The 68,445-nt window shown below is 38.0% G+C and overlaps 1 protein-coding gene across 2 annotated transcripts; it reads left to right on the top strand.

Moving 5' to 3' along the window:
* The first annotated feature begins 8,639 nt into the window (after positions 1 to 8,639).
* NDC1 (NDC1 transmembrane nucleoporin) lies at positions 8,640 to 59,444 on the top strand. 2 transcript variants are annotated; one of them, XM_054690809.1, is made up of 18 exons: positions 8,640 to 9,073; positions 10,661 to 10,781; positions 12,337 to 12,438; positions 14,760 to 14,934; positions 16,254 to 16,392; positions 21,029 to 21,137; positions 23,260 to 23,311; positions 26,149 to 26,284; positions 27,084 to 27,176; positions 28,521 to 28,602; positions 34,274 to 34,432; positions 35,466 to 35,711; positions 35,822 to 35,934; positions 37,917 to 37,967; positions 40,051 to 40,114; positions 40,960 to 41,060; positions 46,603 to 46,763; positions 59,333 to 59,444. In XM_054690809.1, the coding sequence occupies exons 1-18, from the start codon at positions 8,651 to 8,653 to the stop codon at positions 59,334 to 59,336; spliced, it is 2,331 nt and encodes a 776-aa protein (XP_054546784.1). In that variant the 5' UTR covers positions 8,640 to 8,650; the 3' UTR covers positions 59,337 to 59,444. The 2 variants fall into 2 exon arrangements, with proteins under 2 accessions (XP_054546784.1, XP_037354275.1); XM_037498378.2 differs by lacking the exon at positions 59,333 to 59,444 and adding an exon at positions 50,675 to 50,990.
* Positions 59,445 to 68,445: the final 9,001 nt, after the last annotated feature.

Raw genomic sequence — 68,445 nt, 5'->3', positions numbered from 1 at the left:
TTCTTCTATTGACTATAGAATCATATTGTGGACAAGAAATCTATTATTGGTCTCTGCCCCAGTTTCTGATACAGAGCCCCTAAAATCCATGTAGTTGAGATCTAGGATAATAATTTGTTCTAATATTTGGTCTTGATTCCTGAGAGAGCTCCTAAGACTCTTGGAATTTCCTGAATGATAGGAGCACCTCATAGAGCCCCTCAATCCCCTGTAATTTCTTCGGTGATGGAACATCTTTTGTTTTAATGAGGTGACTCTTGGGGCGGGGCTCCTGAATAGTGATGGTCACCAGAAAGACCAAACTGTGATTAGAAGCTTAAAACTTTCAGCCCCATCCCCTATTCCTGGAGATTGGATAAAGAGGTGCTGGAAATGGAATTAATAATTGATCGTGGCTATATTATGAAACCTCCATAAAAATAATAAAAGAGTGGAGTTTGGAGAACCCCTTGGTTGGCGAACACATCAACATGCTGGAGGTGGACCTCAACTCCAAGAGGGACAGAAGCTTCTGTACCAGGCACCCTTCTCGTCTTCTCCCTATGTATCTGTTTATATGGTGGTTCATTTGTAGTGTTTAAAGCTTTTCCTTGGTGTTGTGAACTCCTCTAGCAAATTATCAAACCCAAGAAGATAGTCATGGGTCCCTCCAATTTGTCACCAAGTCAGACATTGTGGGTAACTTGGGAATCCATTACTTGCAGTTGGCACCTGAACTGGGGAGCAGTTTTTCTGTGTGAGGGTATTGCTAAGGACTTTTAAATGTGGTCTGGTAAACTTCCAAAAGTATGCTTAGAGATTCTATGATAAAGTGGTCAGTATTTAATTTTTAAGTAAGGATTAGACAATCCATCATCATAAATTAGCACCATCATCTTATAAAAAAGAATATTATAAGATTGAATAATTTGGAAGTGCATAATCTCAGTTTTAAAAGCTTGAATAAACTTACCCTATGAAAAACTGGCTATTTAACAAAATTAGAGATTTTACTCTCTTGTATAAACTAATGTTTACTCTCATGTATATTATTATAGTAAATTAAAAGCTTGATTCATTTTTCTTTTCACTATGTTCATTAACACCTGGCAGCTCATTTCTCTGCAGCACAGGTCAACTCTTGATGGAAAGTAAGGCAGAAAGGGCAAAAAGGGTAGGTCAGTTGAGTTGACCTCTTTTTTAATGTGCTTTCTCCTAGCCCCACCCAATGTCCTATTGCTTATGTTTTGTGTTTTTTTTTTTTAACTTTCCTGTGGCCTGTGGTCTAGTAGCCAGTCTACTACTACCCACCTTGGCTTGGAAGCAAATAGTACTTGACCTCTAAAGAAAATGGAAGAAGTGATTTTCCCTCACATTTTCCTTTGCTTTCACTCCATAATAATCGTCATTATTCTGGGCAGAGTGAATCACTGGGCAGAGCCCACTGAGCCTACTGCCTTCTGGCTTGCATTGTGGGTGTCTTAAAAAACAGCTCACCCAGATGCCCCAGCTTCCTTGCCCTGTGGATTCACAGAAAAGTTGGAGGTCCCATAGAGGAAGATAGGGTTTTGTGTCTATCTGGAGGAAAGGTTGGTGTATCCACTTTCAAAACCGCTGACCCCCAAACTACTGAGATGTGTGGTCAACTACTCTTCTCTGAGTGTTGATCCAAAACTAGAACCAGCTACCCTGATAGTGCCACAGGCAAGGTGGCACCTCCCATCTAGTTGATTGCCAACAGAGTTCCTTTATCCCCTCACATGGGTGCCAGTGAGCATGCTAAAAAAGGTTTCAGGCCATCTGAGTCCAGCCAAACAGTCAGATACAGAGTGCCCTGGGAGCTGATATGAGTATCCATTTGAAATGGATTCTGCAAAAACTGTTGATAGGGCTCATCTATCCCCACTTAAAGTGGTTCAATACATCAAAGGATGTTTTCAGGACCCCAGATCCCAGGATGACACACAAAAATGCTTTAAGCACACATAGTCACAAAGGCTATGGGAGTGACTGATGGGTAGGGCTCTGAATTTGCTTATATCCTGTTGGTTAGAACTCTATCACACGGTCACCCCCTAGCTGAAAGGGAGGCTGGGAAGTGCTTTTTGATTTCAAAATGCTAATGGTAAGGAAGGAAGAGGGAATAATACTTAGGGACCCCTACTTCTAGAAAATTAATGGAGCGCTGTCTATTGTTACTTTGATTTCATTGGTTGGCATCATATAAATAATTGAGAAAAACAGAAGTGAGGGAATATGGCAGTAGCAGTAACATTTTCTTATCTCCTGCATTGCCTCTTAAAAGCAAAACAAATGGGATACAACAACCAAAACCTATGGATACCATCTACAACAAAACTGGAGAGAAGAAATTATAACAAACCTGAAAATTCAAGTAGATAAGCACAACTGGCAGCTCAGACTTGCATGGTGTTGACATTTTTGTGGGAAGAAGCAAAGAGAAGCAATATGGTGGACATCTGAGAAATCTGAAAATAAGGAATCCCCAAAATCATGAACAGGAACTCAGTGGTAAGGACAGTGGGCCATTTGGAGAACTGGGGAGAATTTTGTACAGCCGGGTTTGCAGCTGATGAGTGACAGGGGACCAAAGTAAGCCTGAGGAGGTTAGAACAGCCCAGATCCTGTGAACTCTCAAAACCAGCCAAAGTGTCTTTCCAGAACACTAGTATAGAAAGTATGGGCACATACAGGTTAGGCCGGGTATATTTGGGGCAAAGGAATGGGAAAGCTGAATGAGAGTGGAGAGAGAAACAAAGCCAGGGGATCTCAAAGTATGAAGTTATATTTTTGAACACTTGATGAAAACAGAAAAGGAAGCTGTAGAACTTTGAAGATAGTAAAGCTATCCTGAATCACTCCTCCCTTCTAAATGTGCAGGAAAACTAATTTCATGAAAAAATGAGCAACAGAAAGGACTGCAGTCAAATCTCATAATGAAGTTACAAGAAAAATTAAAACCAAGAGCAGAGTAACATCCTTAATGAAATGGAAGCATTCCAGGAGACATGCCCACAAAACCGGATAAAAGCTATAACTTACTATTTGAAAATGAGCTAAAGTACATTAAGAGAATAGCACAAGATATGAAAAGAAAGGAACAATCAGAATTAGAAAGTAGAAATTAGGAATAAAACTCAGGAAAGAATTGGAAAGTAAATGGAAAACTCATTTCAAAAATGAAGATTGAATTAGAAGCAATATCAGAGTGACATAGTTGTTGCATGACAGATGATGCCTTAAGGGAGTAAGTGACAAAAAAAATTTAATTCCAGAACGACTAAAGGAATAGCAAAGAGTTCAGGAGAAAATGACAGATAGAGGTGAACAATAACCTAAAAGGTGTATTATACATGTCTCTGAAGAAGAAAAAATGCAATGAAGGAGAATAACAACTCCCCCCATAATTTAAAAAAGAAAACTTCCTGAAAAAAATATTTAAAAACTTTGAGACCTAGGGAAATCAACATAGAAAGATACCTAGGGATATTTACCCAAAGGACACAGAAACATCAATTCCAAAGAGCACCTGCACCCCTATGTTTATAGCAGCACTATTTACAATAGCTAAGCTTTGGAAACAACCCAAATGCCCAAAAATAGATGACTGGATCAAGAAGATGTGGTACATATATACCATGGAATATTACTCAGCATTCAAAAAAGATAAACACATGCAATTTGCAGCAGCATGGATGGCGCTGGAAAGGATCATGCTCAGCGAAATAAGCCAGAAAGAAAAAGAAAAATACCGGATGGTCTCACTCATAGCAGGAATCTAGAAAACTTAAATAAGGGACCAAGAAAATGAATAACTGTAAAGAAAGTGAAAATCAAAATCAAAAAACTATGAACCAGAGACACTTTTGGGGGGGTGGGGGGCAGGAGGGGAGGGATTGGGGTCAAAATGGGGGATTGCAATTGTATGGGGAATATAAAAATAAAATTTATTATTAAAAAAAAAAGATACCTAGGGAAATCAACTCTAGGAAAGATAAGACATTGAAACATTTCTAGTAAATTAGTGGATTTTTTAAAAAGATTTATTTATTCATGCATACAAGAACTGGGGTACAGGCCAGATGTGCAGGAGGGTGAGAGGATTCACCAGAGACAGAGTGGGGAACAGAACAGGCAGATCGATAGAAATACACTGCCAAGGGGAGCAGCGGGCGAGTCAGGAGAGGTCTGCTGCGCCATGTGGGTATCTCCCTGGCCAGCCACGATTGAACCCACGCTGCAGAGGCTGCAGACAGCTTCACAGCACTGCGCTCAACTGCCTGTGCCACCAGAGAAGCCCTAAAATTAGTGGATTTTAAAGAAAAAATATTTTGGACATCCAAGCTAAAAGACATTTACTTCTAAGGAAAAGAAAATCAAATTGTCACACTTGTTGACAACCACATTTTGTTTCTGAAGACGGTAGAGTAACAGGTATCCAAGGAATGGAAATGTGAGCTAAGGATTTTGCATCAGCCAAACTGACTTTCGAATATAAAGGCCTCAGACAATGCTGTCAACATAGAACATAGGGAGTGACCTCATGAGACCTTTCTGAGACATCTCTGGGAGAACATAATTCAGACGACCCAAATGAACTGTAAAGTAACAGGTAGCGACATAACAGGTAGTGAATGCTAAAGATAGATCTACTTGTAGAATGACGGTTATAAGGGAGAGACTATAGTTTATAATGTGCCCTTAAAAGTAAGTATACAGTATAACTAACAAAAATGAAGGGAAAATGGAGAGGACATTTATAAATTGTAGATTGCCTTATCGTTTTTAACCAAGAATAAGAGAATATTCCTTCAAAGCAGAGATTGGCAAAGAAGGGCACAAGGACAGTTACTAGATCATGCCAATGTTGTTCATAAGGGCGAAACTACACAGTAATTGCCTTCCCCAGATAGAAGGGATTAAAGATGTTATATGAAGGAAATAACACTTTAAAAAATACAAACTTTTGTAATTTATTTTAAAAAGGAGAGAGTAGGCAAATAAATACATTGAAAAAGTACACAAAAGAGTTGAACAGTAGATATGGGTGTGAATCCTGCTTCACTTAGCTCTCACTTTGGCTTCCACTGTACACAATTATTTGTTAAAGAGCAATGATTATATGTTGGAGGGCAAAAGTGCAAATTTTTAATATAATTCCCACTGCCCAATATGTAACAGATATTCAATGAAAACAAGATCTCCAGTTTCTCAACTGAGGGGACTTGAATGTAGGATTGTCTGACTCCACATTTTGTTCTTTGCCTTCTGTGCTACACTGGGGAAGACAGACATATCCACTGAATGGTGGAATTAAGAGTTTTTAGAAGAAGGAGAGATTTGATAGTTAAGGTTTCGTGAAAAGACATGGTCTTTAAAGATACAGAGTCCAGCTTAACCAGAGGCATGAGGGAGAAGAAAATATTTGTTGGTGAAGTAGGAAGGAGCTTTAGTTTCTTGGACCCACGTTCACCCATTTTCTAAAAACAAACCTTATAAACGAAAAATTGATAACCATTTCCACTGCACGCATTAGTTGAGAGTAGCGTTTAGGAGAGTGAGTGTGTAAAGATGGGGTCTTGTATACCAGAGAGGCAGGTCTGTGCTCCAATGTGCACACCAACAGGGACCAGCACAGTGTCTGGTCCATACTCAGGGCTGAGTAAATGCTGGTGGGGTGATTTAATAAGGTAATTCATAAAACAAAGTTTTTAAAGTAATTTTGAAGCCATCTTTATTTTTTAAAATCTTCTTTAAAATTTTATTACCTTTTAGTGAGGCAATGTTGATTTACAACACTATGCATTTTAGGGGTATAAGTTCATACCTCTTCAGATGTATGTTACTACACCACCAAAGCCCCAATAATTGGTCTCCCTCCCCAAGACTTCTTTATGCAACTGCATTTATTAGCTTAAACTTTTTGTATCATTCAGTATAGGTTAGATTATTGTACAATAAGCTCCAAAATAAGGATTTAAAACAACAAAGTTTTATTTCTTGCTTGTAAGTTCATCACAGGTTGCCAGGGAAACTCTTCATTGTAATCACTTAGGCCCCCTGAGTTGATAGAATTACCATCTCAAGTATTTTTGGTCTCTGTGCCAGAGGAAAAGAGAACACTGCAGGGTCTCACAATGGCAAGTAAATCTTCTATTTGTAAGTGACACACACTTCTGGTCACAAATCATTAATCAGAAGTTAACAAGAGCTAACTCCAAAGAGGGTCATGAAGTGCAATCCTGTTATATGTTTAAAAAGCAGAGAGTTGGACATACTCGGTGAACAGTATTAATGACTGTCCCATTATTTGAAAGGAGTCTAATGGGGCTCAATTTAGATATGTATATAGAAAAAACTCCTTTTCAGAGTTGAGGATATTGATGCACTAAGAGGTTGATTTACTTGTTCTTGACAACCTTTGTTTAGCAGGGAGTTAGAACCAAAATCTATTATTTGTCTGACTATAAAGCCTTTACCTGTTGTCTGCCAGGCACTTAAGTATTTGTGTGAAAAACCTTTGATGCTGCCTCTTCCTCATGTACTTGGAGTAGAGGCACGCACCACGTAGCCTCACCTTCATCCTTAGATTTCATTTTATTGTCTATGTCTTCAGCAGACAGTAAAATCAGACCTTGTAAACAAACTAGCCCAGAATAAAAGAGGAAAAACGCTTTTCTGATTACATATTTGCTCATACTATGTGGATTTCCCCTCAAGGATTCCCCACCCCTCCCTCTTTGTTGCTCTTTTTCTTTGAAACCTAACTATCCAGAAACAGGCAACAGAGGAGGAACAGGCAGCAGAGAAAACTCCACCAGTCAACAAGAATTATAGCTTGGTTCTAGAGGGAGGGTATTGAAGGAGAAGGAGCCTAATCCTTATTTTTAATATGCTGAGCCTTTGAAATTCTTCCCCAAGTCTTGGAGTTTGATTTAAAAAAAATAGTTCAGGTTTACTCTGAGCTACATATTCTCCATGCCCCCCAGGAAATATGCACTTGGTTTGAATTTATCTTTTCTAATCAAAATATTGTTTCATAGGGAATTTTAGATGTCTAAGGAGCTAAGGAACATTTGGAAATGGCTAATCACATTTTATTGAGTCAACAACCTTCTCTTGAAAGTACTGAATCCACACTAAACAGTTTACAGATGGAAAGAAAGATTATTTGCTCCCACCAATCTCTATATGTTTCAGGGTATAAAAATGCCCCGGGGTATATAATTGACTGTTTTGAAATGAAAACTTTAAGGAAATATTTAAAAATATAATATTAGGACAATTTGAAAATAAAAAGTAATTCCTATATCCTGTACATTGTTGGAGAGAGTGGTGTCTTAAAATAGTGCAGATTCTTTAGGGACTCCTATTATTCATATGCTAGATCATCTTTGTCTATCTTTGCTATTTATTGCTTTTTTAAAAGTCATTTTTGTTTCTTCATTGCTTTTTGATTTAAAAAAAATCCTTCCTTTCTTATGCCATTACTGTTGTTTTGTTTACTCAAGTTCTTTCTAGTTCAACTTTCATTTCTATATAATGTTTCTATTTCTTCCCTGAGGTTTTCTGGTACTAATTAGCATTGTTTTTACAATGCTAGGGTAACTGGGGGTCTCTCAGTCCAACCCCACCCTCCAACAACATATGCAGATAACCTGGGAGTGAACCAGCTGTGTCCACTACTCCACCTGTTGGGAATTGAGGGATCATGCTCCCAAATCCAGGAAAGTGTTCTTGAGACCCTTCAGTCAAAATAGGAAAAGACTCAACAGACACTAGTGAGGTCAGACAAGGAATCAGGATTTTATTGATCGGTGGAAAGGAAAGACCTCTCTGGGCATGAGAGTCTCTGAGGTGCCAGAGCTATAGGTCTATATAGGCTTTTGAACTAGGGTTTGAAAACAAAGGAATTAAACTTTACTGGCTGAGAAAGCAAGGAGAATGGACTTGGCTAAAGTCCATTTATTGTTGCTAATTGTGAGTCCCAATCAACTGCAACTCGGTAGTCATGCATGGCTCCCTCAGAGTTATATCTTCTGCAGGCTGTGTGCTGCAGTTCCGGTTTGAACCCGCCTGGCCTCAGGGTCTGTGCCTCTTTGTTTCTGTGTCTGTAACTCCTTTTCCCCCACAGTAGCCAACTTTGTAAGTTGTGGAAAGCTAGCTCAGGAATGCACAGATTTGGGGGATATTAGTTAAAAAAAAAAAAAAAAAAAACAACCCACAATGTGTCAAGGACATTTATGGCAGATGTCTGGCCTAGAGTCATTGGCTTTTTTTAACCTCTTATTTACAGCCCATGGAACAGAAAAATTTTGTCCTTGAGTCCTGCCCTATTCTCTCCTCTAGACCCTTTCTGCCTCAGCAGAACTGGAACTAGAAACCAGATCTTAGGAAACCAAATGCACCTCTAGGGAAAGTGTTCTTCAATTTCACTAAAATTAGTAAGTACGTTTGTGGAGAGGGGTACAGTATCACTTTCAGGCAGTCTATAAGGTAAAATCGGGAGAAACTAAGGCAAATCATTTTTTAAGATCTTTCTAACTGCAGAATTCTAAATAATCAAGTCGGCTATTCCCAGCATGCCACAGAGCACCAACGGCAAGAGCTGACTCCCAGCATGCTGTACTTTGGAACTGCCACTCCCAGAATGCAACGCTCTTCCTCTCCTCCTGGCCGCCGGAGGGCCACGGAGACTACAGTTCCCAGCATGCAGCGCCGCCCCCAGTTTCTGGTGGCCCGCAGGACCCTGCTTCGGAGAGACCTTTTAGGTTCCAGAGAGCGGGTCCTGAGGTCCCAACTCTCTTTAGGGGACGTGTCTGCGGGGCGGTACTGGCATGTTCGGCCAGTCCAGACGAAGACGCTAAGGGATCGGCTGGGGCCTGGGCCGTACTTCGCTCAGGCAGCGTTTGGGGCAGCCCCAACGAGGTCCTTCTGGGGCCTTCCCGCCTTTGAACGGCGGTGGCGGGCGGGCCGGCAGCCTGCTGCACCGCTCAGAGTAGGGGCCGCCATCACCATGGCCACCGCTGCGAGTCGGCCCAGCGCGGGCGGGTCGCGGGACATTCTGTGGCGCGTGAGTGCTGCACGCTTTGTGGCGCGCGGTCGGACGCTGCTGGGGTGGGGCTGGCTTGACAGCGCCGATGGCGCGTGCGCTCTGGACGGGGGAGGGGCGGGCACTTGGGTAGCGAGGGGAGCGCGTGTGAAGGGGACCACTCGAGGCACTTACTACCCAGTTTTGGGGGGCATTTGGGTGGAAGGTGGTTGTGGGATGGTAGGGGCGTGGTGAAGAAAGCTGGTTACAGGTGTTTGCATGCGGGACTTTCTGAGTGTGATTAGTCGTGCGTGTAAAGGTACACCTGCATGGGAATTGGGGCAGGGAATGGCACAGTTTTATGCAAGGGTGGTGTGTTTAGTGGGTGTAAAATAGGTGACTTGTTAATTACGTGGAATGAGAAGTGGGAAGATCTGGAATTGGAAAGAATGTGGCGTGATGTTCGTAGAGACTTGGGCTTGGGAACAGGGTGAACAGATCAGGTGTCCTTTGTTAAGTTAGAGGAAAGTGTGCACTGTGGGGCTGAGATGAGATACTTCCTTGCTGAAGTCGAATCATACAGGATGTAGTGGTTCTACATCCATTCTTGGAGGGCAACGAGAAAGCGGAATAAGATCCCTTTTAGGATAGCGCTTCATCCCTATTGAAACTGCCATCTACCCTCTATCCCAGGCCAAATCTTAGGTCCTTAAGCATTACTTATTCGTTACCACCTGTGTTATTACACGGAAGTCCTGTAGATTGTACAGCAGGTCTTCAAATAAAGTCATACAACAATATTATGTTGTTTGAGGACCTGATTTCCTTATCCGGTGCCCTTTTGTTTAAACTTGCAGTTTCCAAGAACCTACCAATTAAGTTAAGTGAGGACTTAATGTACTTCAGAAATGTGGCAGCAATTGTTTTCTCCTTTCCCACTCTTATTGCCTTCATTCAGATTCTGATTATAATCTTTGGCTTGGGCAGGTGCTCTGGACTGCCTCCTAATTGCTTTGCCTCCTGTCTTAATCTGTCCCCTCTGATTCATCTTCATTATAGCCACTTTACAAATACAAGGGTGATTTACCTCCAAAACATGTCCATTTGTTACTTTCATGCTTAAAACCCTTCAATATCTCTCCTTGTATTCGTTTTTTTAGCAGTAAACTTGCCTCTTACCTGGTATACACTGGTGATTCCACATAAATACAACACAGTTGTTGCCCATTAGGGAGTGTGCATCTAGTCATTGTAAACACAATTACCATATACAGATAGTTTCCATAAAATGTATACTGCTTTTAGATATCGACATCAATTAAAACTAGAGAGGCAAGTATAAGTTGCTATAAAATACAGTTGTAAAGCTAATAAGACAATCCCCTCTCCCCATCCCTGTGTTATCTAATGTGCATCTGACTCCAGACTATAATACAAGCATCACTTCACTGATAACACAGTGTTCTGTAGTGTTATTAATAGTGGTAACCATTTGGGTTTATTTATAGCTGCATGGACTGTGATCTGTATATAAATATTAGTGCCTGACATCCTGTATGAAAAGGAAGTGTTTGCCTAATCAAAGTAGTTTAACTGACTTCATGATTGAGTGTTTTTGTTTAATTACAGGTTTTGGGCTGGAGGATAATTTCAAGTATTGTTTGGTCAGTGCTGCTTCTACCCATCTGTACTACAGTATTTATAATCTTCAGCAGCATTGATTTATTTCATCCTATACAGTGGCTGTCAAGTAAGTGATACTCAATTCATGGAAAACAAATTTATATGACTTTTCTTCTTAACATAAAAATTGAATTATGTTTCAAATAATTTATTTTTGGTTACTCCCTACCTATGTTGACATGCCAAAATATTCTGAAGTAATTTTTAGGCATTTCCTTCATAGCATAAACCATCTTCTCATTATATAAGATTATTAAATAGCCTGTCAGAAACTATGTATTATCACATGAACCAAAAAAGTCATTAGAAGATGACATAAATGAAAACTTAATTTTATGAGTTTTTTTGAGAGCTACTTTGAGATTTTAAAGAAAGAGAACTGTTCCTTTTATCTAAAAATTGTTAATAGAATATATGACATGTCCTTTTTGAAAAGTATGCCTAAAATTAAGAATACGTTATTGTTTTATTATGGTGAAAAGACAAAGAGTTAAAGACTGGGAGCACAGAGTTAATTGCAAAATTGATGAAAAGGAAGAGATAAATCCATCAAAATATAGATGTTGTATGTTAATAGCTACCAATTATTGCCTGTCTGTGTGCCAGGTGCTGTGCTAAGTATCTTAAGGATGTTTCCACTTAGCTTTTCTACAACCCTGTATATAAAATTATTCCTATTTTATAAATGAGGAAACTGAGACTCTGGTTAAAATCTGTGCAGAGACACATACTAATGAGTAACTGAACTAGGATTTGAACATTCCACACTAATATTCTTCATTAATTTTAGTCAATGAATTGTACCTTAAAAAATGTTTGGTTTCGTTATTAGGTTTTGGTTAATTCAGCAAAATCTGTGGTTAAAATCTGTGCAGAGACACATACTAATGAGTAACTGAACTAGGATTTGAACATTCCACACTAATATTCTTCATTAATTTTAGTCAATGAATTGTACCTTAAAAAATGTTTAGTTTCATTATTAGGTTTTGGTTAATTCAGCAAAATCTCCTTGTTTTCATTTCTCTTACTCAAGTTTTTAGGCATAATTAACAGGTTTTTAACTTTTCCTTCTTTTTAAAATGGGATATTGATTATTGAGCTAATCTGAAATGTGATGTATTAGTATTTTACAGGAATATCAAGTTTCTTTTTAAATTCCGCTCATTTGGATAATTTATAGATAATGCTATTACCAGAAATGTTACTTTGATTTTAGCAATAGAGGCTAATTGCATTTTTTTAAAAAGAGATCTGAAAAATAATGTTTTCATTTGAAAAGAAGCTTTCATGGTATACTACTAACTGGTATTTCTCTGTTTCTCATGTGAAATATATTTTACATATGGTTGTATTTTGTCTGATGTTAATATCTGAGTCATCTGAAAGATATTATAATATAGTTTTAAAGGACTTGGTGCTTGGTGCACTCTGCTTGGTCCAAATATCTTATGCTGTATTTCTTGATTTGGTTGGGCCTGTCAGCTGTATATATGAGTAAATTCTTAAAACAAAGATAACTTAAAATTATAGTTGTGGTTCAAATCCTATTCTTATACTGTTTATTGTATATAACTACACACCTGAATGAACTTGCACTAATTATCTTTCTTATGTTTTAGATTCTTTCAACGACTTATATAGTTCCTATGTAATCTTTTACCTCCTGCTGCTGTCAGTGGTAATAGTAATAATAAGTATTTTCAATGTGGAATTCTATGCAGGTGAGTTTTCAGATATTAACCACCTTAAAAATGTCCAAATTTATTTTCCTAATGGCAAACTCAATGCATTTTGTATGTGGGTTTGTATAACAGGCTGTTTCTCATGTCAAAGTTATATAATACGTACACACACACACACACACATACATATTTTAATTGTGTCATGTTAAAGTATGTAGAAAAATATGTTTTGAATGATTTAGCTTAAAATTGGGAGTACTAGTTTCTCTGTTTTAAAAAATACTTAGATCTTTTAGAACAAATATTCTATTTTTCCACTTATATAATGTACCTAAAGTACTTAAATTCGTAGAGACAAAAAGTATAATAGTAATTGCCAGGGCTAGCGGGAGGAGAGAAATGGGAAATTGTTTCGTAGGTACAGAGTTCCAATTGGAGAAGATGGAAAAGTCTGGAGGTTGTTGGTGGTGATGGCTGCACAATGATGTGAACATACTTATGCCCCAGAACTATGCATTTAAAAATGACTTTAGTGGTAAACTTTATTCAGGGGTATTTTACCAGAGTAAAAACAACTTTAAAACATTTTAACAATTCACAACTGTTGTTAAGGTGATAATTCAGCAGATATATTGTAAAAATAATACCTTTTTGGGGTAGGAGATCAGAATCAGGTCATTTCTTAAGTCCTTTGCAAATATGAAAGTCTAGAATTTTACGATTTTTGAAAAAACTTTAAAATATTATTCATTTTACCTTTAGAAATCACCTGCTAGATTGCAAAGCTTTTTATTTTTTCTGTTTCTCTCCTTAATTTTCTCTTTTCAGATTCCTTGAGTCTGTCCTTAGGGCACAATAAGAAGCTTTTTCTGACACTTCTTGTTTTGACTGTAGCATCATTCTTTTTAGTCTTCAGTAGTTTCTTATTAGATATGACATAAAATTTCAAATGAACTGTGGATATTATATTACATACCCTTTGCTTTTGTTTTTGTTTTCCTAGCTCCTTGGCTTATAGCATGTGTTCTCACACACTGTCCCATATACCTGTGTCATCTGTATGTAGATATCCCAGACCAGAGCTCCCAAAGGCAGTCATTTCTAAAAACTGACTAGTCATTCCTTCAACAAGCATTCCTTATGCATTTACTATTAATCATGCATTGTATGGGGATAAGAGTAAATTGTACAATCCCAGTTTTCTCCCTCAGGATTGCAGTTAATGGAAAGACACAGTAAACATTGAGCATACTCAATTATAATACCCTGGGTAGTATGAGAGTACATAGGAACACCACTTACCTATCTTGGGGAGCTTCCTGGAGGAGGTGAGACATAAACCAAGCCTTGACGGATGAGTTGTATTAAGTAGACAAACAAGGAAAAGGTATTGCATATAAAGAGACTTAGAAGACTGAGAAGGTTTGATATGTTCAGAGTATTATAACTCACTTGCATGGACATAGGCCCCGTGGGCATTTCTGTTGAAGCGAAGGAAGTGATAGTAGCTTCTTCCCAAAGTATAAAGCACCTAAGCCCTCTCTCTTCACTCTTAATTTCTTGCCTCCCACAGTCTCTTCATTCTGGGTCTAGTAAGAAAGAAAACCTACATAGCTAGGTCTGGGAACCCTGTGCTAGCTGATTTCAAAGATCAGCATCCCTCATCTCTTACCCACACTGCTTTCCCTAACTCAATTCTAGAAAATGCTTTTAGATTATGAGAGAGGCATTAGAAATTCCTATACAAGCATTTATTTTAGTTTTCAGCCTAGTCAGTATTTACCTGGTTTGTTGTTTGTCAGAGGGATTATGTATTGACCATTTCAAATACTGGAAGGCAAGCACTACCTTTTAAAAAAAATTTATTAAATTTGTTTATTTTCTTACATCATTGATAATTTTTATACAAATTTGACTTTACCACTTAGGTGTGTAGTCCCCATAGTTGTCTCACCACCATAGCACTTGTGATCCATCACCATAGTCCCTTGAAGAGCTAGTTTTTAAAAATGTTTATTTTTTTTATGGCACTTTGAAGAGTGCCAGGGTAGGTACTGTTTGAGCAACCAGGGAATTTAATAAAGCAAAGTGTTGATCATACTGTTCTTAGGTTTCATTCACTCTTTAGATTCTTTGTTTTGGTTGTGTACATGTGGATGTGCACCTCTGTACTCAATCCTTATTCAAATTTTTTTAATTTAGAATTTTCTGTACTGTATTTTACATTGACTCTGGGTTTCTTCCTGCCCGTGGGAGCATTTGTGGACAAATGCTTTGGAGCAAGGATGAGAGGAAATAGTTTAGGTTCCCTGACTTCCTGTGCTGAAATTACGAAGCCACTGTAATGTGTTTTTTTGCAGTTGTGCCTTCTATTCCCTGCTCCAGACTGGCACTGATAGGGAAGATTATTCATCCTCAGCAGCTCATGCACTCATTTATTCATGCTGCAATGGGAATGATGATGGCTTGGTGTGCTGCAGTGATAACCAAGGGCCGATACAGTTTTCTCGTGGTACCTTGCACTGGTACTGAGAGGTAATATTAACTGTGTTTTTTTCCAAAGAAGCTTGTATAGTCAACCAAACCAAAAGTGGCAGGTGTGGGTTATTAATTTATGGACATTCTTTGTTTTCCAGACTTCTACAGAATATACTTTTTTATATATATCAGATGTTTTATGTTTGTTGAATTCAACAATTTTTTAAAACTATTCTGTGCAAAGTGCTGTGTTGATTTATGAGTGATTCATACACAGACTGAACTTGAGAGTTGAGAACAATAGGGAAATTAAGACATGGACACAAATGGACGTGATAGGAGAATTTAAGGATGTACTAAAAAGAAAGTGAATGTGTAGATAAAATCTCAGAATTTCAGAAAGTAGAGAGGTTCCACACATGGCTTCCCAGAGGCAGTGGCATTTAGGTTGGAGTTAGAATGAAGGATAGTATGGATAGAAAGAAGGAAAAAGCTAAAAATAATTATAAATACTGCCTTTAGTGGCATATTTTTATAAAATAAAGTTTTGAACACATGGTGTTGATACAGATTGCAATTTGGGTTATTCTGGCTTTTTAAAAAAATCAAAACCAATTACTGGCATAATTGTGTGTCCTATGACTATAACTGAATACTTGATTTTCTTTTGTCCCCCAGTTACTATTATATAAAGCAGGTTTTTTCCCTAATATAATTTTTCTTTAGTGAAAAGGGTCACCAGAAGGAATGTCCAATTATGAGAAAGAACACAGAGAGAAGTTATGGCTTCTCTATCAGGTATATACAGTTTATTTATAGTTAGTTCCTTTTAGTCCAGATGTAGTTTACCAACTTGTAAGCAATGTTACTTACTATTGTAGGTGACACACTTAGCCTTATCAGACTTCCAGAGGAGCATGGTCAGTTTCTCATGCTTCATAGAAAAGGGTTTTAGAGGCTTCCCTGGTGGTGCAAGGGGTTAAGACGCAACCTATGAAACTATCAATAGCCACTGCACCACAAGTTTGATCCCCGGCCAGGGAGCTACCCACATGGCGCAGCAGACCTCTCCTGATATGCCCGCTGCTCCCCTCAGCAGTATATTTCAGTCAGTCTGCCTATTCTGTTCCCCACTCTGTCTCTAGTGAATCCTCTCACCTTCCCCCAACACCTCTGGCCTGTACCCCAGTTCTTGTATACATACATACATAAATTAAAAAAAAAAAAAAGAAACGAACCATTTACCAAAATGAACCATTTTGTTAAAGTTTGGGGCATTTCTTAAGTGAGTAAGTCAAAACCTTGCTTTACTGAACCTAAAATAGTGACTTGGGTCCCTGACTATTCAATTAGTAACCTTAATTTTTTCCTTTCAGTTTAGATAACCCTGCTGCACCAACCTGCTTAAATGAATACCACCTTTTCTTCTTATTGGCCGGAGCATTTATGGGCTATAGCTATAGTCTGCTGTATTTTATTAACAACATGAACTATCTTCCATTTCCCATCATACAGGTAAAATAGCAGTTGAACATTACCTTATGTCAGAATGTGACAGTTAAAATTGCCTTGGTATATATGTATATAACTGGCCTCATATCATTAATGCATAATTTGATCAGTTTAGGATTGAGATTCGCCGAATGCCATTTGGAGAGGAGATATTTGTCTTCATGAGACTTTAACATATGTTTGAGAACTGTAGCTTCCCTTCCTGCTGCCACTCTCAGAATACCACTTTGCTCCACTCTTTCCCTCCCTGCTAGGTAGTGGCAGTTGCTGTGACCTAGCAGGGCTAGGGGAAGATGATGATGAAATTTATGCAAAGTACCTCTATGCAGCTGCCAGCTTCTTTTTGAATCTAAGAATCTCATGAGCTTGAGGATGTACAAGTAAGTATAGAATATGTTAGTTACTATCTCAACTGTTTTTCAGAATAAGGAATGATATGTATAAATAAAAAAACAATTTTGACTGATTTGAGTCGGCCAGTTTAAAGTATCTTTTGTTTAGGGATTTTGGAAATTTGCTAATCTCATAGGATTTGTCTCTGGAACTCAGAGCATCTCCTCTGACAGGAGAAAGATGGGGTTAAGATGTCTCACTATGGCATCAAGGCTGTCCCCAGCCTGTCTCACATTCCTGACTCAGCTTTCATTTGCTTCTTTCCTGCTCTATGGCAGGCTGAGAACTGATCATTGGAGCAAAATGTTAGAGCCAGCCCCCTAGTTCCCACTAGGACCAAGTCTGGTGGGAAGGGAAGGATGTATAAACAAACTATGCATCATAAGAGTATAAAGTAGGTGAGTGTGATAGATTAGGGTTCTGCTTTAAAGGTTTTGCATTTGATCCAAGAGAACAATGAATAAAAATATACACCTTGCAGGGAGATAGTGCTAACTGAAAGGATCTGGCCTTTCTTCCTTGCAACCTCTGAGTGTATGAAAAAAAGTGTTACTTAGAAGTTCTTTATATTTTGTAAAGATGCATTAAAAGCAGAATATGTCAGCTTTGCCACCTCAAAATTTCATAAGGAAGACAACTCCAAAATCCTGTACAGAAATATCCATGGTATCCATCTTTGACCTAAATATAATAAAGAATATAGAAGATGAAGAAAAGAAAATTTTAAAAAAAACACAAGATACTCTAAAACATCTTGCTCTTCTACGGACCTCCATTGAAAGTAAACATATGTTTAATGATACAGACATCACAGATGAACAATAGCGTGCGTGCAGGGGCAGTCTGGTAATTGAAAGTGCTGATGAATTATTGCTTCTACCAGATGATGACAAATGTGTAAAATTTGATCACATTTCTTATAATTTCCTTTGATAAAGTTTTAGATTCTTACATCACTAAAGTTCATTCTCTGATGAAACTTTGGCTTCAGATTCAACTTTGACAGAATGTTGGCTTTTAACATTTTGCCAGTCAATATTTAGACAAAATATATCTTGGGGTTATCTCTTGTAACCATGAGCATGCAGTGGTATTTTTTCTGCTGTCTAGCCTAGACATGGTAGGAGGATGGGTTTTTGCTGGGCAGGTTTAGTGGATTGAGGAAGATGAGAATTTTGGCAAGAGTAGTTAAAATGTTAGATCTTGGTTTCTTATACATCAAGTTTGCAACTATCTTTATTTGCCTAAGTGGGTACAGTTGCCTCCCCAGAAGACTGAAGGGGACAAAGGACACCTTAACTTTTTTTTCATCAGTCCAATAAGCATGGTGCATAGTTTGTATCTTCCCTAAACCCTTTTAAATTGTAAGGAAAGCAGGATTGATTGTCAGGAAATGGCAAGCTTGATGTGCCGTTTACTTTTTTTTTTTTTTAAGATTTATTTATTTATTTATTTTTAAAGATTTATTTATTTATTTATTTATTTATACACGCACTGGGTACAGTCAGAAGCGCAGGAGGGTGAGAGAATTCACCAGAGCCAGAGCGGGGAGCAGAGCAGGCAGAAGGACCGAAGCACACTGCTGAGGGGAGCAGCGGGCGGCAGGAGAGGTCTGTGCGCCATGTGGGGCCCTCCTCCGGTGGCCGGGGAGCAGCCGGGGATCGAACCGGTACTGCAAAGGCTGCGGGCAGCTTCGCAACCCAGTGCTCAACTGCTGCGCCACTGGGGAGGCCCAAGATTTATTTATTTATACAAGCACTGGGTACAGTCAGAAGCACAGGAGGGTAAGAGAATTCACCAGAGCCAGAGTGGGGAACAGAACAGGCAGACTGACGAAGAAATACACTGCTGAGGGGAGCAGCAGGCGCGACAGGAGAGGTCTGTCCTGCCATGTGGGACCCTCCCCGGTGGCCCGGGATCAAACCTGCCCACAGAGGCTGTGGGCAGCTTCGCAGCCCAGCGTTCAACCGCTGCGCCACCAGGGGAGGCCCTCTGTTACTAGCTGTTTACTTTTTTTAACACTCAGCTGACCAGACTGTGTTAGGTATTAAACTTTTTTATAGGCAGTAATAGCCATCATATCATTGTCATTTTTAGTGCTGCTTGTGAGTTTCCCAAGAGGATAGTGGTAACATTTTTATTATAAAATACTCAAACACTATAGATAAAATGAAAGTTCCCTTTAGCCACATTGTGACCAGTCACAATCTTTGGCTCAGAGATAACCTTTGTGACCAGTTCATATACTTTTAGACTTTTTACTGTTCATTTATATGTGTATGTATATATGTAACATGTATTTTGTGTGGTAGGATTTCCATAAATAGTTTTATATTGTACATATACAATGAATACTTCTTTCATGTGACAATATGAAAAATTAGATCTTTTAAAATCTACTTGTAACCAGTTTGCCATTAGCCCATTAGTTGTTTTTTTAAAAACTTGCCTATCTGCACTACTAAAACTGCTTCCATTGTCCTTATCAAATTCTTAATGACAGACTGATGTGGGAAAACAGAGTGTTAGCATGAAATAGGGGACAAAGAAATGAATGCACTCCAAGACAAGGCTTGGCAAACTTTAGTCCAATGAAACAAAGTATTTAATGAGATATGATTTAGAGCCTGCCACATAGTAAATATTCAGTAAAGAGTAGCTTATAGCCATATCATAGAAGAATCCCAACAAGGAATTGAAAGACTGTTCAATTTGGGAGCAAGAACAGGGTTTATTAGAATTTTTCTGCATGTTTACTGAAATGGTTACATGCTTCCCTGGCCCTTCTGGACCCTTGTAATGGGTCAGGTGAGAGCTGCAATAGGAACAGTGTAGGAACCACACCCTTCTAATTGGTCAAGGAGCAAAGGTGGTCACACCCAGTGGGGCACAGTAGTGCAGTTCGGCATCTTGCACTTTGAAAATATTTGAATAGACTAGTGTCCTTGAAGCTGTATGGTTAGTGACCAGTTACTCATCTTGGATGTTTTTGTATGATACTGTAGGAATCTGTAGACATGGTATGAAGATATAACCTCCACCTAAGCACTATAATTCTTTGCTGTTCTTTAGCTTCTGAAATTCCTTAAAGGAGTTTGAGAAGCATTAAAGAAGACCAGAATTTTAGGAAGTTCATCGTCTGTTAGTTTTCCACAGATTTTTTGCAGTAGTTTTATTTCTTGCAGTAATTTTTAAGTTTTTTCATTGGCCTTTTTGGGGCAGGTGGGGGAAAGGGACAAACGATACTTGGTTAATAAAACATACACATTTTCTTAATTTCCTTTCTCTTAGATGGTTAGAATTGGAAGGTACTCACCAAGGAGTTGTTGAGCTACCCCAGCTTTCTTACCATGTTCTGTGTTGAAAGAGGAAACACTAGTAGAACTCAGGTCTCCTCATTGCTAGGCTAGTATCTTCTTCACTACTTCCTATTTTTCTACAAACAATATTTTATGAGGTTTAGTGTAGAGGCGGTATACATTATCTGTAAGATTACAGGCTGTGCTGATTTCCTTTTCTTTGCAGAGTCTCTTTAGTACTCTATTCTCTGGTCAGTAGTCAGGCTTCAACTAAAGTATTGTCCTCTGTTCTGTACCTGGTTCCTGAGTTTTTGCAGGGAGTGTTCTTTGTACTTTTTCTGAGGAATGAACCTAATGGTATTTAACAAATGTTTGAAATAAAGATTGTGTGTTTTCTCTCTCTCTCAAACACACAAGATTGCAGGCTGTGATGCCAGCCTGCCCAGATTAAAATCTCAGACCTTCCTTCTGCTAACTGCTAACATTGGTTAGGTTACGTAACTCTTCTGTGCTTTGGTTTTCTCATTTATAAGATAGGAATGATAATAATAATAATAGAACCTTCTTCAGGTTGGTGTGAGGTTTAAGTAGATTAATGCATGTAAAGTGCTTAGAGCAATACCAGATACATGGTAAGTGTCCAAAAAAAATCTTAGCTATTCTTGTTGTTTTTGTACTTACCACATCTCCATAGTCTTTACTACAAGTATAGGTTGATAACCTTTACTGTAAGTATGGCTTAATTGCCCCATTTCTGATCTCATATCAGTGAGATGCTGTATAACATAAATATAAACAGAAATAGTGGATATTTTGTTTCTGGAATAAACTTTCTTTTTAGTCAATGATTATGTAAAGTGGAGTGTTGTAGTTATGTACTTGCTTTAGAATGAAGCAGGATTTCTGTTTGGATGTGTCAATTTTTTTTTTTCTTTCTTTTTTTACAGCAGTACAAGTTCTTACGCTTTAGAAGATCTCTGTTCTTACTAGTTAAACATAGTTGTGTGGAATCACTGTTCCTGGTTAGAAATTTCTGCATTGTATATTATTTCCTTGGTAAGAATTTCTGCTTTTTGATTCAGTATATATGTTAGCTCATCATTCAAAAAATGTTAGTTACATAGTAATCACATGTTTTTGTATTGTTTCCTGTAATTGTAGTTGTGTGATTAGCCTGATTCGTTGTCCAGGTTATCAGAGTTTGTTGTTAAGGGAAAATATTGTTAAACAATTTGTGGTATTAAGTGTACAATTCAACCTTAAGAAAGGAAATCCTGTCACATGCTACAACATTATACTGAATGAAATAAACCAGTCACAAAAACACACTGCATGAAACCACTTATATGAGGTATCTAAAGTAGTCAAACTTTTACAAACCGTACGTAGGATAGGAGTTGCTAGGGACTAGGAGGAAAAGGATAAGGAGAGTTTGTTAGTTTTAGTTTTGCAAGATGAAGAAATCTTTAGATCTGTTATACAACAAGACACATATAGTATATTTATACTTAAAAATGATAAGATAATACACCTTAAACTAATAAAATGCTGTATGTCAGTTATACTTCAGTAAAAAGAAATTGTTTAAGTGGTAAATTTTATGTTTTTACCACAATTTAAAAAAAATGCATTTTCCCCCTCCCCCAAATAGGTCCATTTTAATGTTAATGAGAGTGCTGTATAGCAGAGACATAACAAACACGTCACTTTCCTTTGAGTCTATGCATAAATATCTCTTAAAGAATCCATTCTTTTTATTTTTTTTTATTTTTTTTTATTCACAGAATTTTTTTTTTAAATTTATTTATTTATACAACCACTGGGTACAGTCAGAAGCGTGGGAGGGTGAGAAAATTCACCAGAGCCAGAGCAGGGAACAGAACAGGCAGACCGATGAAATACACTGCTGAGGGGAGCAGAGGGCACGGCAGGAGAGGTCTGTGCGCCATGTGGGACCCTCGCAGGCGGCCGGGGATCGAACTAGCGCTGTAGAGGCTACGGGCAGCTTCGCAACCCAGCGCTCAACCACTGCACCACCAGGGGAGGCCCAGAATCCATTCTTTTTAAAAGAGAATGTTGTATGTCATTTGGTCATTACTCTAGAAAAAAACGATTTTAAAACTAAGTTTGTAACCAGTATGCTAAAACAGTAGAAATATCCTGTTGCTAAGGGAACCTTGTAGAATTTATTAATATGAATTTTATGCATAAAATACAGCTTATTTAATATAATGAACAATACACATGAATGGAAAACATTAATCTCAGTAGTGATACATAATAATATAAATAAAATCTAACATTCTAAAATACTGTTTTCAGAATATAACTTTTTGATACTTCTTTTTTCTATCTATAATTTTACAAAGCTGTTCTCACAGTGTATAGGCCATTTTGTGTCTACATTTTTCACTTGTATTTTTTTCCAGTTTTCTGCATAGCTCTCATAATTGTCATTCTAATGTTAAAACATCATTGTATTGTGTTAAAGTACTATAATCAGCCTGGCTGTTTCCCTGTAGTTGTATATTTGGGTTGACATTGTGGCTGTGTCAACATTTCCGTTGTCAGCTATCTGTTCTTTAACTCCATTTATGTTTCCTTTAAATTTCATTTCCAGAGTTCTACTCTTCATTTTTTGGTGGCACTTTGGTCTTTTTTGACCGTTCATTCTTTCAGTTATTTATTTTTGGAATTGTCTTGTGGGGTTATCTTGGAGGCAGCACAACTATATGCTTTGTTCTCTGTGCCTGAACTGAGTAAGAGATGTGAATGACTAATGACCAGCAGACTTTTAAAGAATTGATGTGTTTGGTCACGGATTATAGTATGTGTCTGTTATCTCTATACTGATTTGTGTACTTCAAAGATAGAAGTACTGAATTTAATTGTTTAAGTTAATTTATCATGATAACTGAAATTTAAACTGTGTTGTTGGGAGGACTTCTGTTATTTAGTAAAACATGGTAATTAAAATGTATACATATCAAAACTGCAGGGCCAAATTGCTTATATTTAGAAGTTATTCTCTTGCCTGCCCATTGCTAGTCAAACAGGTTAGGATTTTGGCTGATGTCTTGGTATCTACTTGGCCATCTCATCAACCTCATGTTCCAAAGCATGATAAGATTTGTTTTATTATTGTTTTATGTTCACAGCTGCTATTTCTCCCCCTCAGGCCATATTCCTAAAGCTTGGATTAGCACTGCCATGGACCTTCAGATAGATGAGTGAGTATATGAAAAGTCTAATTTTAACTCTTTAGATACTCTTTTTTCAGATGTTTGTAGATTTAGCCTTTTTAATACGCTTATTTTTACATAGTTCAAATACTAATGGTATCTAAAAGAGTATATAGTGCAAATGACTCCTTTTGCCCATCTCCAGTCACCTAGTTCCTTGTCCCAAAACAAGTAAGCAGTGACTTGTTTTTTGTTAGATATAACTTTATATTATACAAAAATGGACTTCTTGAGTTGCATGGACATGTCTTTTTTTTTTTTTTTTCCTCCCCAATAATCATTCTATACCCTGTTGTTGTACACAACCACAGTGCTGTGGTTTTACTCATTTTGCCAAAGGAAACCAAAATTGCACTGGTTCAAGTGACCAGTTGAAGGGGACATTTGTCATCTGAGTTGCAGCACTGGGGTGTATGGTTCCAGTTATTCCCCACACACTTTGCACAGAGGCAAAATTGTCTTTATTTGGCAAAAAAAAAAGTGTATCTCTTTGTTACTGTTTTTTTATTTTTTTAAGATTTATTTATTTATGCATACAAGAACTGGGGTACAGACCAGATGTGTGAGGGGGTGAGAGGATTCACCAGAGACAGACTGGGGAACAGAACAGGCAGATGGACTGAAATACACTGCTGAGGGGAGCAGCAGGTGAGTCAGGAGAGGTCTGCTGCGCCATGTGGGTTTCTCCCTGGCCGCCCGGGAATCGAACCCGCGCTGCAGAGGCTGCAGACAGTTTCACATCGCAGTGCTCAACCCACTGCACCACCAGGGAGGCCCACTGTTCATTTTTTAAATTATTATTCTATTGTTGAGACTTTTTGTATATACGTGGACTTCCCTAATACCAACTTTTGGGAGTAGGATTATGCCATTTATACATGTTTGAAAAGTTATGGTTTCTACAGTATGGCTTTTGATTCTTTTAAAAGTTCTTAGGTAAAATTTAGTTTGTCTTCTGCTTAATTGCTGACATAAAACCAAATGCATGGGCCATTTATTATGTTGGCTTAGATTTTATTTATTTATTTATTTATTTATTTATTTATTTATTTATTTATTTATTTATTTATACAAGCACTGGGTACAGTCAGAAGCGCAGGAGGGTGGGAGAATTCACCAGAGCCAGAGCGGGGAGCAGAGCAGGCAGAAGGACCGAAGCACACTGCTGAGGGGAGCAGCGGGCGGCAGGAGAGGTCTGCGCGCCATTTGGGACCCTCCTCCAGTGACCGGGGAGCAGCCGGGGATCGAACAGGCGCCGCAGAGGCTGCGGGCAGCTTCGCAACCCAGCGCTCAACCGCTGTGCCACCGGGAAAGCCCTTGACTTAGATTTTAAAACTGGATCAACTGGAAGGAGAAACATGTTAGTGATATTTGGTAGAAATTTAACATAATACTTTTAATCCTTGCTGTCACATAAAATTGTTTTGCTTATATGACATTACACGTATTCTGTCTTAGTATATGCCAGACATCAGTAACTGTCTAGAAGCTGCAAATAACTTCATTTCTTGCGTGTCCCCCACACACTAGTGAATGTCAAACACTATGCTGGGCACTCCTAATATAAGCTGTTTTAAGTCTCATAGTAAGAGGTAGGATGAAGAGATTACGCCACCATTATATAAATGAGGAAGCTGAGGATGGGATAGGTGAACAGTTATAAATGGCAGAAGTAGAGGTTTAAATCCTGTTTTTACAATTGTTGTGTAATTAGAGAATTATGGTGACTTTGCTAGTTGATTTATTCAAGATTTTGGTGGGATAGTGTTCACTTGATTTACAAAGTGGTAGTTTATTTTAAAGTAAAAAATGTTATTTTCAGGTAGTATTTGTTTTTTAACTACTGTGAGCTGTCTATATGGTATACACTTTGAGCTGAAATCTAACCCAGGAGAAGTGTTAAGTCATGTTCAGTGGGTTTTTTTTTTTTTTAAAGATTTATTTATTTATCCATACAAGCACTGGGTACAGTCAGAAGCATGGGAGGGTGAGAGAATTCACCAGAGTCAGAGCAGGGAGCAGAGCAGGCAGAGGGACCGAAGTACACTGCTGAGGGGAGCAGCGGGCAGCAGGAGAGGTCTGCGCACCATGTGGGACCCTCCTCCGGTGGCCGGGGAGCAGCCGGGGATAGAACCGGCACCGCAGAGGCTGCAGGCAGCTTCGCAACCCAGCGCTCAACCACTGTGCCACCGGGGAGGCCCAGTAGTAGTTGTTTTTTAAGATTAATTTATTCATGCTCACAAGACCTGGGGTACAGGCCAGAGGTGCAGGTGGGTGAAAGGATTCACCAAAGACAGAGTGGGAAACAGAACAGGCAGATTGACCGAAGTACACTGCTGAGGGGAGCAGCAGGGCGAGTCAGGAGAGGTCTGCCGTGCCATGTGGGCTGCTCCCTGGCTGGCTGGGAATCGAACTTATGCTGCAGAGGCTGCGAACTGCTTCATAGGTTGTGTTTCAACCCTTGCACCATCTGGGAGGCCCCCGTGTTCAATGGTTTTTAAATATTAAGCTAAAAAGCAGCCATAATAAAATTTTACCCGGCCTCTATGGTTGGCTTAGAGGTTTGGTTCTTCCTCCATAGTAAATGACAGTGAAGGTTTGGACACAAGAAACTGAGTGACAGTTTAGGTCTGTTCTTCCCTTGAGGCTCCCTTATGTACCTCATAAGAAGTTTTAGGGGGAGAACTCTATATGGTACAAAAGGAAAGGAGTCTATTGCTGTTATTTAGAAATAGAATTTTTATGTTTCCCAGGACCCCAATTCTGTTAAATGCTTAGATTCTATCTTTATTATAGGACTAAATAATAATTTTCTGTTTTCATAGGCAGTTTCATAGACCCCTTGACACTGTGAGTGGCCTCTTGAATCTCTCCTTACTCTACCATATTTGGCTGTGCGGTGTCTTTCTCCTGATGACGTGGTACATCTCATGGATACTCTTCAAAATCTTTGCCACGGAGGTTAGCACTGTTTTAGTCTTGTGCTTTGGAGTGCATGTTTATTATTAATAGAGCACTGATCAGCTTGCTATTATGCCCAAAACCATTTTGATAAGTTGCGTTTTGTTTCTTTTCTGAAAGTTGATTATGGATGTATCATTTATAACCATCGTTTACTTTGTATTTTTTTCTATGTCAGTTTTCTGAATTTTTGGAAACTAAACTAATAAAAGGGTTGCTAGTCGTATTTATTTACTGTTCTTTACCTACAGTCTGTTTCCCTTCTGAAGGTTTTCATCTTTATTGAATACATACTAGGTGGACCTTAGTTTTTTTTTTTTTGGGGGGGGGCCTCAGTTTAAATTACTTTTACATGCTATGAACTCAGATATTAAAGTGTTTAAATATAAGGCAATAAAATATTTGCTCTGTGAAGGAAAGTTTTAAAGTTTATATTGAGAATGATATTAAATGAATAGGAATTGCATTGTTTTTAGCATTGACATGTTTGTCTTCAAAAAGAAGCATTTTCATTTATTTTGCCATCTTTATAGGTTCGTGTCCTTCAGTCATTCCAGAGAATTTATTTCTAAAATTTTTTTCTATTATTGGAAACCAGTGAGCTAATGAAATCAGAAGAGTAATGTTTTAGAAAGAAATGTTTTTGGGTATATATAACTTTAATGGACCTGTTTTTGCAAAGAGCACTAAAGATGTTAATTTGGCTTTATTGTCTTCTACAATAAATTTTAGTTAGTGCTTGCTTACTCAATGTCATGAAAATAGTCATTTATAGTCTGTATTTGATTATGTTTGATAGGCTCATCTATTCCCTGTTCAGCCACCATTTGCAGAAGAGTCAGATGAATGTCTCCCTAAAGTTTTAAACAGCAATCCTCCCCTCATCATAAAGGTACAGAACTCTGTACTTTGTGTCTTTATATAGTCATGTCTAACTTATGCTATTGACTTAATATTTAGAATATTTAGATTTTTTTTTTAAAGGTCTTACAAAATCCTAGTACTGGCATTGTAAAAATCACATACGTGCTATATTGAATGTTTATTTTTTTCAGTTTTCATTCCAGTTGTCTAAATTACAATTATATATTGCAATGTTTGTGTATAGGCTAAGCTAATTCTATACTCGGAACAGACATAAAAATGTTTCCAATCATGAAATACAATATCCAGCTAAATGTGTTAGCATGCCATAAACTCTTCATGGTAGCAAAACAAAACATAGTGATTTTTTTTTTTAAAGGACTGGTTCAAGATGTACTTTTACTCATATACTATTGTTGGCCATTATGATCAAAAAGTAGTGCTTGGTAGTATGTAGATATCCAGTGAATTCTCTTAAAATAGAATAATGATAATGATCCGAAAACAAATTTTAATCAAGAATTCAAAGAATTTGCAATAAGTTGATAAGCCAAGCTAAGTGAGAGTAAATTGTTTTGATTCAAATTACATTTTGGAAATTTGGAGTAGAGCTATGCAATATGTGTAGTAATGTTAAGTAGTTATACTTCTTAAAGAATTGAAAGAAAATAGAACCCAGAGTTTTTATTATACTCTGGGAAAGTTATTAACTAATAAGAAAAGGAACCACTGAAGCCCTTATCACCTCTAAATAGCAATTATAATTTATTCATTATTTAACAAATCTTTATTTACTGAGGAATTGTCAGTTACTGCTAGCTGCTTAAGATATAATAACACTTGGTACAGTCTAATGGAAAAGGCATATACACAAAATAATGAAAATGTATTGTGGTAAGTATAATTGGAACTACTTATTCTGCTTGGGACCAATACAGAAGAGCTTCACAGAAGGGATGGTATCTGGAATGATGAGTGAAGAGGTTTGTCAGGAAACAACAGGAAGATTTTCTAGTAAAATAGAACAGATATTGCTTGGTTCCTTGTCTTGTGGATACTAGGCATTGCCATTGAAGACATCTCTGTCTTCACAGTGTGATGAGTGGAACCAGACACATATATTATAATAAATCATGTTAAGTGCCATAGTTGAGAGTTGTGAGAATATATGATTATGAGGGGGAGACCAAGAAAAGTCCTAGGAGTAAGCAATTAAATTTCATACCACATAGGTTGAAAAGAACATAGAATTATGTAATTCCTATACTGAGTGTGTGTGTGTGTGTGTGTAAGTTTAGTGTTGAGCCTTATTCATAAATAAGATTTTATAGAGGGTAAAAAATTAAACATGCTGTTATTTTTTCCGTTCTAGTATTTGGCCTTGCAGGACCTGATGTTGCTTTCTCAATATTCTCCTTCAAGAAGGCAGGAAGTTTTTAGCCTTAGCCAACCAGGTATTGCTAAAAGTAACAGATATGCTTAGACACTTGTGTGCAGAAAGTATTCCACTTAAAGTTTTTTTTATGAGAGGTTTATTTATTATTAAGCTATATACTTTATTTAATACTTTATTTAATACTTTAATGTTATATTTTTTTCAAGTTCTATTGATTTGCCATTAGTCTATATAACTATATAATTTGGGGAATATAACTTCATACCTCTATATTAGGTGTATGCCTCACTTATCCTCCACCAGCGCCCCAGTGCCACAACCCCATCACTTTCCCTTCCTTATCCCTGCTATTTCATCAGGTAACCAGTATATTTTTTAGAGGCTAAGAGTTATTTTTGTTGTTTTGCAGGCTAGTTTCCTTATATTTACATTCTGCAAATGAATGAAACCATTTGACAACTGTCTTTCACTTTTCTGACTTACTTCAGTTAGCATAATCACCTCAAAATTTATCTATTTCATGCCAAAAGAACCACTATTTTCATCTTTAGTAACTATGTAGTATTCCATTGAGTATATATGTTCCATATTTTCTATATTCAGTTGTTTGTTGATTGGTATTTAGCTTGGTTCCATGACTTGACTATTGTGAATAATGCTGTTATGAATATAGGAGTGTATAAATCTTTTGTATGGTGTTTTCATATTCTTTGCGAAGTGTTATTGCTGGGCATATAGTATTTCCATTTTGGGGGCAGGATGGGAGGATTTCTACTAGTTTCCATAGAGGTTGCACCCAGTTACATTCCCACCAAACATTTTGCCAATGTTTGTTTTTCCAATCTTTTTGAAATAGGCCATTCTCTTAGAGGTAGTGGGGTGTCTCATTTTGGTTTTCTTTTTATTTATTGATTGATTGATTGATTGATTTTAAAATATTTATTTATTTATACAAGCACTGGGTACAGTCAGAAGCGCGGGAGGGTGAGAGAATTCACCAGAGCTAGAGCGGGTTGCAGAACAGGCAGAAGGACCGAAGTACACTGCTGAGGGGAGCAGCGGGCAGCAGGAGAGGTTTGTGCACCATGTGGGACCCTCACCCGGAGGCTGGGGATCGAACCGGCGTAGCAGAGGCTGCGGGCAGCTTCGCAACCCAGCACTCAACCGCTGCGCCACCGGGGAGGCCTTGGTTTTGCTTGTTACATTTCCATTATAAGTAAGTGTTTTTAGTATTTTTTCATGTGCCTATAGGCCTTCTGTGTGTATTTTTTGGACAAGTGTCTAATTAGGTCTTCTGCCCATTTTTTGATTGGGTTTTTGTTGTTGTTATAGAATTATGTGAGTTCTCTATATATTTTGGAAATTAACCCCTTGTCCGATGTGATGTGAAAATATCTCCTCCTGTAGGTTGCCTTTTTTGTTTTTGTGATGGTTTCTATTTGCTCTAAAAAAGCTTGTAAGTTGGGTGTAGTCCTATTTGTTTATTTTTGATTTTGTTTCCCTTGCTGTGATTGATATCCAGGAGTGTACCATCCATTTTCTTTTTTGTATTTTATGGTTTCCATTTTGAAATAACTTCTGTGTATGGAGTTATAAGTAATCATCTAGTTTCATTTTTGTGCACGTGACTGTCCAAGTTTCCCAGCACCATTTGTTAAAGAGCTTTTCCTTTCTCCATTTTTTGTCAAAGATAAACTAACCAGGGCCTCCCCGGTGGCGCAGTGGTTGAGCACTGGGTTGCGAAGCTGCCCGCAGCCTCTGCAGCGCCGGTTCGATCCACGGCTGCTCCCCGGCCACCGGTGGAGGGTCCCACATGGCGTGCAGATCTCTCCTGCCGCCCACTGCTCCCCTCAGAATGTACTTCGGTCCTTCTGCCTGCTCTGCTCGCCGCTCTGGCTCTGGTGAATTCTCTCACCCTCCCACACTTCTGACTGTACCCAGTGCTTGTATGTATAAATAAATAAATAAATCTTTAAAAAAAAAAAAAACTTTAAAAAAAAAGATAAACTGACCATATTTGTGTCGGTTTATTTCTGGGCTATTTCATTGGTCGGTGTTACTGTTTTTGTTCCAATGCCATACTGTTTTGATTGCTGTTGCTGTGTGGTATTATTTAAAGTTAGGGAGTGTGAAATCTCCATTTTTCTTTTTTTCCCTTAGGATTGCTTTTACTATTCAGGGGCTTTTGTGGTTTCTCACCAATTTTGTAATTGTTTTATTTCTTTGAAGAATGTCATTCTATGGGGTCTCCCCGGTGGTGCAGCAGGTTGAGCGCAGCACTGGGAAGCTGTCCGCAGCCTCTGCAGCGCGGGTTCAATTCCCGGCTGGCCAGGGAGATTCCCACATGGTGTGGCAGACCTTTCTTGTCTTGCCTGCTGCTCCCCTCAGCAGTGCTTTCGGTCATCTGCCTCTTCTGCTCCCCGCTCTGTCCCTGGTGAATCCTCTCACCATCCCGTGCCTCTGGCCTGTACCCCAGCTCCTGTATAAATAAATAAATCCTTAAAAAAAAAAAGATGTTTAAAAAAAAAGAATGTCACTGTAGTTTTGATAGGCGTTGTGTTGAAACTATAAATTGTATTAGGTGATATCACCATTTTAACAATGCTTATTCTTCCATTCCTCAACACAGGGTATCTTTCCATTTCATTGTGTCTTCTTTTACTTCCTTTGACAGTGTCTTAAATTTTCCATATAGAGATCCTTCACCTCCTTTGTTCAATTTATTTCTAGGTATTTCATCCTTTTTTGCTATGATTATAAATGAAATTGTTTCCTTTAGGTCTCCTTTTTCTAATTCATTTTTATATATAGAAGCCCAACAAATATTTGTGTGTTGGTTTTGTATACTGTCACTTTACTGTATTCATTTGTTATTTCTAGTGGTTTTTTGTAGAGACTTTTGGATTTTCTATGTATTATTATTATGGCATCTATGAACAATTGTAGTTTCACTTCTTCTTTTACAATTTGGATTCCCTTTATGTCTTTTTCTTGCCTGATTGCTTTGGCTAGGACTCCTAGTACTATATTGAATAGTAGTGGTGACAGCAGACATCGTCTTGTCTTGTTTCTGATCTTTTTTTTTTTATATAGAGGCATGTTTATTTATTTGTTTGTTTGTTTATACATGCACTGGGTACAGTCAGAAGCGTGGGAGGGTGAGAGAATTCACCAGAGCCAGAGTGGGGAGTAGAGTAGGCAGATGGACCGAAGTACATTGCTGAGGGGAGCAGCGGGCGAGTCAGGAGAGATCTGCTGTGCCATGTGGGTTGCTCGCTGGCTGGCCAGGGATAGGGATCGAACTCATGCTGCAGAGGCTGTGGACAGCTTCAGAGGTTGCGCCTTAACCCCTTGCGCCACCAGGGAGGCCCCTACTTCCCTCTTAATACCACTTTTAGAAGAGTTTGATCCCATAGGATCTGGTAGTTTGTCTATTCATTTTCATGGAGAGAGGTGTATTTAATCAAATATTACACATCAGTGAGTCTATTAAATGAAGCATTAAAACTTATACTACTACATCTTTGTGTTGTTGTGATTAGAAGTTATGTTACCAGGAAAAGCATTTTTAAACTTGTATTATTTCCTCCATCCCTTAACTTGAAACTATGTGGTAGGTTGATAGTTTTAGAGTGGAAAAGCACAGTTTAAAATCCTGAAAGTTTAAATGTTGTAAGGGGTCTTAAAAAATCAGGGAATCTAGGGTTGAGCGCTGGCTGGGGCCTCTGCGGTGCTGGTTCGATCCCCGGCTGCTCCCCAGCCACCGGAGGAGGGTCCCACATGGTGCGCAGACCTCTCCTGCCGCCCGCTGCTCCCCTCAGCAGTGTATTTCGGTCCTTCTGCCTGCTCTGCTCCCCGCTCTGGCTCTGGTGAATTCTCTCACCCTCCCGCGCTTCTGACTGTACCCAGTGCTTGTATAAACAAACAAACAAATAAATAAATAAACATGCCTCTATAAAAAAATAATTATAAAAAAATAAAAATAAATGTCAGACTAAGTGTTTTAAATGAAGTTAATGTCAGAGTTGAAGTAAGAAATTCTGTCATTTAACTGCCATGGGGAAGTAAAAGCAGTAGAAAGGAAGTATATTTGATGGTGACTCAAGGATGTTCTAGATGAGTCTGAAATTCTTCTCCACTGTAACTTACCAAGCTCTTTAAGACTGCACCAGTGTAAGAGTTCTGCCTTGTTCAAAGAGGGAAAGCATTTCAGCCCCGTCCACCAGTGGGAAATAAATTCTGGGTATCTTTTCATCTTTTCTCTCTAATATATACTTCTTTATTTAGCCAAACTCAACCAGTTCTCAGATTGTAAATAAACCTCCCATAGTTAAATTTTAAATGGAAATAAAATCTAATTATGTAAAAATATAAATGATAAGAGCCACTCTTCTTTTAATAGCATGAAAAATCCATAGTTGACGCTATGGAAAATTAAGGGTGGCAATATTTTATGCTCAGACTTAGGTTTCACTTAGGAATTCTCTATACAATAAATATTTTTCAGTACATATTCAAGTAAACTGTGACAGGATGGCATATTCTCTGCCAGAGAGCTTGCATTTGAAGGCATATTTTTAAAATTTAAGTTGATTTTTTACCTAGTTCCTTAGTGATCCTGAGATATAGCAGTACCAAACAATGTGGGGCCTCCTGATGAAGTATATTGTTAATTTGCCGTTTAGGTGATATCTCCGTTGAGCTAGAAATAGGGGAAATGTCTAAGGAGGGATCTAACATAGGGAAACCCGTTTTCCCTATGGGGAAATAAGTGGACTCCTTTGCCATTATTAACACATAATGAGGTGCAGTTGAGTTTTACGTGACAGTTCTAGGAGATAAAGGTCATAGAAAGCCAAAAGATAATGAAAAGTAGGGCCCTCCCTGGTGGTGCAAGAGGTTAAGTCGCAACCTATGAAGCTATCCACAGCCTTTGCAGCACGAGTTCGATCCCCCGGTCAGCCAGGGAGTAACCCACATGGTGCAGCAGACCTCTCCTGACTCGCCCGCTGCTCCCCTCAGCAGTGTACTTGGGTCGATCTGCCTGTTCTGTTGCCCACTGTGTCTCTGGTGAATCCTCTTACCCGCCCCCCACATCTCTGGCCTGTACCCCAGCTCTTGTATTCATAAATAAATGAATCTTTAAAAAAACAAAAACAAAAGATAATGAAAAAGTAAAGGAAGTAAGCTTGTGGATCATTATAGTTTAAATAAAATAATCAGATAGCAGTAAATAAACTGTCCAGAGGTGAAGTATGGTCATTATCAAATAATGTGTCATTCCTAAAGACGGAAGAGCAAATACGGAGCTTTATACAAATGAAAATGTAAGGAAGCACAGTGGGTCAAATAGAACAGTTTGAGATCACTGGGGCCTCTGGGGTGCATCTTATTAGTCATGCTGGTCTTTGCAGTCATTCTTTTCAGTGCTGCTGGTGAACCCTGAGCTTTTACCTCTGTCATGCTCTAGTGTTTGACTTTATTTTAGGCACTAATTTAAGAGATTTTTTTTGAAGCAGTAAAATTGCAAGTTGTTTTCTTGTAGACTTTTGGGGAAATTATTTCATCTAAATGTTGAATATTTGTATGTGTATATTAAATGGCATGAGTTGACTAGTAACTTAAGTGGGAAACATGTACCCCGATGTAAAGTGTCATGTATCATTTCTTAATGATTTTTCTCTCCGCTTTGAGAGGAAACTCTTAAGACTGGTGTTTGGCTCTCCTAGGTGGACATCCCCACAACTGGACTGCAATTTCAAGGGAATGTTTGAATCTATTAAATGATATGACTCAGAAACTGGTTCTCTACCAAGAAACTGCTGCTACAAATGGGAGAGTAATGTCTTCATCATGTCCAGTAGAAACAAAGAAATTAAATTCTCCAGGTAACTTCTACCTGCTAAGAGAGGGGAAGTATTACATTTTTATTTTATTTCCTAAGAAAAATGATAGTAGTTAATCTAAGAATGGGTACATGAGTATGAAGTATACATTTTATAGAAAATTGACCTAGGGCCTCCCTGGTGGCGCAAGGGGTTAAGCACCTCACTATGAAGCAATCCACAGCCTCTGCAGCACGAGTTCGATCCCTGGCTGGCCAGGGAGCAATCCACATGGCGCAGCAGACCTTTCATGTCTCGCCCACTGCTCCCCTCAGCAGTGTATTTCAGTCTGCCTGTTCTGTACCCCACTCTATCTCTGGTGAATCCTCTCACCCCCCGCATCTCTGGCCTGTACAAAAAAGAAAATTGACCTAAAATATGGGCTATTTTAATGAAGCAAGAAAAAGGCCTAAATAGTACTGTAGATTGAAAAAATGAAGTCCAGCACAGTTCTATTAAAAAGGCTGACAAAATGTTGGTCAAGTGGAAGAGTTCGACTTAACTCTAGTATGCAGCCAGGTGAATCTTTATAGATAATGATGAACACTATTCTGGTTTCAGTAACCCAAAGACAAAAAGTTGTTGGACAGGTTAGCACTCTTATGTGTACCTTTTCACAACATAAACTTAGTGTGTGTAACCAAGTAACAGTTAAAATAGGAGCTGTAGTAAAATGGGGCAGATTCTAATGCAGTAATTGAAGTTGTTGCCATTTAAAAATAAAATATAAATTGATAAGTTAATTCAGAACAGCTTAGAGTTAGAGAAACTGACCTTTAGGGTAAAGATTCTCATGATGGAGGAGAAACAGGGAAAACTGCACCAATATGACAGAAAAAGATGTGTAAAGCTCCTCAGTGTCATTGAGTTGTAGTAGTAAACTCTGGATCTTGCGATGTTCTACATGGAAAAAAACCTACTGACCCTTGGATAAATGCAGTGAACAAAAAATTGAGATGTAAAAAAATGTGACAACCCCTGTGTAGGCCTGTTTGGATGCGGTTACTTCTTCAGCACTGGATCTGTTCTTTTACAGAAGAAACTGCTTTTCAGACCCCAAAATCTAACCAGATGCCTCGGCCTTCAGTGCCATCATTAGTTAAAACATCGCTGTTTTCCTCAAAATTATCTACACCTGATGTTGCAAGTCCCCTGGGAACTTCTTTTGGCTCTAGTGTAGTGAATCGGATGGCTGGAATTTTTGATGTAAACACCTGCTATGGGTCACCTCAGAGTCCTCAGCTAGTAAGAAGAGGGCCAAGATTATGGACTTCTGTCTCTGGTGAGGACTATTTATTTTCTAAATTTTGATATGTCATATTTGCAGACAGAGAATGAGATAGCCTAAGTTTTAACCGTGGTATTTTTTTTGTTTGTTTTTGTTTTTTGTAGATCAGCAAGTGACTGAATTTTCTAATCCTCCATTTACTACTATTAGTGCTGAGGGTAAGACAGTGAAACAGCCAAGTGTGATTTATTCTTGGATTCAGAATAAACGTGAACAGGTAGGATGACATGGTTTTAGGATTTAGATTTGCATGTACCATTGAGAGCATTAAGGATCTCATATGAGTCAGCCATAAAATAGGAATTTTTTTTGGATGCTTCATGTGTTAAGTTAACCCATATGAAATTGCTAGTTTTTGACTGGCTTTGAGTTACACAAATTGCAGTCTCATATGGCTTAACCTGGCACAATACCCTTGATCTGTGATGTCTTTCATTTAAGAAATATTTATCAAGTTCTTTATATAGGCAGGGTGTGTTTTTAAGCACTGGGAAAGCAGCAAAGAAAAAGTCCCTGGCCATATAATGTTTACATTTTAGTGAGGGGAAATAGATGAACAAGAAAATGTACTATACTATATTTCTTTGAATATAAAAATTACTATTGTAAGACTTATGAGCTATTTAAGAAAAAATGTTGCCTGTAAAACCATGACATGGTATTTGCATCTTTATATGTTATGTATAAAATAGGAAAAATGTGTCTTCAAGGATATTTGGTATCTAAAGTGCTATATTAAAAAATAGAGCAGGTAAGGGAAATAGAGAGTACTCAGAGGAGGAAGTACCATTTTATATAGGGTGATCAGGGACATTGAAAAAGTGACATTTGACAGAGACATGAAGGCAGTGTAAGGAACAGCAGAATCGGTCCTGAGGTGGAAGTTTTTCTGGCTTCTGTGCTGTATTTTAACAGCATGGATACTGGTATGGCTGGAGCAGAGTAAGGGAGGGAAAAGTGGTGAGTGATAATGTCAGAGAGGTAGCTAATGGACCCATTGAGTTCTGGTTCCATTAGCTAATGAAAGGCCAACATTTTCTGAGATGGAATCTCACTATGTGGTTTTGACCTAAGAATAACATGATGTAACCTTAAATTTTGAAAGTGCCACTCCAGTTGCTATGTTGAAGTAATCTGGTGGAAGATGGTGGAATCTGTGACCAGAGTGGTTGTGATGGATGTGATGTGAACTACAAGATTAATAAAAATCTAGATAAATTTTGAAGGTAGATGTAATAGGATTTGCCTGTGATTTTCTGTGTGAAAAAGAGGGCCAGTGAGAACTCTGAAAGTTTTGGCCTCAGGGTATGCGATAATTTAGTTGCAGTATATTGAGTTGCAAATAGCTGATGATTCTGGTAAAGGAGATTTGGTAGAGGAGAGCTGGGGGAAGTAGGATTTGACTTTAGTTTTTGGTCATGTCAATTTTGAGATATTTGTCAGACAACATGTGAAAATACCATGTAGGTAAGAAATTAGATTTACATCTGAAGTTAAGGGGAAGCCAGTATTTGCATTTCTAGAAAGAACATATATTTAAGTAAGCCCATGAGCAATGAGGAAGTCTAGACAGTATTAAAACCTAGAGATTCCATGAAAACGCTCATGCAGTATAGAAAAAGAATCAAAAAATGCAAGGATTGGGACCTCAGACTAAATGTCTGAGCTAGGAGGAGAAATAGCAAAGAAGTTGGAGTAAGAAGAGAACCAAGAAAAGAAAGTGTTTCAAAGAGAAGTGTCAGATGCTGCTGATTGGTAGCATGACATTCAAACTGTTACAAGAATGAACTGTTGTACTAGAACTGTGGAGGCCTTCAGTCCTTGACAAGAGCTCTTGGTTGGAGTGCTGGGGATGGAAACCTGATTGCATGGGTTCAGGTTCAGAGAGAGATTGGGAGGTAAATTAAAGGACATTAGAAAAGTCAGATCTTATAAGGAGTTTTGCTATAAAGGGAGTAGAGAAATGGGATAATTTCTGCATGGTGTTGGGTGATAAAGTGTTTTATTTTTTAAGATGGGAGAAATAGTAGCATGTTTGCTAATGGAATGATTAAGATTGAGGGAGAACTGTTGCCCTTTCTCTAAATGAGGTATTTCATTTAGGTTAATGTCTGAAAGAACTTGGAAATATATGATATTTTATTTGAATAGAATTGAGAACTGTAAATGTGCTAATTCTTGTTTTTTTCCCCCTCTCAGATTAAAAATTTCTTGTCAAAACGTGTGCTGATAATGTATTTTTTCAGTAAGGTAAGAATATGTAGTCATAGCATTGGGAATGGGGGAGAGGGAATAATAGCAGATAGAATTGCTAAATATGTAGTTTGTTTTAGCAAGCCAAACAGCTTTTCATAGTGCTTCACTAAACCTCCATTTTAACAATTGCTGCCTTAGCTACACATTGCACCTTAGTGACTTCCTTAGGCCTGGCTCTAGTTGGCCTCCTTAGTTTCTACTTGACTACAAGCAGCTTTGTGCTGACAGGCAGCCCCTGCCTGCAAAATGACCAAATTCAAGTCTATCTGACCCTTCATGGCCCATTATCCTGCTACCATCTTTGTGGCCAGTTCAGTGTTGAAAATTTGGGTTAGATGACACATGTTAAACTTGTGATGGATAAAAACTTGTAGTTCAGGCCATAAACTTAGTGACTTTCCAACTTGTCTGTCAGCTGCTGCAGCTGCCACAGGAAAGTAAATCTCAACTGCAGAAGCTAAAGTTTCATTCCTGCTTTTACAGGCTGTAACTCTTGTGTGTTAATCCTTTGATGAACAAAACCTTTGCCTATATACAGTGGAAAGAATTTTTGTTTAACATTTTCTTAATCGAGCTTCTTTCTGGAGATACTGTAGTATTAGCTGACATTGAACTCAATGCCTCCAGGTGAACGTTTGCATTGGCATACATTATTCATTTGTATTCTTTGGGAGGCATACTCTGGGAGGAGGGATTTGAGAAATTCTGAAAGAATATAGATACTCGAGTTCTTGAAACTTTTTTCATTATGTGGTGGAGATCCACCAACTACTAATTTCTTTTGCCAAAAATAATCTATTTTAGACTATCCATTGTAGTTTTGGGGAAACTATCAGACCCCTGAGAAAGGTGTCTTGTCTTCCAGCAAGGGGAAGAAGTTTTACTTGCGTGCTTTCTTTCAGAAGGATGGAAAGAGAACGCACTGTTGTGTCTTAATGTATGCCATGCTCTTTTCACTTGATCTTAGCCAAAAGGCCGAGAAGCGATGCCATGCTCTTTTCACTTAAATTCCCTCAATTATAACAGCGTTCCTGTGAGATGTCTTTTTGTCCTCATTTTGCAGATAAGGGAATCTGAGATTCAGAGGGGTCAAGTAGGTAGACTAAGGGCACGTAGACAGCAAGTGGCAGAGCAGATGCTGAAGGAGATCTCCTTTTTCCTTGAAAGTGAATGCTAGTTTTAATTCTGATTCTGCAAGCGTATCTTTGCCATTTGATGGTGAGAAATGTAACATACTGTTCTACTTAATAGGCCTTTTTAGGTGTCTTACTAAAGCTACCTTTTGTTTAAATGGACCAGTTATTGCTTCATACTGTTTGACCTTGCTATATCACAAACGGTTGAGTGGTTTTCTTTGGAGTGGGCTTGAGGGTAGACAGTTTTAAGAGGCAGTATGTATTTAGGTGGTTCTTTCATTTTTCAAAAAAAGCATTTGGACCTTGTTTCTTTTTTTCTTTTCTTTTTCTTTTTTTTTTTAAAGTTGTGCTAATTTTCTTCAAATTTTTTTGACTTTATTTTATTTTAGAGATTTATTTATTTATTTATACAAGCACTGGGTACAGTCAGAAGTGTGGGAGGGTGAGAGAATTCACCAGAGCCAGAGCAGGGAACAGAACAGGCAGACTGACGAAATACACTGCTGAAGGGAGCAGCGGGCATGGCAGGAGAGGTCTGCACGCCATGTGGGATCCTCACTGGAGGCCAGGGATCGAACCGGTGTTGCAGAGGCTGCGGACAGCTTCGCAGCCCAGCGCTTAACGGCTGCGCCACCAGGGGAGGCCCTGGACCTTGATTCTTAAGTGATCTCTATACTAACCCTCTGAAGTGGGAGGAGCAAATATGACTTATTTTAAATGAGAAACTGAGGCACGTAGGACTTTATAAAGACTTGGCAAAAGTCATACAATATGTTGGTGGCAGAATGCTTTATTGCAGTTAAATCATTTGTATAAAAATTTCAGATTTTAATTCTTGAGAGGCAACTGTCTATTTTTGGTAGTTGTACTCTGTAGTTGATTACGTGAAATCATTGTGTTGCCCAGGGCAACTTACTTAAATGTCTTTGTTGTATTTGTAGCACCCAGAGGCATCAATTCAGGCTGTTTTTTCAGATGCCCAAATGCATATTTGGGCTTTAGAAGGTAAGTGAGCTCAGTGAACTGCAACTATAATTTTAATTATTTAAATGTTGAAGTTTAATCCATGAATCATCAATTCTGGGCTTTGATCTTAGTCTTTAAATTTTTAGATGCATTCTTGTATTTTTGTTTTATATAACTTACTTTTCTTAGATAGTTGGGTATACTTTAATTTGGGCAGAAATTTTCCTTATTTATTATCAGTGAAACTGAGCCTGGAATTCTTACTCATTTTTCTCTACTTCAAGAAATGCAATTAATAGTTTGTTTTCAACTGTCACATTTTGCTGGCATAACATTTTACATATTTTAGCATAATTTATATTTAAATATGAAAACTTAGCTGTTAAAGAACTTTATCTTATAGGTATGCCTTTTCAATGCTTAATGATTACTTAAGAACTGCTTAGTTTTTTAGAAAGCCCTTTCTAGACCACCCTATGAAGAGATCCCATACTACCAAAATACTAAAAATATTATCATCTAATGATACTTTAATAACGAATATATTTAAAAGAAAAAAAACTTGTCCTCAAGCAGTCTCAATTTCCTTATGCTTTGCTTTTTTTTCTAACATTTATCACTTCCCAATGCTATATTATTAAAAAAATAAAATTTTCCTATTAGAAAGTAATGAAGAGACTTACCTTATTCATGACTACTGCAGCTGAACTCCTTTTAGTGCCCATTTCAGTCTTTTGCCAGTTTTTCTATTGTGTTACCCTTTTTCTTTGATTTAGAAGTTTCTTATATATTCAGAATATTAATCTTTTCTCAAATAGATGTATTGCAAATAGATTTTCCTAATTTTGATTAATTTTTAACTTTTTTTTCCTTTTCCTGTTGAGGTCTCTCTCACTTAGTAGCGGCATCATTTACAGAAGATAGATTTGGAGTTGTCCAGACTACATTACCAGCCATTCTTAACACTTTATTGACGCTGCAAGAGGTAGGCAATAGATAGGTTAGGTGGAGGTAGAGGCGATGTTCCTCACCTTCTAGGTTTTTCAGTTTGTTTCCTATATATCATATTTAATGAATAAGAAAACATATGTTGGAAGCTAACATAATGGTGCTTTTCTCACAAAACTGCAATCTAAGATAATAGAAAGAGAAGCTTTTACCTCATTAATGAATAATTTCATATAAATAGTAGAAGAAAATACAATAAACCTGTAGACTATGTGTCTGGTATTAAACAGACTATACAAGATAGTGCAGTTCTGTTCAGTGATATAAGCTTGGATCCTTAAACAGTTTCTAGGTATGGAAAGTGACTACTTAAATTATCCTTGTAGATAATTAGTTGCCCATCAGCTAGACACTCAAGAAGATAGAACTGTGACCAGTGGATCCCTGCCACCAGACTTGGGTGGTTAGATTTAAAATAACAGGTCTTTTTATTCTAAACTAAAGAGAAAGACAGAAAAATAAAATGTATTCTGCTTTCTAATATTTGTATTTGCCTTTCCTATCTTCTTCTTGTGTGATTTTTCTTTTTGAAGTAACATTGCATTATATGTAAGTTGCCGGTGTTCTTGGATGGGGTGACCTATTTATACCACCTTGTAATATTAATTATGTCAGATGGAAAATATAAACACTAATTGCTAGGGATTAGAGTAGGTTTTTTAGAACTAGGCTTGAATGATAACAGTTGGTACATCTTTTGGCTTTAGGAAGCCTTTAAGATACAAGGAGAAAACATGCTTCATTGTACTTTTCTTCAAACTCACTGTAAACTACCTGAAAGTCTTAATCTTCGAGAAACTAGTTTTTTTTTTTTTTTTTTTTCCTATGAGTTTTTGTACCTTCTTTCTCCTGTCTACTATTTGAGGCATGTATGTACACATGGATAGTTTTATTGTTTGTGGTATTTTCCCAGCTACCTTTCTCTAAAGGAATAATTTTCTAGGATTTCCCTACAACTTCTAATACTTGGCTTGTGTAACCACATAGTAGTATAACCGTGATTTGAAAATACATTGGACATGTAACATTTGTTGATCAGTTTGTTATGTGTCTTATCTCGCTGGACTTTTTATTCAGTTTTATTGAACTATATTCAGTTCAATATATTATATTCAGTTCAATATATTATATTGAACTATATTCAGTTATTCAGTTTTATTGAACTATAATTGATTTAAACAGTACTGTATGAGTTTTTAAGATATATAGCATGATTTGACTTACATATATTGTGAAACAGTCATACTAAGTTTAGTTGACATCTAGTGTAGCTATAAAGTAAAGAAAGAAATAGAAAAAAATTGTTTCCCCTTGTGATGAGAATTTACTCTTAACTTTCACATATATTTATATACAGCTTTGTTAACATAGTCATCATGTACTAATTTATCCTTAGTACTTATTTATCTTATTACTGGAAGTTTGTACCTTTTGACCACCTTCATCTAACAGATCTATTCTTTCTTTTTCTAAATTTGATCTTTTTTTTTTTTGTTGCATATTAAAGGACAGGCTTATTAGGAAAAGGGAAAAAAGAGAAACACCCACATAGTCACAGGTGGGCAGGAGAGCTGTGGAATTGGATTTTTTCTTTAATTTTTAAAAATTTCATACAGGAGTAAGGCCACCCTCACTTGCTTTTGTCTGACATATTTCACTTAGCATCATGCCCTTAAGATTCTTATATATTGTCATGGAGAGAATTCAGATTTTTTTATTTTAATTATTTATGCATGTAAGAGGTGGGGTACAGGCCAGAGATGTGGCAGGTGAGATTATACATCAGAGACAGAGTAGGGAACAGAACAGGCAGACTGAGTGAAATACACTGCTGAGGGGAGCAGCAGGCGAGACAGGAGAGGACTGCCTCACCATGTGGGTTTCTCCCTGGCCTGCCAGGGATTGAACTCATGCTGCAGAGGCTGTGGATTGCTTCATAGTGCGGTGCTTAACTCCTTATGCCACAGGGAGGCCCCGAGAATTCAAATTTTTAAAAAAATGTAGCATAGTATGTATATGTGTGTGTGTATACATATATATATATATATGTATATACGTATATGTGTGTGTATGTATATATATATACATATATGTATATATACACATATATACATATATATACACACATACTATATACACACACATACTATAGTTTATATATATAAACCACATAACCCTCCTGTTATCCTGTTATATTTCGAGGTAGAATTCCTTTAATCGGACACTAATATTTTTCCAAATGAGATATCTGAATATTCTTATTAAGTGGATAAAGACCAAGTAGCCTGTGTCAGCTTAGGTCAGGTTTTGCTGCCAGATGAAATTAGATGAGGTCAATTTTTGTCACCAACAGAGTTATAAAAGTTTTTGTTTTCAGGGCTTTTTGAATTTCAGAATTAAGTGAGAAGAAACAATTATTTTAAACTCTAGTCAGATATTGCTGCTTGCTGAAAGTTTCTGAGCCTGGAGCCTGCTTACCCTTTGTTACAAAAGGAGATTAGTGAGGATTAAAGATCTGTTAAGGAGACATTAATTCCAAAAAGACTTTCCTCCCTGGTTTAACATTTTGATCATTAGAATATGTTGGAACCTAGTTTATGTTTTGTGTTTCTTTTTTGAGCTGTTCCAACTATTTGTAAGTATTGATATTTAGTGATTAATACTTTCTTAGAGACCAAAGAACAAACAAAAGAAAAAAGTTCAAAATTCATTCTTTTGCAATTACCCTTTCAACTCTTTAAATCTAAGATGTATTATAGAATCTTAGTGATTTTACATTTCCAGTTTCTTGAAACAATTTGCTATTTGATCATCCTAGGAGTTATTTCTTCATTACTCATCAGTTATTCCCAATTGTGGTAAAAGACTGATAAAAAAGAAAACAAAACAAAAAACAATATGGTCATGTAATATTGCATAATCTTTTAAGAAGAGGTATAGGGCCTCCCTGGTGGTGATTGGGGTTAAGACGCAACCTATGAAGGTAACAGCAGCCTCTGCAGCATGAGTTCAATCCCCGGCTGGCCAGGGAGCAACCTACATGGCGAGGCAGACCTCTCCTGTCTCGCCCGCTGCTCCCCTCAGCAGTGTACTTCTGTCAAATCTACCTGTTCTGTTCCCCACTCTGTCTCTGGTGGATACTCTCACCCCCTGCACCTCTGGCCTGTACCCCAGCTCTTGTATGCTTGAATAAATAAATCTTAAAAAGAAAAGGTATATAAAATGTCTGGATACACATCTTTATGGTCTTTTTTTTTTTTTTTTAAGTCTTCCATTGAATATAACTGCTAATTCAGATTTTTTAATTTCCTGTATGGAATGGTAAGGGGAAGAAAATTGCCAATGTATGTTAAATAAATATTTAGCTAAATCAGATAAATGCAAAAGAGACAGCTGTATTCTCAGTTGTGTTTAATAGAAATGTAATACAATCCATTTATGTAACTTTACATTTTGTAGTAGTTATATTAAAAATATATTTAGTATACCTAAATATAATCATTTTGTTATCACTATGTAAAATTATAACTAGTAATTGGCCAGCACACTCTAGATTTAATGATGCTGCTGAAATGGATCATATAAGGGGAATCTTTAGATGTTAATATTTTAGATATATTTTTCTCTAACTCAAGAATTAATGACAGAACAATATATTTTTAAGGGGAAATGTTTGTGATAATGTCATCTAGAAAGTCATTCAACAGGAAAGACTACATCCCATAGCATCTTATAATAAGAACCTGAACCATCCCATTTTGCTAAAAGTACATGTGACATTATTCCTTAATTTTTTATGATACTTATCATATTTACTTTATACAGTTTGTAAGTAGATAAATGCTGAAACTATATGTGTATACAGAGAGGAAATAGATATCAAATGAAAAATGTCACTGGATTAATCATTTGAATTTGTGTATATAAACCTAAGAATAAACACATTTTGCATTTATGGTGCAAAGAAAATGGCTGAAATCTCTGCAACAAGAGTATGAGCTGTCAAAAGTTTTTTAAAATACTGCCTTTTGATGGTGCAAATACAAGAAAAAGAATCAGAAGTAGTGATAAACTAGGGTGGGGGGCGGGGAGGGGAGGGATCGGGGTCAAAATAAGGGGGTTGCAATTGTATGGGAAATATAAAAATAAAATTTATTTTAAAAAAAAAGAAGTAGTGATAAACTAGAATGTATTGAGGGTTATGTACTAACTGAAATCAGTATTCCAAGAAGGATATACGCCAGGTTTATGCATGATAGCTGTTGAGCAGCGGGTTGTATTCAAGGACATTGCCCACTTCTGATGTATGTATTTTTAAAACCTGGAAAATACTGTTATATTCTTACTTAAATTCCTATAAAGTTATTTTGCATTAGTCTGTCATTTTATTTTTGCAAGGTTTTTGTAAAATTACTTTAAATTATAAAAGTGGGTCCACTGAACCCAGGTGGTAAATGATGACAACTGTTTTTCCTAGTGCACTGAGGTTTAATCAGAAAGTTGGCAAGAAAGTTGGAATAGAGGTAACTGTTCCATTATGATTCTGTGTTACGTCATGTTGCTTATATCATTGAATACTGCCTCCCATACTGCCTAAAATTATCTCAAGTGTACCCAATGTTGGGAGACACTCATATATAGTTACTGTTGAAAGAATAAGTGATTGACTTGAAGCTATCAAGGCAGTCTGAACATATGCATCAAATCTTCTCCCAAACTCTGCTGAACTACAGTAAAAGGACTTTTAAAAAGACATAAATCCCTAAGCAGGAGAGGAGAGAACAGCAATAAAATTTTCAAACCTGAAAAGCAGATGGTTGAGAGAGCTTAGTAGATCCATAGACAAATCCCAAATTTGCAATAGTACAAGCACTAAGTTCCTCTGGAACCCAAGGATGAAAGGACAGGTACCAAAACAAGGAGGCTTGGGTGAGAGCTACTTGAAAATCAGTTAGATCCCTAGAGTCTCTGCTGCTGATTCTCCTCCCTCACTTAAGCAGAAGTTGAAAGGTGGCCCTTGAGAAGGTAGAACACCAAGTGTTTGGGCCAGGAGAGTCCAGATACAGTTGTGTACTAAGCATACCAGGATGTACTCAATAACTCTGTTCCCACTTGGCTTTCTGAGCACTGGGGATCAGGCCCTCCAGAGAAGATACTGGAAGATTCTTTTCTGGAAACTGACCAATCTAGGAAGGAAGACCTTAAATTACTGAGTTGGTCACTCACCCCAAAAAACGTTGGCATAGATTACCTGTTGTGAAATCTATTGTCTGTCATCTTCAATCAGTAATTTAAGGTCTTCCTAGATTGGTGAGCTCTATAAGAGGTCCCACTCTCAGTTTTAAACTGATTTCTGAGGAAAGGATCTAATGCAGAAGATAGAGACCAAAAGAGGCAAAATATATGTGTGTATATCTGTGTCTGTTTTTCTTTCTGAAATAAAATTTCTTAATTCTCTGGACTAAGTTAGCTTTCTTGACAGTCTGTATTAATGTGATTTTTTTTCTTTCTTGGTCTAGGCAGTTGACAAGTATTTCAAACTTCCTCATGCTTCCAGTAAACCACCACGGATTTCAGGAAGCCTTGTTGATACTTCTTATAAAACATTAAGATTTGCATTTAGAGCATCATTAAAAACTGCCATTTATCGAATAACTACTACATTTGGTGAACATCTGAAGTAAGTTTACCTGTTTTGATTCGTAATAACAGTATACTTTTAGGAGTTTCCTTCAGAAATAGGTATCAGAATTATAAAGGCTCACATGTTTAAACTGCTCTTTTGGGAGTTTCATGATTCATACTGGGAGTTAACAGCTTAGTTTTAGACTTTATTTTTTAAAATTTGTCTGGGTCCTTTCAAATGGACAAATGAAAAGCTGAAAAAAATTATAAAAGTAGCAAGTGAAATATTTATGTATTTTTATATATATATATATATTTTAAAGATTTATTTTTATTTATTTATACAAGCAGTGGGTACAGACAGAAGCGCGGGAGAGTGAGAGAATTCACCAGAGCCAGAGCAGAGAGCAAAGCAGGCAGAAGGACCGAAGTACACTGCTGAGGGGAGCAGCGGGCGGCAGGAGAGGTCTGCACGCCTTGTGGGACCCTCCGCCGGTGGCCGGGGAGCAGCTGGGGATTAAACTGGTGCTGCAGAGGCTGCGGGCAGCTTCGCAGCCCAGCGCTCAACCGCTGCACCACCGGGGAGGTCCCTATATATATTTTTTTTTAACTACCAAAACATCCTTAAGGGAGGAAAAAAGGCCAAAAGCTAAGTTACCTTTCCAGAAAAACATTAAAAATTATTCTGTCAACCGCATTTTGGTCAGCAAACTAAGAGTTGGAGTGAACAGAGTATTCCATAAATGAGTTCTAGGTGCTTTATAAATCATGGTGGAAAAATAATAGAACACAAAACCTCAGAAAGGATCCAGAAAGAAAACCACAGATGCCAAACCCGTTTCTATTTAGTTCATTGATGTTTACTGCTTTTCATGAGATAGTCTAGCTGGGTGTGGTATAAGAGATACTAGTTTATTAACTAGACTATATTTATCCTAATTATAAGTGAACCCGAAGAGATGTGAGAGATTATTTTGCCTTTTCTGTATATAATCAATCAATAGTTTAGAACTTCCTCATGCCACCACCTTTTATAAAGAGTAGTCTACTTCCTTCTACTTCAAAATTCTAGGCAGCCACAGTAGCAAGTTTTTTTTTTTTTTAAAGATGTATTTATGCATACAAGAACTGGGGTAACTGGGGTACAGGCCAGAGGTGTGGGGGGGTGAGAGGATTCACCAGAAACAGAGTGGGGAACAGAACAGGCAGACTGACTGAAATACACTGCTGAGGGGAGCAGCGGGCGTGTCAGGAGAGGTCTGCTGCACCATGTGGGTTAGCTCCCTGGCCAGCCTGGGATCGAATTCGTGCTGCAGAGGCTGCGGATAGATTCGCAGTGCTGTGCTTAACCCCTTGTGCCACCAGGGAGGCCCCCACAGTAGCAAATTTTTAGGGAACACTTTGATTCTGTGTGGGAATAAGAAAGCTATAGATTATGCTCTATTTTGAAGAGGTTGATTCACTTATTAAAGAGTTTATTGGGCATCTTCTAGATTGCACTCTCCAGTGTGAAAGTCACTTATGACTATTTAAGTTAAAATAAAATTTAAAATTTAGTTCATCAGTCTCACCAGTTACATTTCAAGTCATTAGAAACTAACATTGGATCATGTAGGTATAAAACCTTACTATCATTGCAGAAAGTTTTAGTGAACAATGCTGTTCTAGATAATTCATGTAGCACTTTATATATGTATTTTCATTTACACTTCTCAAAGAACCTGTGAGGTGTTGAGATTACATACATGGAAACTAAAACTCAAAGAAATTAAGATATTGTGTAACAGCATAATCCTAGTGAGTGTTAGAATATGAGCCTGAAATTAGGACTTTCTTACTCTTTAACATTCCACCTTCCTTCTCTGTGCACACGAGACTGCCTTTAAAATGTGAATTGGCTTGTAGAATACTTTCAGAAAACATGCATTGATGAATTTAGAGAATGAATGATTCAGAATAATGCATGCATTGATGAATTTAGAGAATGAATGATTTTTGTTTTTTTAAAGATCTATTTGTTTATGCATACAAGAGCTGGGGCACAGGCCAGATATGTGGGGGTGGTGAGAGGATTCACCAGAGACAGTGGGGAACAGAACAGGCAGACTGACTGAACTACACTGCTGAGGTGAGCAGCGGGCGAGATAGGAGAGGTCTGCTGCGCCATGTGGGTTGCTCCCTGGCCGGCCGGGGATCGAACTCGTGCTGCAGATGGCTGCGGGATTGCTTCATAGTGCGGTGCTTAACCCCTTGCGCCACCAGGTAGGCCCATGAATGATGTCTTGAACAGGGAAAATAAACAGACATTTCTTAGGTAAGAAAGAGAGATACAGATGACTAAAATGATAACAAAATTCTGCCTTAATTTCTCTAAGAACAATAGTATTTTACATATATGTTAAAATTGATGGGTCAGTAGATACTTTTTTGTACAAATCTAGGACCTAAATGTGGGGGAAAGAATGCAAGATTTGGAGTTAAAACATTTGAATTTATGGCTGGTTACCTCATTGACTATCTATGGCTGTGGGCAAGGTATCTATTAAATAACTTGCCCAAGATTGTGCAGGTAGTAAGTTACAGAACCAGAATCAGACTCAGATCTTTCTGACCTTGGAGTTCCATCTTCAAGGTCCGCACTGTTAACCAGTAAGGATGTGTTATCTTCTAACCTCCAATCCTTTCTGGTTCTGTTTACCCTGCTGTGAAAGCGTATGTTTCCATCCTACTTTGTTCCATTTGCTGTTAATAGAGATGAAGTGGGATCACACATATGTAGAACATTTATACATTGCAACAACTATTATTACTGTTAGATACTTAATGTATTCATTACACCCTGAATGCCACCTCTGAGAACCAGGTATAAATGAAGTAACTCTGAGGTGTGAAAATGAACCTTGGCCAGTTACTCGTTGGAGATACTCATTTAACACCTATTTACTCTTAATATAAGCAAGTTTGAGTTTCTACTCTATAACATTCAAATTTGAGGGGAAGAGACTGCTGTTCGATCCAGCAGTACTAACAATAGTAAGGGATAGGTCAATATCTGCCAGCAGAGGGAAGAGTAATGGAAAAGTTGCAGAGTTGATGTTTGAGAGAGTTCAGGGCCCTTTAGTTAGAAATGGCAGCCTTGCTCGCATCTAGGGGAGATCTGCACAGAAAAATATTTTAAGTGGTTCAAGTATTAGAGGCAACTGTGTAGTTTAAGGAAACAGAGATGTGTATACATAAGACACTTTAAAGCGGTGACCTTCCGTTAACTGGAATTTTATCATTTGATAATGATACATTACTATATATATTTCAATAACTAGGAAACCAGAATCTCTTGCTATATTCAATTTTTGGCCAAAAGTTTAAAAGGAAGTTTTATACTAGTTTGAATATGTATTTGCCCTAACTTTGTCAAGGTAGTATATTTTTGTGGGGGAGAGAGAACTCAATTTCCCTATCCAAGACATAATAACGTTCAAAGGAAAAAGTAAATCTAAACCACCAAGCTGTTACCTTTGAAAACGGTTAGTGGAGTCTATTGTGTTTTAACCAAACATTTTAGTTTAAAGGATTTTATATTAAAGGCAATTCAAATGCTCCACAACTCAAAGATAATGTTGAAATCTGGTTTAAATAAAATAATAAAATCCAGAAAAATCTACTGCAAGGCCTGAAACTCTGCACAGCAGGTTCCACAGCAGAGCAGGTTAAAATCGATGCCTTCACTTGTCAGTCTCAATTTGCTTTGGTCTTTGAGAAGGTAGAAACATGCCATGACTGAATGTAAGCCTTCCTCCTCATTAGATTAAGAAGGGTTTTTCATCCAACTTTTTCAGAAGTATTAAATAAGTGAAGATTTCTATTCATTTTTAATTGTTTTGAAAAATATTGACTCTGTGCTCTGTGGTTCACTTAATATGGTTAATGTAAAATAAAGCTTATGCTTTGAATTTATGTTTCATTTAGTGCTGTGCAAGCATCTGCAGAACATCAGAAAAGACTTCAACAGTTCTTGGAGTTCAAAGAATAGTTAAGTAATATAAACTGTGTTCATTACACTGCTGATACAACTACAGATGGGACAGTAAATGTTCAGCATTCTTGGATCAGAAGAAAATGGACTAATTAGATGCTTCCTTTGTCGTGGTGGTTGCTTTGAAAACTATACTTTAATGGGAGAAATCATGGAAAATTCTCAATAGAATAACCGAAAACTGCCTTTTCTGTACTGGTTGCTTTTTTTGTGTGTGGTATAATAAAATCTCTATTCAGTTTTACAGAACTATCTATGACAGTAGAAATGTTTCTAACTTGTAAAGCTTAATGATAATAACTAGAAAATTTTTAGAATTTATTTTTGAAAGGAGTAGAGCCAGTTCAGAAGGTAAAATCAGTTTACTCGATCCAAGTCTTCCTCCCTAATTGTTCTGAGAGTTCAGTTCTCTGTAAACTAAATACATAAACTTTTTAAGAGTAGTTTTTGTTTACTGAAGGATAAAAATGGTAACAGTGGAGAAAATTTCACAGAAAAATATTGTCTAGAGGACATATTTTGTTAATCTGTTAGGTCGTGTTTTTGTTTCCAGGGACAAATTAAATTTGCATGATTGTCCAAAAAAGAAAGTCTCAATTTACAGATGCTAACTCTATATAAAGGAATGTGGAAAAATTTAGTTCTTAAGTTACAAGATTAAACATTCACATTTGGTTTTTGAAAGACGGTTGACCAACATCTATGAATTTATTTTGTATCATGCTAGTAAACAATAAGTGTATGGGTATTTTCCCAAGTAGTTTTGCTTTCTTTTTCTGAAACAAAACATTAAGTGATTGCAGAGTTTTTTAAGGGAGAAAAAGTTTTGCAAGAGAAAGCAGGAAACTTTCCCCTTTTTTCCCCACCCTTCATCTTCATTTCATCAAATTATTTTGTGAAACTTGTTTGGCCTCACAAAGGGAGGTGCTAACTGGATAATTAAAATATATTAAGAAAATTTTTATAGCCAGAAACAACTTAGTCATCAAATAGCAAGTGAAACTAAAACATCAGAGGGATTACTGTACCTGGGAGTATATTGTATTTCCTGAAAGTGAATGAGGTAATTTTATAATTTATTAGATCAACTTCTTTAGACATGAAAGGTTGGAAATTCTACTGGTAGATATTCACTGGACTAGCTTTGGACTCATTTGCTCCCTTGTAATTCTCCTGTTATCTTTTCTCTCTAGTACACCTCGATTTTTTCTTTAAAGTCAGTACCGTATTGTCTGTAAGTCTTTAATGTGGTATGTATGTCTAGCATTTGTCTGATTACTTGATGTATTATACCTTTATTCCTTTTATTTGGTGTCCCTTCAACCCACACATGCCAAATTATAAATAAATCCTCCTGGCCTTTTAAGTATCTTTATGAGACAGTTCCCCAAAACTCAGGGTTTTTGAGTATTCAGGCTGATGTCATTTTTTTTTTCTTCACATCTGAAGTGGAATTGAGCTCTTTTTTGAATGTGAAAGTTAAATTTCAAATGTGGAAGTTTCTTAGAGATGACCAGAAAAAGTCACTAGGTTGACTGAAAACTATCGAATTCTTTAAAGCTGTCAATGCTTTAAAGCCATTGAACTTTTTATATTCCATTCTCTGTGCTTCTCCTGACTGAAGCATTTTGGGAGAAAGGTCTTTTTTTTTTTTTTGGATGTTTATGTATGATAGTTTTATTTATTATTTTTATTGGCCCAAAAGAGGGTAAAAATTTGAAACAGTTTAACAGTATTGCAGCTGATCCTGTCAGATGAGAATTGGACTCTTCACCTTCTGCTTCCATTAAAGATGAATAGTGGGTTCCTGAGACTGACAATGGGAATGATTCTTTGAAACTCTGACTCGGGTAAAATTTCAGATAAAATCTAAAATTAGGTTTAGATTTTTGCCATTTCCCATATATTTTGGACAGATATTATATCTAATGAGCAATGTGAAAGTTTCTGTGGTGTTCATTCCCATTTTCTCTGAAGAGAATGTGCTGTGTATAGAATGCTGATTGTATAATGTCTGCCTGGTAGAGATTTGAAAACTGCTTTCCTAAATCTGGATTGTATTTAGTAGGTAAGGCAGTCAATTCCTTTTCCCGTTGTGTGTTGATAATCTACATGCCATCTATGAGGGTTGGGCGTGGTGCAGTCACCTGTTACTACAGAGCTGTTTGTCCTATGTATAAGGAGGCTCTTTTCCTTCCATGAAGTCATATCCTGCCTGTGAGCCCACTGATGCAGTAACATTGGCCAGAAAATTGGAGTGTTTTTTTTCTCTGTTAGTACAAAACATGATTGTGTCAAGTCTTATAATGTTTGCTTCACTCTTGGGGAAGGTAAATCTACTTAACTGCTTTTCTGGAGAACTGGGAAACTGTCCTAGGAGAAGCCTTGGACAGCTGAGTGGATATGAATGAGCAACAGTTTGTTTAATTTGCTGATTTTGGTCCTTCTTAATAGTTTTGTATGTCTTGTAAATATTTTTTGTAATCTGTTTATGCCTTTTTGAATATCACTGATACTGAATTGGGTAGAAAAATAAATCGGCTTTTTAAAAATGGGGCTCTCTGTGAAGTGTGTATTTATAACATCAGTTATTTAATTTCTGTTCTGTTTCCTTAATCATTTTATTTCAGCCTGAGTCTTTGCTTATAAAACCTGAAAATGTTTAACTTCTTGAGAAGTCAGCTTTGACCCTTAACTGGACTCATTTGGTGGATGATCTATGTTTAATGGTAATTTGAAGGACCCCGCATCCTTAGTCTCTTCTTTGTTATCTTGGCATCTTTTTTTCCAAAACAAAGGACACAGGTGCTGAAAGTCATCTCTTAATAGAGGTTTTTCCCTCACCAGAATAGTGTTTCTAAACAGATCATATTCTTCCAGGCTAACAGTTAGGTCTGTCAACTTTGCTTAAATTAGTCTCAACTCACCTCAAGATAGATAGTACTATACTAAGTGCCTCAACTCTCTTAATGCTCTCCCAGTCCTTAGACATCTTTTTTTAAAATCTGTAGCTTACAACAAAGATAGATTTAATTCATCAGTTAACAAGTCAGCTATTCTTAGCAAGCTGCTCACCACCAGTTTTAAATAAATAAAGTCATTGTTTTGAGTGATAAGAAGGGAATAGACAAGCACATAACCTAACCTGTATACTTCTCAGTCATGTTCCTAAGCAGCCTTGTCAGTGGCTGTAGTGGTGTGCAAGTTGATGCAGAGCTAGCTAATCAGTCAAAAACATTAACTGAATGTCTGTTATGACCCAGCTATTAGAAACAATTTGAACTGTGAACAAACAACACAGTCCTTAAGGTATTTGTAATCTAATGTAGTGGCATTTGAAATTTGGAATCAGAAACATCAGAATCACAGGAAGTGCTTATGAGAGGTGCACATCTGGACTCCAGTGCAGATTCTGCTTCAGGTGGTTTGGACTGGTTCACAGGAGATGTAATTTGTAACAAATTCTAAGCAATTGTCTGAGAATTACACTGTGAGAAGGGTTTGTTTTGGATTATGGGTTACCAAACTTAGCATGTATCAGAATCACTTGAAAAGCTTGTTAAAAGATTTCTGGGCCCCATCTCCAGAGTTTCTGGAGTGAAGCCCAGGAATTTGAATTTCTAGCCTGTGTCCAGGTGACGCTGATGCTAGTAAGGAGACCACACTTTGAAAACTACTGCCCTAGTGGATTTCCTCACGTTGTGTTCTCTCAGATGAGTGTCTGAAGCATAAGCATTATCATTTGCAATAAGGTAGATTTCTTCCCTCTAATTTATTTATTGGAAAGCTTGAATTATATGGTTAGATCTCATAGGTAATACAGGAATTCTGACAAAGATTCAGGTGTTCATATACTCATACTGAAATTGCAGCAGGTGACCTGACACCAATTGCTCTTTTACACCATCATGGCTTCCTGCTCATCTTATTTCCTTTGTCTGAATTTCCGTCTGGGTAGACTTACCATTCTTCACAATGAGCTTAGTCTTCCCATTTACTCCCAGATAGATTTCTATGTATTTTCCCAATGCTTTGCCATTTCTTTTTGGGGCCTTATCACCTTGAGTTGTAACTTAACTGATTACAAACTTGCTTTCCCTTGTAGATGACAAGCTCCCTCTCCAGGATTCCAGTTACACTTTATTAATATATCTGTATCTTAACCTGTTCTCTATTATTTTTAAATTTCCATACTTTACTCTGCATAGTTTCTTCTGAGCAATGTTCCAAGTCCTTTTCTTCAACGACCTTAGTAGCAATTAAACTTTTCTGTGAACTCCATGTAGACTGTAAGCTCTACTAACAATAGTTTTCCCAGTAAATAAATGAATACTAGCAATCTTTTCTTGAGTTTTTCATCTTTAGAAATCCTTTAACTACAATTCTGAAATGTGGAGGTTGGTGACAAATTTGGCAGTAAAATCTGATGTGTGGCCATTTATAGTCTTAATTTACCCAAAGTATGATTATGTGTATATCTGCTGTAGTATGTTTGGTTATGAGGTGCTGTTCAGACCCTGGCACATCACATTGGAATGTTATATAATATACATCATTATTCCTTCTCTAAAATCTGAAAAGTTATTTTGGAACATCTCATCTCAAGAGTTTCATACAAAATGTTGTAGACCTGTTTTTTTGTAAAAAAAAAAAAAAAATTCCCCATGCACTCATTTAGCATTCACTCACTGCTTGCTGTATAGCAGGCCTGGTGATGGACATAAAGGATAAAGTCACAGATCTGGCTCTCAAAATGCTCACCACCTTGTGTGAGAGAAGTAAGTAGAGGCAACCCTTGCTTGCAAAAACCCTTTTTCTCTTATTTACAAAATTGATTATTTTGCTGTTACTGTTTCCTTGTTGATATAACATCTGTTCCTAGCTTACTTAAGCAATAGCTGTTACTAGCATTTGTGCCCACATCCTTTATGGTTCCTTTCAGCACTAAATGCAGCACTTCCTAAGGTGTTCTGGTCCTAGCCCACATTGTTACTTGCATCATTTAGCAGGAGATGTGTGGCTGTGCCTTGCCCTTAAGTGCCATGTTCTCCCTGCATATACATATCTTACCAGATACTCTTGAATGTGTCTTGCAAGTGATCCTGGTGGTAAAGTAGTTCTGAAGACCTATAGAATACCTCTGGCAGAGAAACATTGGAAGGTGACCTATAAATCACAGACCTTTACCATTGAAAGTCTTTTGAAGATATGTTGACTCTTGATTTTGTTTTGAGTTGGAACCCCAAAGGACTGCACTCTAGAAGGAAGGCTGGCGAGTAAGTAGATTGTATGAAATGTAATTGAGTAAGAATCTTTATTAAATTGCAGCTATCTTTGCCAGTGTTTCTAGGTCCTAGGGGAAGCTAAAATAAGTCTCTAGAGCAAAATAACACCCTACACCTCAACCCTCAAACAAGTTTTCAAATACATTTTCTATGCAGTTAAGAATAACTAGGCATAGGAAGAGATAAGACAACATGAATGAAAACAATAGACTCATAGGGGGTCTAGATATTGGAGTTATCAGGCAGAGATTTTAAAATAATTGTTGTGTTAAATAAGATCTTAAAATGAAATTTTAATTCATTAGAGAATTAGAAACTGCATGTATTTAGAAATTACATATAAATTTCAAATATGTAAGTATATATTTATATAAATTTGAAATGCCGCAGATAAAGCCTAGAAAAAATAATTAGAATTAACACAGGGCCTACCTGGTGGCACAGGTGGTTGAGTGATCCACTGTGAAGCTGTCCGCAGCCTCTGCAGTGCTGGTTCGGGTTCGACGAGAATCCCACAGGGTGAAGCAGACCTCTCCTGTCTCACCCGCTGCTCCCCTCAGCAGTGTATTTCATCAGTCTGCCTGTTCTGTTTCCCGCTTTTCTCCAGTGAATTCTCTTACCCTCTTGCACATCTGGCCTGTACCCCAGTTCTTGTATAAAAATAAATCTTTAAAAAAAGAATACATTTTAAAAAGATCTATTTTTATTTATTTATGCACACAAGAACTGGGGTTTAGGCCCAAGGTGGGGATGGGTGAGAGGGTTCACCAGAGACAGAATGGGGAGCAGAACAGGTGGATCTATTAAAATACACTGCTGAGGGGAGCAGCAGGCAAGACAGGAGAGGTCTGCTACACCATGTAGCTTAGCTCCCTGGCCTGGGAGCTGGCGATTGCACTGAGACTTTAACCCATATGCCACCAGGGAGGCCCAGAATTAATAGATTATTCTAAGAATTAAGGCAATGGGTAGGTTTACCTACAAATTAAACATAGTTGGAAAAAAATTACTTGGAAGATAGAGCAGAAGCAAATACGTAGAATAAAGCATGAAAAGTCAAAAATATTAAAACAGAAGATAGGTTAAGGCATAGATGATACAATAAGAAAGTCTATAAGTGTAATTGGAATCCTAGGAGAAAGATCTAAAAAGATTTGAAGATTTAATAGCAGGCAACTTTTTTAATTGATGAGCCATCAAGTCACAATTGAAAATACTCTATGTACCCTACATAGATAAGTAAAAAGAATATGCAGAGTATATCATATTAAAAGTGCTTTAAAAATCATAAAAATAGAGGAGATAAAAAGACTTCTTTCAAATGAGCAACAACTAGATAGCTAACTTCTCAACAAAAACAAGTGACAACAATGGGATGGACATTTTAAAGTGCTGAGAGAAATCTGAGCTAGAATTCCATAGACTGCATTAATATACAAAAATAGAGAAATAACATTTTCTGACAAAAGCTGAGAGGTTTCATCAATGGCCACACTAAAATTATATGAAGGAGTTTTTTTCAGGGAGAAGATGGAAGGACAGTCAGGAAGCAACAGGAAATTAACAATGAAAAAGGTAAATACGAATATTGATGTATGAAATAATATTTCATGGGGTTTTACATATATGGGAGATCCTATACTTCTAAATCATACAAAATGTTGTAAACCAAAGTTACTGCAATGTAAAAAAAAATAAACATATACATACAAAACATATATACATATGTATGTATATATAGATAAAGAAATAGAGATTTAAAGTAGAGAGCATAATGGCATACTGGGATTTAAAATACCCTAAGGTTATTACGTTGTCTTAGAATACAGTATCAACAGTAGACTATTACTAAAGATGTGCATTATAGCTTAAGGGTAGCTTCTAAATAAAAAGGGGCGCGCTGAAGTGGTTTATTACCACTGCTTATTAGGGAAATATAAATTTAACTGAGTTACCACCACATACCTATTAGAAGGACTAAAAATAAAAAAAAGACTGATAACTAACATTGAGGAGGAATGACTAAAATTCTCATATAATTGATGGAAGGTGTGAAAGGCAATATCTACTAAAGGCAGACATACTTACTCTAGAATCTATGCCACAAATTGGTATATGCCCAAAAGAAATGAGAGCATATGTCCACCAGTGTCATATTTGCAAGGTGGTTTATAGGAAAAATTTTCACATTAGCCCCAAATTGGAGAAAATTCAAATTTCCATCAGTGTACAATGGGTAAATTGTGCTATATATACTTTTACAATACAATCAACCATGTAAAATATGGTTGAATGTAAGAAGTTTAATGAAGCTTATAGACAATATTAAGCCAAAGAAACCAGGCACACAGGAATATATACTGTGTGATTGCATTCATATGTGTTTCAAGAGTAGGTAAAGCAGTGTTATCACTATAGAATAGTGGCAATGGGGAGAGGGCAGCATATTAATTTGGATGGGCATCAGGAAACCTGAGGTGCAGGAAATGTCCTTTATCTTGATTTGGCATGTACTTTAAAAAATGTATTGAGTGAGGGCCTCCCCGGTGGTGCAGCGGTTGAGCGCTGGGTTGCGAAGCTGCCTGCAGCCTCTGAGGCACCAGTTCAATCCCCGGCTGCTCCCCGGCCACGGAGGAGGGTCCCACATGGCGCGCAGACCTCTCCTGGCGCCCGCTGCTCCCCTCAGCAGTGTGCTTCAGTCCTTCTGCCTGTTCTGCTCCCCGCTCTGGCTCTGGTGAATTCTCTCACCCTCCCGTGCTTCTGACTGTACCCAGTGCTTGTATAAATAAAAATAAATAAATCTTTAAAAAAAAAAAAAATGTATTGAGTGAGACCTAAGATTTTTGTACTTTGTTATACCTTAATTTAAAAAACACAAAAACTGATGGAACCACTTATAAGGAGACAGAAAACTCTACAATTATAAAAAGGTATTTTAGACACCTCTCAGTAACTGTTAGAGTAAGTAGAGTTTAGAAATAGGATGTAGAATATTTGAAACAGTCAGCAAACCTGGCCTAACAGACACATAGGGAACACTGCATTTGACTGAAGAACTTGAATTCTGTATGTTTACATTGAACATTTACAAATCTGGCCCTATGTTGGTCCATAATGCAGGTCTGAACAAGTTTTAAAGGATTTAAAATCATTTAGAGCATATTTGACTATCAATAAATGATAATGATAGTGCTATCAAATGGTAATTAGAACATTCCATATGTTTAGAAATTGAGAATATTGAAATACAGTTTTATTTGTTTTTATTGAATACTTGTTCATTAAAAGTGAATAAATCTTTTTAAGGTGATAATCCCAGGGAAGATCAGTGCTAGTAAGACAGGTCATTCAGAAGGAACCTCCACTAAAGGACTTCCCACAGGGTGTCTGTGCCAGGAAAGGTCCTGGGAGGACAGAGGTGAGAATTTCATCCCATTTTAGTTCCATGTGGTTATTCACTGCCTTCCTCTTATATAAAATATCCACAGGCAAAAAATAAATTTTATAAAAAGAGTTATCCATTGACTATGGAGGCCATTTCTAGGTTTTCTGGGTGCCCTGGAGCCATTCCTGATGGGCACTGGTACAAATCACAGCGCTGGCAAATCAGTGACAGTGCCATGTGGGGATTTAACAGAAGGGAGAAATGCACTTTTAAATTGCAAACAAAGGACCTCCCTGGTGGTGCAGGGGTTAAGTCGCAGCACTATCAAGCTATTACCAGCCACATGAGTTCAAGCAGGGTGCTGACCCACATGGCACAGTAGACATCTCCTGTCTCGCCCACTTCTCCCCACTGTCTCTGTGAATCCTCTCAACCCCCCCCCACACACCTCTGACCTACAGCCCAGTTCTTGTACGCATAAATAAATACATCTTTAAAATAATCAGTAAACTGCCCACAAATAAGAAATCACACTGGTAAACATTTTTAGGTAAGCGTTAAAAAATACATGTTAATGGCGTGCAGACCTCTCCTGCCGCCCGCTGCTCCCCTCAGCAGTGTACTTCGGTCCTTCTGCCTGCTCTGCTCCCCGCTCTGGCTCTGGTGAATTCTCTCACCCTCCCGCGCTTCTGACTGTGCCCAGTGCATGTATAAACAAGACGGACAAACAAATGAATAAATAAATAAATAAAAAAAAACATGCCTCTATAAATAAAAAAAAAAAAATACATGTTAAAACTTATGAAATACAGCTAATGCCATACTTGAAGGAAAGTGTATACCCCTAAATAGATACATATTACAAAACAGGCCGAACGTCAGTGAACTGAATATCAAAAAGCTAGAAAATGAATTTACTTACTTTGGTCTTTACTACTTCTGTACTTTTTCAATGCACATGTTTTAATATCATTACTAATTGTTTACTTGCTCTCACTGGAAACAGAGACGTATGAGTTCCTTGAGTTCGGAGACACATTTTATTTGTTATATCCCCAGTGTCTATTAAAGAAGCCAGAGCTCCCATGGAAAGGACTGCTGCTGGCTGGCTGGCGTGAGAGAATGCTTGCCTGGGATAGCTACTATAGATCTCCCTATTTGTTTATGAGAATGCAGAAATTCAGATTTTGATGTGAAATCTCCATTTTAAAAGTGCTAGAAACTAATTTAAAAAAAAATACAGCGCATGCCAAACCAAACTACACCACCCTCTGGATGCCAGTTTGTAGACTCTTATTTCACACCTTAAGAGGTAGGGATGTGTTTCATGTCTGAATATTCCAGCCAGTAGACTTTTGGGTAGACTCTTCTATCCACTGTATTTCTGCCTGAAGAAAAGGGTTGTAACTGCTGCTTAATTGGATTTCTGGGTCATATCTGAAAGAGGTTTGCAGGGATTTTAAAGCCTTCTTTGTAGTTGGCTGTTTACCCCAGCAGAATCAGACATGTGTTCCCAAAGATTTTTTTCCTTCTTTTGTTGTAATATTCTTAATGATGCATTCTGACTTTTTCACTCTGTTTTCTACACATTTGTCACCACTTCTGCTTTTGGATCTTCATGCTGGAAAATCTGAGGCTTACATGGAAGATTGATTTTTAATGCCCCTTGTGTTGTTTTTCGGCCGTAACATTTGCATGCAATTATGGCATTTTAAAAATAGGAGACCACGGGGTTTAAAAAAAAAAAAAGAATCTTCTGGGCAGATGAGCAAATGGAAAGCCCAGCCTTTAATTTTGTTAACATCCCAATTACATCGTGGTAACCCTTTTGACGATTTCTGTCCCTTGTAATGCAACACCTGCTTTTTGTTCCAGGGACAGGGACCAAGCCTTGCTGACTCAACCCTTGCTCAATCCTGAGTTGGTTGGAAGGCTCGTGTTTTCCACTGGCCAGCAGAGGTCACTATTTCAAAATTGTTAGAGGAAAAATTGTCTCTAGTCCATACCACTTTTGTTAGGAGGAGGTTTTATTTCATAGCAGTGGTAGGAGATTTTTATATTCTCTGTATTTCCTTTTTTTAAAAAAAAATTATTTATTTATACAAGAACTGGGGTACAGGTCAGAGGCGTGGGAGGGCGAGAGAATTCACCAGAGACAGCGGGGAGTAGAACAGGCAGAATGACAGCAGAGGTCTGCCACACCATGTGGGACTCTCCCTGGCTGGCTGGGAATCGACTTGTGCTGTAGAGGCTGAGGACAGCTTCACAGCACTGCACTCAACCCACTGTGCCACCGGGGAGGCCCTCTTCTCTGTATTTTCAAATGTTCTTTAAAAATGCAATTATTTCTATATATTACATATAAAAGTGTCAATGACTTTACCAGTTTCCTGTAGCTTAAGGAGTGATAACAGCCTCTATTCATTGAACATCTACTAAGTGCTGGGCCCTATGCTGTACACTTGACATGCATCTTTAATAACCATTTATCTTCCAGGATTGTGACGCTTTACCTCAGTTTTTGGGAAAGGGAGCCTGAAGGGATGAGAAATGAGATGATTTGTTTAGGGACACATAGTAGAGATGGGCTTACCATGAAGGGTCATCTGTCTTCAAAGACAGACATTAAGTTTCTTGGGAGCTGCATTTTTTCCCCAGAGACGGAATATTTTAGCAGCTTAAAGCAGCAATCAACCAAGAATGTAAGAGAAGAATATGCATTTTTGAAGCAAAACCTTAACAACAGCCTACTGTTTTTCCTTTGCAAAATGCAGGCTGTTGTTTTCTTCCGTTTAGACTTGACTTGTTGGTCTTCTTTGAACATAGGAACTATGATGTTCTGTCAGGCTTTGCTCCTCCACATGAAAACAAATATTAGTAATACATTGTCTCCAAAAATGTCTCAAGTTTAAGGCCTATTTAGTGAGTAAAATTTATTTAAAAGATATCTTATTTCAGACTACAAGTCCAACTGAAAGCTTCCTAATTTGGAAGGGGAATAGACAGTGAATGAAAAGATAAACCTATTTTAGTAGACTTTTATTTATTCATGTTTTCAGACATGAATAAATCATCAAGATTTTCCATAAAGCTGGAGAGTGACCAGAGGACAGCTGTGTTCATCAGCAGATAATGAGTGGTCACTTTGCCCGCCCTGTTCTCACTGAAGAGGTCATGTGAGAACAGTTAGAAAAGGCTTTGTGTCTTTTGGGCTGCAATAAAAGGACATTTGGTTCTGGAGTCTTACTAATTGGCCTCTTGTACTGCTGTCCATCAACTCTTGTTTCAAATTTTTTAGTGTTTTGTAGTTGCTATTAACTATAATAATTATTAGAACAACAACAACAACAACAAAAAAAAAAAACCTAAATTACTCTTTAGGTCTTCTTAACTAAGATAGAGCTGACTTAATTGTTGTTGTCCAGCAAATATTTAACAACTTTTCAGAGGAATAACAAGTAGCTCAGAGTAGCAATACTGTAACTCTAGTGGGAGGATATAGACAATGAATATAAACAAACGTCAAATATAAACAAACCATGAAGAGGACTCTGAAGAACAAGCAGATAGTAGCTACTGGAGTGGCATTCTATTTTAGATAGCGTGATACTTGGCCTTACTGGTAAAGTGACTTTTGACCAGAGGCTTGAATGTGGTAAGGGGGGGAATATGCAGATTTCTGGGGGAAGAGTTCCCAAAACCAGAAGGTCCCTGCGACTGGAGTATGTCTGATGAGTACAAGTGATTGCAAAGAGGGTATCTGGGCACTGAGGGTGAGCGCGAAGAGAGATGGGAGGGGACATAGCAGACCTGGTCTGCTATGCTGAGGACTTTGCTCTTACTCTGAGCAGGGGCAGCCATTGGCAAGTTCTGAGCAAAGAAATAATATGGGCCAGCTTGCACAAAGTGGAGTCAAAAAGGCTTATCTGTTGTCACGGCAAACCAACCCAAAAGGGATAAAATTCCACAAAGGAATGAATACCCCCAAAGAACACTATTAAAGGGCCTCCCTGGTGGCACAGGGGGTTAAGACGCAACCTATGAAGCAATCCGCAGCCACTGCAGCATGAGTTCGATCCCACCGAGAGATACCCACATGGTGCAGCAGACCTCTCCTGGCTCGCCCACTGCTCCCCTCAGCAGTGTACTTGGGTCGATCTGCCTGTTCTGTTGCCCACTGTGTCTCTGGTGAATCCTCTCACCCCCCATGCCTCTGGCCTGTACCCCAGTTCTTGTATGCATAAATAAATAAATCTTAAAAAAAATTAAATCTGACTGTCCTATGGGAAATAGAGGAGGGGACAGGTAAGCTACTGCTATAGACTGGGTAATAGGATAGTGCCTGGGGCCAGAGTGATAGAAGTGAAAGTGGTGAGAAACACACAGGTTGGCATGTTATAGTGGAAAGGCTGATGACAATTGTGTTGTTTTCACAACGGTCACAAAATTGTGTGACAACTGAAAGGCAGAAGAAAATGGTGGAGGGGTGTGACTCCAAAACGTTTGACCTGAGCAGTTGGTAGAATGAAATTGCCATTTACTAAGATGGGAAAGAAAGGGGTTTACAGTTTGGGTACACATAACGGAAATGCCAAGAATAATGGTAACCTAAGGGACATAAAAATATTTTTTTTCACACAAAAGAAGATCCAGAAATCAGCTGTCTAAAGGTGACTCCCTAAGGATTCAGGCTCATTCTAGCTATCTCCTTAGCTAGCCCCAAGGCATGGTCCTCATCCTTAGGGTCCCACAACCCTATGAGAATTAGGGCCATCATCTGTGAACTCCAGGCAACAAGAAGGAAGAAAGGAAGGGAGAATGGTATATACTCACTTATTAAGGAGACTAATAAAAGGTCACTTTCCCTCGATTCTCATTGGCCTAAGTGTAGTTCCATGGCCACATCTGGCTGCAAAGAAGTCTGCTAAGTGTCTTTTAGTGGTTGCATATAACCTCTAAATAAAAATGGGGTTCTGTTACTAGGGTAACTGAATGAACATATTAAGCTAAGCTTCTAGCAGTCTCTTCTCCAGAGTTTGGATTTTTATTTTGGAAGAACTGAGTTCTAGTCTTATCTCTAGCACTATCTAGGAATGTAACTTTGAGCTAAGATTCTATCACCAAATCTCTATTTCAACTGCCAAATGAAAGAATAGGATTGAGCGATTTAAGTTCCCTTCTAACTAACATTGCATAAGTCTTTGAGTTTGGTATATAGTGAGTATAGATTTCAAAATAGAGATAAAAAGTCTTTGAAAGTTGTGTAAGATGATGTCTATCAAGTATCTTAAAGTTTATTTTTGTAATGAAAAGAGTCATTTCGAACTTACTTGTGAATATAATTCAATTCTTTTCAGAATGCTTTCTGAATATAGGTATAGATAATTTTTAACATGGACTTAAAGAGAGGCATATGAATTAGACAGTGCTAGTGTATGTTAAATTAACTTGATATTTATTTTATAATAAGATAATTTTTCCATGAAAATGTCAGCAATCAACTATTCCAGTTCTTTCTTCTATATCACATTTGTTCTAGCCTCATTTATCAACTTTTGGATTATTCAGTCAATTTAGCACATGTGTTCACATCCACACACTATTGAATATTTCCTATATGCATATAAAGTCTGTGCCTTAGGAGGTCTGTAATTTATTATTAGGAATATAGTATACACAAATAGGTATATCATAAGGCAGAAAGCAGTGCTATGAGACGGACTTTGAGTGTTGGGTGCTGGTTTGGGAGGGGAAGCAGGCTGTGTGGAGAGGGGTCATGGTGTGAGCCTTGGAGAGATGAATGTGGGGGCGGGGGAAGTGGCATTCTGGGTGAAAGGAAATGAAAGGGCAGGAGACAGAACACTGGAGGAAAGATCATGGTATTTTGGGTCAAGCCCACCTAAATAGCCACTTGATAGCCGAGACCTGGGGCAAGTCACTTAATTTATTTGGTTCTCATTTTCCTCATCTGTAATAGTGGACAGTACTACCTGCATATGTAACGGCAGTGATTGATATAAAAGAACTGCCACAGGGCGTAGTACTTGGTGCTTCTGCAAATAACAGGCTCCTTCTCACATATGGACAGCCAACATTGTCCCTCCTAATTTTCAAGCACTCAAATCTTATTGTCTTCTTTAGCAGTATTTAATGTGCATCTTACATGGTCTGATTCTGTTTTCCTACAAATACATTGATGTGTGATAAATCAACTTAAGTTTTTATGGAAAAGCAGTTGAGCAGGAATGAGAGTGAGGAAGGAGTATGGCTTAGTGGCCTGGTAGTTGTGGTCTTTGCTTCCATAAACCACCACGGTACCACCAACGGGAAGTTCCAAACTCTGAAACTCCTGTTCCGGCAGATACCTAGCCTCTCCCTTCCATTTACTCCCCATTCACTCCTACCACCCAGGCTTAGCAAGTTTGCCTCCTAGATATGGCTGCACCCCAGCTACTTCTCCTATCCATCAACCCCTGTCTCCTGGGCACCTTAATTTTCCCAGTATCTGCGCATGACCCTTCCTCATCCATTTCCCACACAACAGCTAGACTTATATTTTCAGAACAGATCAGACTGTTTCCATCTCTAGCCTAAAACCCTTCATTCATTTTGGTATATATATTTTTTTTAAATGGAAACATTAACTTTTTTTTTTTTTAAGATTTATTTATTTATTTATACAAGCACTGGGTACAGTCAGAAGCGCGGGAGGGTGAGAGAATTCACCAGAGCCAGAGCAGGGAGCAGAGCAGGCAGAAGGACCGAAGTACACTGCTGAGGGGAGCAGCGGGCGGCAGCAGAGGTCTGCGCGCCATGTGGGACCCTCCTCCGGTGGCCTGGGAGCAGCCGGGGATCGAACCAGCACTGCAGAGGCTGCGGGCAGCTTCGCAATCCAGCGCTCAACCGCTGCGCCACCAGGGAGGCCCCCTTCATACATTTTGAATCCAGCCCTTTCCCGCCCTCAGTCTCATTGGGTTCCATTTGTCCCCTCACATTGTGGCTCTAATCACACTGACTTTGCTGCCTTGATTTTTAGTTTTTCTCACTTCGGGACTTTTGCATGTAGTCCTCCATCTGCCTTGGAAAGCTCTTCACTCCTTCCCCCAACCCCCCACCACCCAGCAAAGTCTTACCCTCTTATATCCTAGTGTAATTATCACCTCCTCAAGGAAAACTTCCTTAGCCCCTTAGACACTGTCAGGCCTCCCACCCTCCTACCTGCTTCATGTCTTCTCACAGCATAGCACATTTGTAAATATGCATTCATTTATATGATTAGTTGAATACTCTGTGTCCACATCAGTTGGCAGCTCCAAGAATCTGGCCCCTCAGGTAGTGCCCAGGACCCAGTAGATACTTAATAGCACTGGCAAGGTTGGGGGGTGTTCTGGCATTGAAACCTTGCTGCTTCCTCCTTGTACTTTTAGCCATTGTCTTTGGACTTCTCTGAGTTTTTGGAGGATCTGTACGCCCTTCAATAACTTCTTTATCCACTTTATTAATGTAAGCATTTATTCAGTCATCATTCATTGAGTTATGAGCATGTGCTTGGTACTTTAGGGCTTCAGGGGCAAATAAAGTGATTCCTGCCCCCAAAGATCCAGGGGCACTGCAAAGTCTTTGTTCTAAGAGATGAGCATGGTTGGTTGGAATAGTTATTTAGGAAGACTGTGCTGGCTGCAGGAAGGAGGATGGATTAGAAGGGCCAGGCTGGAGGCAGGAAGACACAGATGGGAAGCAGTTCCAAGTAATTCAGGCTGGGAATGGTAAGGCCTGGGACAGAGGGGGAGAGGAGGAGCAGTTACTTAGGAGGTAGGACTCACAGGCCAGGGAGTCTGAATGTGGGCAGAAGGAGAGAAAGAAGCCTAGGATAACCCTTAGGATCCGAGCTCGGTGGTATCATCATTCATGTAAGAGAAAACACGGCCAAGGGGAGGAAAGAGAAGGAGAGAGGGAGGAAATGAAATTAGTAGAACTTGGCTTCCCTAATCATTAACATTTCTGTTTCTACAGAAAGTCTGATTAACCTGAAGGTTATTCTAGAAGAGGATCTACTTTTAGGAGTAATCATTTGTTTTCAGTTTTTACAGTAAAGTTCTATATGAGTTTGACAAATGTGGTTGTATAAATGGCACCACAAGCAAGACACAGAACAGTTCTATCATCACCTTCCCTCCCCACATTCCTCTTTCTTTATAGTCATACCTTTCCCAGTCTTTAAACTCCTGGTGCCCACTGATCTGTTCTCCATGCTTTTGTATTGTGCAGAATGTCACAAAATGGAATTGTACACTTTGCAGTTTTTTGTTTTTAATCTGGCTTCTTTACTTAGCATAATGTATTTGATTCATTCAGTTATATGCCAAATATATATGCCAAAATACATGTACATTATTACCAAATAGTATTCCATTCTGTGGCTTTGCCATAATTAAAGCAGCTTACCTGAGGGACATTTGGTTTCCTTTTTTGAGGGTGACAAATTGTCAAAAAATTTTCATGTAGAGGTTTTTGTGTAAACGTAGGTTTTCATTTCACTTGGGTGGATACTGGGAGTGGGATGACTTGCTTGCATGGTATTATGTTTATAAGGAAATAATAAACTTTTCCAAAGTGGTTGTATCTTTTCACATATTATCAACAATGTGTGAGTTTTAGTGGCTCCACATCCTTGCTAGCATTTGATATTGTTTTTAACTTTATTTTAAGTTTTAATTTTTTTTAAATTTTTTTATAGAGGCATGTTTTATTAATTTATTTGTTTGTTTGTTTTGTTTATACATGCACTGGGTACAGTCAGAAGCGTCGGAGGGTGAGAGAATTCACCAGAGCTAGAGCGGGGTGCAGAGCGGGCAGAAGGACCGAAGTACACTGCTGAGGGGAGCAGCGGGCGGCAGGAGAGGTCTGCGCGCCATGTGGGACCCTCCTCCGGTGGCCGGGGAGCAGCCGGGGATTGAACCGGCCCCGCAGAGGCCGCGGGCAGCTTCGCAACCCAGCGCTCAACCGCTGCGCCACCGGGGAGGTCCTTTATTTT

The sequence above is a fragment of the Talpa occidentalis genome, unplaced genomic scaffold, assembly GCF_014898055.3.
Source record: "Talpa occidentalis isolate TD23 unplaced genomic scaffold, MPIMG_talOcc4v2.1 talOcc4.9, whole genome shotgun sequence".
Taxonomy (NCBI): domain Eukaryota; kingdom Metazoa; phylum Chordata; class Mammalia; order Eulipotyphla; family Talpidae; genus Talpa; species Talpa occidentalis.
This window is presented reverse-complemented; position numbering and strand designations above follow the sequence as displayed.

Bases quoted from the DNA above. Each gene is read 5' to 3' on its own strand.
- NDC1 (XM_037498378.2), top strand. From the start codon at position 8,651: ATGCAACGCTCTTCCTCTCCTCCTGGCCGCCGGAGGGCCACGGAGACT. The intron at 27,177-28,520 runs GTACAGAACTCT...TTTCCGTTCTAG, and splicing joins ATCCTCCCCTCATCATAAAG to TATTTGGCCTTGCAGGACCT. The intron at 34,433-35,465 runs GTAACTTCTACC...GTTCTTTTACAG, and splicing joins AAAGAAATTAAATTCTCCAG to AAGAAACTGCTTTTCAGACC.